The following is a 60,147-nucleotide window of genomic DNA, read 5'->3' on the forward strand; positions in this document are numbered from 1 at the left end:
ATGTATGTTACTCATGTTTAAAGATCATTTAGATGGTAAATGGATTCCATGTTAAGTCTACAGACTGTTGAGTGATTGATTACTTTGTCCCTAAGTCAGTTTAGGATTTAGTTTAATGCCTCTGGAATCAAAGACAGTTTTCTGTCTGACTTGTTTAAAATGGCAAAAGGAAAGTTGGCTTTATATACATTTACAGCCAGAATACATAAAGGCTTTTTCAAAATATACTGTAAAGCTTATTTTGGTAACTAAATTACAGAGAAAATGATTCCGATGTGCTTGTAGTATACCATGCACAATGTTAGTGCAGAACACCTTGTCCCAATATGTCATTATACAAACATTTATTTTTAAATTAACAATTTCAATACAGTAATAGACACAAATAATACCCATCAACTATTGTCAGAGAGAGAGAGATATAGAGAAAGGGAGAGATGGAAGTCCCCCAAAATATCTATATTTTATGCAAAACAGTTGTCCAATCTTGCTTACTGTCTGTCCTTGAAGAAGCAGCGTCCTCTACAGACCTTTCAGGGCGGTCATAAACATACCCCGAGCAGATATCCGAACCACAGACGATGGAGAGGACACAGAACATCTTTGAAAATGAACGAAACAACAGATAAATGGTACAATTCTACAAAATATTGTCACATAAAATGAAACGTGAAACATATGAGGCGATAACGACAAGTCTCCCACAGTAAATATAGCGGGGAGCATGCCAGAACAATCCATCATAACCCGGGTATTCTCTCTTGAACATCCTACATTGTAATATCACAGAGTTTTCTAAACCATCATTGGTCATTTCCATCATACCTGTTTAAATGATATCTTATATTTCCCCATTATGTCAGGTCCGTCCTACAGAATTCATGTGTTTATCGCAGTGGTCCCTGTTCGGTTCTTTACAGTGCGTCCTGACTGCACCCCGACTATCACTAAGACTGAGCGCAAGAACGGTGTGGTGGCCAAGTTTTGTGATTTCAGATGAACACCTGTTCACGGTGCCAAAGTGAGCTTCCTTCCAGCTCTCAATCCACTAAATCAAGTAAAAGTGCTTATGCTGCCGTTTCATTTGACTGCGCGCAGTGCGCGGTAGGATACTAAACAATGAATGCAAGGAGAGACCACCCCGGTGAACGCATAACAATACGCTTTGATACTTTTCAAATCGGTCGCCACTTTGAAATGATCATCATCATCCCCTTGTACTGCAAATGATTTAGAAAACAAAAGGAGAGTAAAACCTCCTTGCTGAAAGCACTGAAAACATCCGAGAACCAGTAATAAACGCATAATAGTCATGGGCGCCTATTCGCAAAACATAAGTTCTCATTGTAAACGGAAAGGGACACATGCGGACGCACACGTGCATTTGTATGGATCATAAAGCCTTACAGAACCAATTTCCAAAGAACCATGATTCTCTGCCGAGTGATGCCTGCTCCTAGTCTGCTCTAGACGAGTGATTTATACCCAAACTAACCCTGGTGGGATTTAAACCCTAACTAACCCTGGTGGGATTTAAACCCTAACTAACCCTGGAACAAGTTATACCCAAACTAACCCTGGTGGGATGTATACCCTAACTAACCCTGGTGGGATTTAAACCCTAACTAACCCGGGAACAAGTTATACCCAAACTAACCCTGGTGGGATTTAAACCCTAACTAACCCGGGAACAAGTTATACCCAAACTAACCCTGGTGGGATTTAAACCCTAACTAACCCTGGTGGGATTTATACCCTAACTAACCCTGGTGGGATTTAAACCCTAACTAACCCTGGTGGGATTTAAACCCTAACTAACCCTGGTGGGATTTAAACCCTAACTAACCCTGGTGGGATTTAAACCCTAACTAACCCTGGTGGGATTTATACCCTAACTAACCCTGGTGGGATTTAAACCCTAACTAACCCGGGAACAAGTTATACCCAAACTAACCCTGGTGGGATTTAAACCCTAACTAACCCTGGTGGGATTTATACCCTAACTAACCCTGGTGGGATTTAAACCCTAACTAACCCTGGAACAAGTTATACCCTAACTAACCCTGGTGGGATTTAAACCCTAACTAACCCTGGTGGGATTTAAACCCTAACTAACCCTGGAACAAGTTATACCCTAACTAACCCTGGTGGGATTTAAACCCTAACTAACCCTGGTGGGATTTAAACCCTAACTAACCCTGGTGGGATTTAAACCCTAACTAATCCTGGTGGGATTTATACCCTAACTAACCCTGGTGGGATTTAAACCCTAACTAACCCTGGTGGGATTTAAACCCTAACTAACCCTGGTGGGATTTAAACCCTAACTAACCCTGGTGGGATTTATACCCTAACTAACCCTGGTGGGATTTAAACCCTAACTAACCCTGGTGGGATTTATACCCTAACTAACCCTGGTGGGATTTATACCCTAACTAACCCTGGTGGGATTTATACCCTAACTAACCCTGGTGGGATTTATACCCTAACTAACCCTGGTGGGATTTATACCCTAACTAACCCTGGTGGGATTTAAACCCTAACTAACCCTGGTGGGATTTAAACCCTAACTAACCCGGGAACAAGTTATACCCGAACTAAGCCTGGTGGGATTTAAACCCTAACTAACCCGGGAACAAGTTATACCCAAACTAACCCTGGTGGGATTTATACCCTAACTAACCCTGGTGGGATGTATACCCTAACTAACCCTGGTGGGATTTATACCCTAACTAACCCTGGAACAAGTTATACCCAAACTAACCCTGGAACAAGTTATACCCAAACTAACCCTGGTGGGATTTAAACCCTAGCTAACCCTGGAACAAGTTATACCCTAACTAACCCTGGAGTGAGTTATAGCCTAACTAACCCTGGTGTGAGTTATACCCACACTAACCCTGGTGTGAGTTATACCCACACTAACCCTGGTGTGAGTTATACCCACACTAACCCTGGTGTGAGTTATACCCACACTAACCCTGGTGTGAGTTATACCCACACTAACCCTGGTGTGAGTTATACCCACACTAACCCTGGTGTGAGTTATACCCACACTAACCCTGGTGTGAGTTATACCCACACTAACCCTGGTTCTAACACTGGACTGAGTTGTACCATAACTAACCCTGGTTCTAACACTGGACTGAGTTGTACCATAACTAACCCTGGTTCTAACCCTGGTTCTAACACTGGACTGAGTTGTACCATAACTAACCCTGGTTCTAACACTGGACTGAGTTGTACCATAACTAACCCTGGTTCTAACACTGGACTGAGTTGTACCATAACTAACCCTGGTTCTAACACTGGACTGAGTTGTACCATAACTAACCCTGGTTCTAACCCTGGTTCTAACACTGGACTGAGTTGTACCATAACTAACCCTGGTTCTAACCCTGGTTCTAACACTGGACTGAGTTGGACCATAACTAACCCTGGTTCTAACACTGGACTGAGTTGGACCATAACTAACCCTGGTTCTAACACTGGACTGAGTTGGACCATAACTAACCCTGGTTCTAACACTGGACTGAGTTGTACCATAACTTACCCTGGTTCTAACACTGGACTGAGTTGTACCATAATTAACCCTGGACTGAGTTGTACCATAACTAACCCTGGTTCTAACCCTGGTTCTAACACTGGACTGAGTTGTACCATAACTAACCCTGGTTCTAACCCTGGACTGAGTTGTACCATAACTAACCCTGGTTCTAACCCTGGTTCTAACACTGGACTGAGTTGTACCATAACTAACCCTGGTTCTAACCCTGGTTCTAACACTGGACTGAGTTGTACCATAACTAACCCTGGTGCTTTCTGCCTCCAGGACAGACCACACAGGATTTGGCAGAGTCGGTGGAGGACTGGAGCACCATTGGTTTGTTGCCAATGCATATGTTTGTTTTGTCATTCAGGGTTTGTTGATTGAAACAACAAATCAAATATAAAATGTATATTGTTGCAGATATGGGAAGATTCCAGAGTAGATTATTATGCTCAATCTGACAAGAATATGATGACTGAGTTCAAATGGAAACGGAACAAACATGACAAGAAACTCACCAATAGGGACATGTGAGTAGATTAGAACCAGAGCACTGAAAGATGTTACTGGGCCGAGCAGTGAGGTAGTCGTTACTGGGCCGGGCAGTGAGGTAGTCGTTACTGGGCCGGGCAGTGAGGTAGTCGTTACTGGGCCGGGCAGTGAGGTAGTCGTTACTGGGCCGGGCAGTGAGGTAGTCGTTACTGGGCCGGGCAGTGAGGTAGTCGTTACTGGGCCGAGCAGTGAGGTAGTCGTTAGTCGTTACTGGGCCGGGCAGTGAGGTAGTCGTTGGGCCGGCAGTGGGCCGGGCAGTGGGCCGGGCAGTGAGGTAGTCGTTACTGGGCCGGGCAGTGAGGTAGTCGTTACTGGGCCGGGCAGTGAGGTAGTCGTTACTGGGCCGGGCAGTGAGGTAGTCGTTACTGGGCCGGGCAGTGAGGTAGTCGTTACTGGGCCGGGCAGTGAGGTAGTCGTTACTGGGCCGGGCAGTGAGGTAGTCGTCACTGGGCCAGGCAGTGAGGTAGTCGTTACTGGGCCGGGCAGTGAGGTAGTCGTTACTGGGCCGGCAGTGAGGTAGTCGTTACTGGGCCGGGCAGTGAGGTAGTCGTTACTGGGCCGGGCAGTGAGGTAGTCCTGGGCCGGGCAGTGAGGTAGTCGTTACTGGGCCGGGCAGTGAGGTAGTCGTTACTGGGCCGGGCAGTGAGGTAGTCGTTACTGGGCCGGGCAGTGAGGTAGTCGTTACTGGGCCGGGCAGTGAGGTAGTCGTTACTGGGCCGGGCAGTGAGGTAGTCGTTACTGGGCCAGGCAGTGAGGTAGTCGTTACTGGGCCGGGCAGTGAGGTAGTCGTTACTGGGCCAGGCAGTGAGGTAGTCATTACTGGGCCAGGCAGTGAGGTAGTCGTTACTGGGCCGGGCAGTGAGGTAGTCGTTACTGGGCCGGGCAGTGAGGTAGTCGTTACTGGGCCGAGCAGTGAGGTAGTCGTTACTGGGCCGGGCAGTGAGGTAGTCGTTACTGGGCCGGGCAGTGGGGTAGTTGTTAGTCGTTACTGGGCCGGGCAGTGAGGTAGTCGTTACTGGGCCGGGCAGTGAGGTAGTCGTTACTGGGCCGGGCAGTGAGGTAGTCGTTACTGGGCCGGGCAGTGAGGTAGTCGTTACTGGGCCGGGCAGTGAGGTAGTCGTTACTGGGCCGGGCAGTGAGGTAGTCGTTACTGGGCCGGGCAGTGAGGTAGTCGTTACTGGGCCGGGCAGTGAGGTAGTCGTTAGTCGTTACTGGGCCGGGCAGTGAGGTAGTCGTTACTGGGCCGGGCAGTGAGGTAGTCGTTACTGGGCCGGGCAGTGAGGTAGTCGTTACTGGGCCGGGCAGTGAGGTAGTCGTTACTGGGCCAGGCAGTGAGGTAGTCGTTACTGGGCCGAGCAGTGAGGTAGTCGTTACTGGGCCGGGCAGTGAGGTACGTTACTGGGCCGGGCAGTGAGGTAGTCGTTACTGGGCCGGGCAGTGAGGTAGTCGTTACTGGGCCGGGCAGTGAGGTAGTCGTTACTGGGCCGGGCAGTGAGGTAGTCGTTACTGGGCCGGGCAGTGAGGTAGTCGTTACTGGGCCGGGCAGTGGGGTAGTTGTTAGTCGTTACTGGGCCGGGCAGTGAGGTAGTCGTTACTGGGCCGGGCAGTGAGGTAGTCGTTACTGGGCCGGGCAGTGAGGTAGTCGTTACTGGGCCGGGCAGTGAGGTAGTCGTTACTGGGCCGGGCAGTGAGGTAGTCGTTACTGGGCCGGGCAGTGAGGTAGTCGTTACTGGGCCGTGAGGTAGTCGTTACTGGGCCGGGCAGTGAGGTAGTCGTTACTGGGCCGGCAGTGAGGTAGTCGTTACTGGGCCGGGCAGTGAGGTAGTCGTTACTGGGCCGGGCAGGGCCGGCAGTGAGGTAGTCGTTACTGGGCCGGGCAGTGAGGTAGTCGTTACTGGGCCGGGCAGTGAGGTAGTCATCACGTTACTGGGCCGGGCAGTGAGGTAGTCGTTACTGGGCCGGGCAGTGAGGTAGTCGTTACTGGGCCGGGCAGTGAGGTAGTCGTTAGTCGTTACTGGGCCGGGCAGTGAGGTAGTCGTTAGTCGTTACTGGGCCGGGCAGTGAGGTAGTCGTTACTGGGCCGGGCAGTGAGGTAGTCGTTACTGGGCCGGGCAGTGAGGTAGTCGTTACTGGGCCGGGCAGTGAGGTAGTCGTTAGTCGTTACTGGGCCGGGCAGTGAGGTAGTCGTTACTGGGCCGGGCAGTGAGGTAGTCGTTACTGGGCCGGCAGTGAGGTAGTCATTACTGGGCCGGGCAGTGAGGTAGTCGTTACTGGGCCGGGCAGTGAGGTAGTCGTTAGTCGTTTCTGGGCCGGGCAGTGAGGTAGCCGTTAGTCGTTACTGGGCCGGGCAGTGAGGTAGTCGTTACTGGGCCGGGCAGTGAGGTAGTCGTTAGACGTTACTGGGCCAGGCAGTGAGGTAGTCGTTAGTCATTACTGGGCCGGGCAGTGAGGTAGTCGTTACTGGGCCAGGCAGTGAGGTAGTCGTTAGACGTTACTGGGCCGAGCAGTGAGGTAATCGTTAGTCGTTACTGGGCCGGGCAGTGAGGTAGTCGTTAGTCGTTACTGGGCCAGGCAGTGAGGTAGTCGTTAGTCATTACTGGGCCGGGCAGTGAGGTAGTCGTAAGGGTAGAACAAGGATACTAAAGACCACAGCTACACCGCCAGATCCATCTACATTCTCCTCTGAAAAATGTCCATCTGCCTTTTGTGGTGGGTGCAATATTCAAAGTTTATGCTCTTGGTTATTACATTCTTGGTATACAAAATTTCAAAGCGTAATTGTTATTATATATTGAGCGTTATTGAAAAAAAAATCCACAAATAAAAACACACATTCTTGACCTTTGAAGCTTTATTTTCCAACATCTTTATGATAATGTAAATAATGTTGTCATGTCCAACCTAGAAGAAAAGGTTCCAACACAACTGGAGTACATAATGAATAAAGAACAGTTACTGATTGGGTGAGGGACAAGGAGACCACCCACAATCTAGTTACTGATTGGGTGAGGGACAAGGAGACCATACACAATCTAGTTACTGATTGGGTGAGGGACAAGAAGGACACAATCTAATGACTTTAACAGTAAAAACAACAGTTAAAACATGCATGGTTAGAAACAGTGCCATATGAATGCAATAGAAACCGGTTTAGAACAACCCAATGACTCTTCAGTATGGTGATGTCATACAGGGCAGCAATTAGGCTATTAGTCATGGCTACATCCAAAATGGCACCCTATTCCCAATAAAATGCACTACTTTTAACCAGAGCCGTATGGGCCCTGGTCAAACGTAGTGTACTATATAACGAATAGGGTGCGGTTTAGAACGCAAAACAGTCATGGTCTACTGCAGGTCCGCCTAATGAGAGACAATTTATATTTGACTATAAATTCTACATCCTTCACGTTTCGAAACATCTCATTCTTGATTCTGCCACCTTTGAATTGACTGGGTCTCTGAATGAGGGGTGGAATTGCTCCTCTTAGTTGAATTGCAGGGTTAAAGTAAACCTGTAAGTCCATGTCCAGGGCAACGTGGGGGAAAGTCCAGTGGCAGTCAGTGAGACCGGGTTCAACAGGCTGAAGAGGTTCCCTTGTGAGGACGCACAGCCACTAACTGAACATGTTGTTGGTGATGGGAGGAGACAGACAGGCTCGGGCACAGACAGAAGTGTGTGTGTGGTGGGTGTGTGTGTGTGTGTGTGTGTGTGTGTGTGGTTACGGTGATGGGAGACTGGGATGCTTTTAAAACCAAAAGGGCTCCCTTCATGAGAGACCCACAGGTCTGCCGCTCTGTGTGGTTAATGAAGACGTTACAGAGTGTTGGTTAAGCTGGGAGACAGAGAGGCCCACAGGTCTGCCGCTCTGTGTGGTTAATGAAGACGTTACAGAGTGTTGGTTAAGCTGGGAGACTGAGAGACCCACAGGTCTGCCTCTCTGTGTGGTTAATGAAGACGTTACAGAGTGTTGGTTAAGCTGGGAGACTGAGAGGCCCACAGGTCTGCCTCTCTGTGTGGTTAATGAAGACGTTACAGAGTGTTGGTTAAGCTGGGAGACTGAGAGGCCCACAGGTCTGCCTCTCTGTGTGGTTAATGAAGACGTTACAGAGTGTTGGTTAAGCTGGGAGACTGAGAGGCCCACAGGTCTGCCTCTCTGTGTGGTTAATGAAGACGTTACAGAGTGTTGGTTAAGCTGGGAGACTGAGAGACCCACAGGTCTGCCTCTCTGTGTGGTTAATGAAGACGTTACAGAGTGTTGGTTAAGCTGGGAGACTGAGAGGCCCACAGGTCTGCCTCTCTGTGTGGTTAATGAAGACGTTACAGAGTGTTGGTTAAGCTGGGAGACTGAGAGGCCCACAGGTCTGCCTCTCTGTGTGGTTAATGAAGACGTTACAGAGTGTTGGTTAAGCTGGGAGACTGAGAGACCCACAGGTCTGCCTCTCTGTGTGGTTAATGAAGACGTTACAGAGTGTTGGTTAAGCTGGGAGACTGAGAGACCCACAGGTCTGCCTCTCTGTGTGGTTAATGAAGACGTTACAGAGTGTTGGTTAAGCTGGGAGACTGAGAGACCCACAGGTCTGCCTCTCTGTGTGGTTAATGAAGACGCTACAGAGTGTTGGTTAAGCTGGGAGACTCCTACACTGACCCACAGGTCTGCTCCATTTTCCAAATTCAAACTAAACTTAGTGGTTAATGAAGGCGTTACAGAGTGTTGGTTAAGCTGGGAGACTGAAGACCAATCAGGAGGCAGAGTCTGCCTTCTGTCAGACATGGATGGAATGAAGACGTCCACAGAGTGCTGGTTAAGGACCAACAGGAGACAGAGCTTGTTCTACACATGATGGAGACTCCAGGGCCAGCCCTGTTACTGAAGATCCAACCAGGAATATTGTTCTCCATTTTGGAGACCAAATTCAAACTAAACTTAGCTCTGAAACAAGCAATATTTAGTGTGGATTTCAGGCTAGTTGACACGCAGAAAACCAGTAAGGTCTATTCAGAGGAGTTGAACCACTGACAGTTGGAGTCTAGTCTTGAGGATGATGTTTCACAGCTCAGTCAGACATGGATGGAGACCTCACGGAGCGTCCACTAGCAGGGCTGTTACTGAAGGACCAATCAGGAGGCAGAGCTGTGTTCTAGTCAGACATGGATGGAGACCTCACGGAGCCTCCACTAGCAGGGCTGTTACTGAAGGACCAACCAGGAGGCAGAGCTGTGTTCTAGTCAGACATGGATGGAGACCTCACGGAGCCTCCACTACATTTACATTTACATTTAAGTCATTTAGCGGAGGCAGAGCTGTTTCTATCAGACATGGATGGAGACCTACAAGTTAGCAGGGCTTTACTTTAGGACCAACCAGGAGGCAGAGCTGTGTTCTAGTCAGACATGGATGGAGACCTTACGGAGCGTCCACTAGCAGGGCTGTTACTGAAGGACCAACCAGGAGGCAGAGCTGTGTTCTAGTCAGACATGGATGGAGATTTGTAGCCTCCACTAGCAGGGCTGTTGAACTCACAGGACCTTCCAGGAGGCAGAGCAACGTTCTAGTCAGACATGGATGGAGACCTCACGGAGCCTCCACTAGCAGGGCTGTTACTGAAGGACCAACCAGGAGGCAGAGCTGTGTTCTAGTCAGACATGGATGGAGACCTCACGGAGCGTCCACTAGCAGGGCTGTTACTGAAGGACCAACCAGGAGGCAGAGCTGTGTTCTAGTCAGACATGGATGGAGACCTCACGGAGCCTCCACTAGCAGGGCTGTTACTGAAGGACCAACCAGGAGGCAGAGCTGTGTTCTAGTCAGACATGGATGGAGACCTCACGGAGCCTCCACTAGCAGGGCTGTTACTGAAGGACCAACCAGGAGGCAGAGCTGTGTTCTAGTCAGACATGGATGGAGACCTCACGGAGCCTCCACTAGCAGGGCTGTTACTGAAGGACCAACCAGGAGGCAGAGCTGTGTTCTAGTCAGACATGGATGGAGACCTCACGGAGCGTCCACTAGCAGGGCTGTTACTGAAGGACCAACCAGGAGGCAGAGCTGTGTTCTAGTCAGACATGGATGGAGACCTCACGGAGCCTCCACTAGCAGGGCTGTTACTGAAGGACCAACCAGGAGGCAGAGCTGTGTTCTAGTCAGACATGGATGGAGACCTCACAGAGCGTCCACTAGCAGGGCTGTTACTGAAGGACCAACCAGGAGGCAGAGCTGTGTTCTAGTCAGACATGGATGGAGACCTCACGGAGCCTCCACTAGCAGGGCTGTTACTGAAGGACCAACCAGGAGGCAGAGCTGTGTTCTAGTCAGACATGGATGGAGACCTCACGGAGCCTCCACTAGCAGGGCTGTTACTGAAGGACCAACCAGGAGGCAGAGCTGTGTTCTAGTCAGACATGGATGGAGACCTCACGGAGCCTCCACTAGCAGGGCTGTTACTGAAGGACCAACCAGGAGGCAGAGCTGTGTTCTAGTCAGACATGGATGGAGACCTCACGGAGCCTCCACTAGCAGGGCTGTTACTGAAGGACCAACCAGGAGGCAGAGCTGTGTTCTAGTCAGACATGGATGGAGACCTCACGGAGCCTCCACTAGCAGGGCTGTTACTGAAGGACCAATCAGGAGGCAGAGCTGTGTTCTAGTCAGACATGGATGGAGACCTCACGGAGCGTCCACTAGCAGGGCTGTTACTGAAGGCATGGGAGTCTCTCTCCTTGTCTTTACTCTCATGTTTGTGTTTGTGTTTATGTTTGTGCTTCTTCTTCTTCTTCTTCTTGTGCTCGTGGTGGTGGTGGTGATGGTGGTGGTCACCGCTATGTTTGGAGGAAGAGGTGGACTCTTTGCTGAAGGAAGAAGGTAAGGGGGTGACAGGCAGGGAGAGGACGGCCTGGTCCACGGCTGGAGGTTCCTTACCTGAGGAGGGGAGAGAGGAGACAGGAAGAGACGGATTTAACGTACTGAATTGCCAATCAGCTAGAAGTGCATCGTGTTCTTGAAAAAAAATGGACTAGATTGTCTGAAAGCAGAATGATATAAGTGCAGGATGTTCGACGGGGTGCTGACCTGGTGTGGATGGCCTCTCCAGGATGTTGAGATGGTGGTGGATGAATGCCTGGCTGTCATGGGGACTCTCCATGTCAATCTCATCTTCCTCCACGGTGTTGAACTGAAACAACATCATCATCATCAGTCATAACCATCTCATCTTCCTCCACGGTGTTGAACTGAAACATCATCATCATCAGTCATAACCATCTGATCTGATCTTCCTCCACGGTGTTGAACTGAATCATCATCATCATCATCATCATCAGTCATAACCATCTGATCTCATCTTCCTCCACGGTGTTGAACTGAATCATCATCATCATCATCATCATCAGTCATAACCATCTGATCTCATCTTCCTCCACGGTGTTGAACTGAATCATCATCATCATCATCATCAGTCATAACCATCTGATCTCATCTTCCTCCACGGTGTTGAACTGAATCATCATCATCATCATCATCAGTCATAACCATCTGATCTGATCTTCCTCCACGGTGTTGAAATGAAACATCATCGTCATAACCATCTGATCTGATCTTCCTCCACGGTGTTGAACTGAAACATCATCATCATCAGTCATAACCATCTGATCTTCCTCCACGGTGTTGAACTGAATCATCATCATCATTCAACACCCTCACAAGATAGTGCAACCCACAGTGATTCGCGTCAAGTCAAATACGATCAGCAATGGGTTTGCACCAGTTGTATTGTATCAGTTTAAAGACGAGATGAATCCAGACACACTGAGTCCACAGTGGCACTGCTTCAGTCCTCAGGGAAGCCGGAAATGCTTCACACACACACTAACACATGGACACACACACTAACACATGGACACACACACTAACACATGGACACACACACTAACACATGGACACACACACTAACACATGGACACACACACTAACACATGGACACACACACTAACACATGGACACACAACACACTAACACATGGACACACACTAACACATGGACACACACACTAACACATGGACACACACACTAACACATGGACACACACACTAACACATGGACACACACACTAACACACGGACACACACACGGACACACACACATGGACACACACTAACACACGGACACACACACGGACACACACACACGGACACACACACACGGACACACGAACATTAACACACGGACACACACACACACACACACACATTATTGGGTAAAGCCTGTAGTGAAAGCCCAGACCAGTAAAAGGGCCTCCCCACGGCGCTCGAGATCCTTACTCTGATCTTGAATTTTTTACTGGTGTCTTCTTCCTGCAGGACCTGGCCTGGCTCCGGTGAGGACGAGCCCAGCGGGCCAACGACACTGTCCAGCTTCCTCTTCAGACCCTGAGGGGGCGGGCCCACACCACTGGACATAGACACGCTGGACACTGTCTCCATGGTGATTAGGCCCTCATCCAGCTGGAGAGGGGAAGGGGAGAGAGAGGGAGAGGGGAAGGGGAGAGAGAGAGAGAGAGAGGGAGGGGAAGGGAGGGAGGTAGGTAGGTAGGGAGGGGAAGGGAGGGGAGGGAGGGAGGTAGGTAGGTAGGGAGTGAGGGAGTGAGGGAGTGAGGGGAGGGAGGGAGGGAGGGAGAAGGGAGGGGAGGGAGAGAAGAGAGGGGGGGGAGAGAGGGAAATGAGTGTTATAACAAAACTCAGATGAGGTTGACAGAAAAGATTTTAGGTGAAGATTTAATATGACACAATAAGGCCCAAGTCCCCACTAAAATATCTGAATTATATGAAAAAGGTTAAATCATTAGTATTTTTTGTTCTTGTTACACTGCTAGTGAAGCCCATGACAGGGATATGAACGCCCATGGTGTTGCCAGTCATCTCTGTGGTGTCTGGTCCCTGTTCAGGCTTGATAGTGGGGTTGAGCACGGCCTTCTTCTCCTTGAGGTTGAGTACCAGGCCCAGCTCGGGCAGCGGCAGGCAGGAGGGACGCGTCAGACCAAACAGAGTGTAGTACAGATTCACCGCGTCACACCGCAACCGCCAGTCATGAGACGTACCTGGGGGAACAGTGACATGACAGGGTCTGACCACATTCAACTTTACAGCTTCAACTTTACATCTTCAACAGCTTCATTCAACTTTACATCTTCAACTTTACATCTTCAACCAGCTTTACAGCTTCATTCAACTTTACATCTTCAACCAGCTTCAACTTTACAGCTTCAACCAACTTTACAGCTTCAACCAACTTTACAGCTTCAACCAGCTTCAACCAACTTTACAGCTTCAACTTTACAGCTGGACAAAAGTAATGTTCAGATTATTGTAAGGTTTCACAATTGTTTTCTAAGCCAAGCCAGTGATAGTGATACCATTGGTATGAATGGAATCAGCTTCAACTAACTTTACAGCTTCAACTAACCATTTACATGAATGGAATCACAACTTTACAGCCATTCAAATCCAATACCGTGTCTTTAAATCCATTTGGAATCACAATACTTCAACCAACTTGGTATGAATGGAATCAATACCAACTTAAATCAGCTTGGAATCACTTTACAGCTTCAACCATTGGCTGAATGGAATCAGCTTCAACCATTTAAATGGAATCACTTACAGCTTCAATCCATTGGTATGAATGGAATCAAAAGATAATGTTCAGATTCCATTGTAAATGGAATCACAATTGTTTCAAGTTAAATCCATTGGTATGAATGGAATCAGTGATAAATCCATTGGTATGAATGGAATCACTGATACCGTGTCAAGTTAAATCCATTGGTATGAATGGAATCACTTGATAATCACGATAACGTCAAGTTAAATCCATTGGTATGAATGGAATCACTGATACCGTGTCAAGTTAAATCCATTGGTATGAATGGAATCACTGATAACTGTGTCAAGTTAAATCCATTGGTATGAATGGAATCACTGATACCGTGTCAAGTTAAATCCATTGGTATGAATGGAATCACTGATACAGTGTCAAGTTAAATCCATTGGTATGAATGGAATCACTGATACCGTGTCAAGTTAAATCCATTGGTATGAATGGAATCACTGATACCGTGTCAAGTTAAATCCATTGGTATGAATGGAATCACTGATACCGTGTCAAGTTAAATCCATTGGTATGAATGGAATCACAGATACCGTGTCAAGTTAAATCCATTGGTATGAATGGAATCACAGATACCGTGTCAAGTTAAATCCATTGGTATGAATGGAATCACAGATACCGTGTCAAGTTAAATCCATTGGTATGAATGGAATCACAGATAACGTGTCAAGTTAAATCCATTGGTATGAATGGAATCACAGATAACGTGTCAAGTTAAATCCATTGGTATGAATGGAATCACAGATAACCGTGTCAAGTTAAATCCATTGGTATGAATGGAATCACAGATACCGTGTCAAGTTAAATCCATTGGTATGAATGGAATCACAGATAACCGTGTCAAGTTAAATCCATAAAAACACAGGAAGCGGTTTAGGAATAGGGTCTTTGTTTTAGAAAAGCTTTGAGAAAACTAGAAATGCACATTGTGCATAAAACTACAGTAGCTTATTCAGTTTCCAGTCATAGTTAGTGTTATCATGTGCTTAACATCTGATAAAATAGAGATTAACTGGTTTAAATGTAACATAACAGATCCTTGCAAGACCTCGTCAGTTGTTTTCCAAGCCAGATGATAATAAAGTGGTGTGAATGTAATCACTGACGTTATGGTGCTGGGAATAATAGCACAACCGGCAGATTATCAACCGTTTATTACTGCGAGTCATAAACTGGGTTGGCAACGAGAACGACGGTCCACTGCCAACAGTCACAACCAACCACAGAAGTACATTCAAAACATATGAAATATTACGCTACAATAAACATAACAGGAACAAGTGTCGCGCCGCCTCAGATCACATCTACAAACCCCCCCCAGCAGTCCAGTAAAAATATCGACCTTGTTTGGGAAAAAAGGTGCTAATTCTTCCAAATGTTACGCAAGTCTTTCAAATGACAGATTTCTGTAAGAGGACCGTTTACAGCTCAAACTGGTTTGATGCAACAACACATAATAAGTCCATTGTCCACACTGTCTGTCTGTCTCCCTCTTTCTGTCTGTCTGTCTCCCTCTTTCTGTCTGTCTGTCTCCCTCTTTCTGTCTGTCTGTCTCCCTCTGTCTCTCTGTCTCCCTCTGTCTCTCTGTCTCCCTCTGTCTCTCTGTCTCCCTCTGTCTCTCTGTCTCCCTCTTTCTCCCTCTTTCTCTCTGTCTCCCTCTTTCTGTCTGTCTGTCAGTCTCCCTCTTTCTGTCTGTCTGTCAGTCTCCCTCTTTCTGTCTGTCTGTCAGTCTCCCTCTTTCTGTCTGTCTGTCAGTCTCCCTCTTTCTGTCTGTCTGTCTGTCTCCCTCTTTCTGTCTGTCTGTCTGTCTCCCTCTTTCTGTCTGTCTCCCTCTTTCTGTCTGTCTGTCAGTCTCCCTCTTTCTGTCTGTCTGTCAGTCTCCCTCTTTCTGTCTGTCTGTCAGTCTCCCTCTTTCTGTCTGTCTGTCAGTCTCCCTCTTTCTGTCAGTCTCCCTCTTTCTGTCAGTCTCCCTCTTTCTGTCAGTCTCCCTCTTTCTGTCAGTCTCCCTCTTTCTGTCAGTCTCCCTCTTTCTGTCAGTCTCCCTCTTTCTGTCTGTCTCCCTCTTTCTGTCTGTCACTCTCTCCCTCTTTCTGTCTGTCTCCCTCTTTCTGTCTGTCTCCCTCTTTCTGTCTGTCTGTCTGTCTCCCTCTTTCTGTCTGTCTCCCTCTTTCTGTCTGTCTCTCTCTTTCTGTCTGTCTCTCTCTTTCTGTCTTTGTCTGTCTCCCTCTTTCTAGCTTTCTGTCTGTCTGTCTCCCTCTTTCTAGCTTTCTGTCTGTCTCCCTCTTTCTGTCTGTCTCCCTCTTTCTGTCTGTCTCCCTCTTTCTGTCTGTCTCCCTCTTTCTATCTTTCTTTCTGTCTGTCTCCCTCTTACTGTCTGTCTCCCTCTTACTTTTTGTCTCCCTCTTACTGTCTGTCTCCCTCTTACTGTCTGTCTCCCTCTTACTGTCTGTCTCCCTCTTACTGTCTGTCTGTCTGTCTCCCTCTTACTGTCTGTCTGTCTGTCTGTCTCCCTCTTTCTGTCTCCCTCTTTCTGTCTCCCTCTTTCTGTCTCCCTCTTTCTGTCTGTCTCCCTCTTTCTGTCTGTCTCCCTCTTTCTGTCTGTCTCCCTCTTACTGTCTGTCTCCCTCTTACTGTCTGTCTCCCTCTTACTGTCTGTCTCCCTCTTACTGTCTGTCTCCCTCTTACTGTCTGTCTGTCTGTCTGTCTCCCTCTTACTGTCTGTCTGTCTGTCTCCCTCTTACTGTCTGTCTCCCTCTTACTGTCTCCCTCTTTCTGTCTGTCTCCCTCTTTCTGTCTGTCTCCCTCTTTCTGTCTGTCTCCCTCTTACTGTCTGTCTCCCTCTTACTGTCTGTCTGTCTCTGTCTGTCTGTCTCCCTCTTTCTGTCTGTCTGTCTGTCTGTCTCCCTCTGTCTGTCTGTCTCCCTCTTACTGTCTGTCTGTCTGTCTCCCTCTTACTGTCTATCTGTTTTCCTCTTACTGTCTATCTGTTTTCCTCTTACTGTCTCCCTCTTTCTGTCTGTCTCCCTCTTACTGTCTGTCTCCCTCTTACTGTCTGTCTCCCTCTTACTGTCTGTCTCCCTCTTTCTGTCTGTCTGTCTCCCTCTTTCTGTCTCCCTCTTTCTGTCTGTCTGTCTCCCTCTTTCTGTCTCCCTCTGTCTGTCTCCCTCTGTCTGTCTGTCTGTCTCCCTCTTACTGTCTGTCTGTCTGTCTCCCTCTTACTGTCTGTCTGTCTCCCTCTTACTGTCTGTCTGTCTGTCTGTCTGTCTGTCTGTCTCCCTCTTACTGTCTGTCTGTCTGTCTCCCTCTTACTGTCTCCCTCTTTCTGTCTGTCTCCCTCTTACTGTCTGTCTCCCTCTTTCTGTCTGTCTGTCTCCCTCTTTCTGTCTGTCTGTCTCCCTCTTTCTGTCTCCCTCTGTCTGTCTCCCTCTGTCTGTCTCCCTCTGTCTGTCTCCCTCTGTCTGTCTCCCTCTGTCTGTCTCCCTCTGTCTGTCTCCCTCTGTCTGTCTCCCTCTGTCTGTCTGTCTGTCTCCCTCTGTCTGTCTGTCTGTCTCCCTCTTACTGTCTGTCTGTCTGTCTGTCTCCCTCTTACTGTCTGTCTGTCTGTCTGTCTGTCTCCCTCTTACTGTCTGTCTGTCTGTCTCCCTCTTACTGTCTGTCTGTCTGTCTCCCTCTTACTGTCTGTCTGTCTGTCTCCCTCTTACTGTCTGTCTCCCTCTTACTGTCTGTCTCCCTCTTACTGTCTGTCTCCCTCTTACTGTCTGTCTCCCTCTTACTGTCTGTCTCCCTCTTACTGTCTGTCTCCCTCTTACTGTCTGTCTCCCTCTTACTGTCTGTCTCCCTCTTACTGTCTGTCTCCCTCTTACTGTCTGTCTGTCTCCCTCTGTCTGTCTGTCTGTCTCCCTCTGTCTGTCTGTCTGTCTCCCTCTGTCTGTCTGTCTGTCTCCCTCTGTCTGTCTGTCTGTCTCCCTCTTACTGTCTGTTTGTCTCCCTCTTACTGTCTGTTTGTCTCCCTCTTACTGTCTGTCTGTCTGTCTCCCTCTTACTGTCTGTCTCCCTCTTACTGTCTGTCTGTCTGTCTGTCTGTCTCCCTCTGTCTGTCTGTCTGTCTGTCTCCCTCTGTCTGTCTGTCTGTCTGTCTGTCTGTCTCCCTCTGTCTGTCTGTCTGTCTGTCTCCCTCTGTCTGTCTGTCTGTCTGTCTCCCTCTGTCTGTCTGTCTGTCTCCCTCTGTCTGTCTGTCTGTCTCCCTCTGTCTGTCTCAGACAGCACCCGTCAGCTCTGCGTTTCCAGGCCCCTCCTGACAGACCGTGTTTGAGCAGGTTAGTGTTCTCCGAGGCTCTCTCAGCTGTGTTTGACCTCATTGTAACTGGAGCCCGTGCCAGGAGCCCCACCCCCCAAACTCCCCAAAACACGGTCCACATCCCAAAACACACCCCATTCCCTATATAGTGCACTACACAGAGGCCTGGTCATAAGTAGCACACTGTATATTTGGAGATTGGATGCCATTTGGGACACACCCCTGTTGAGGCCCGTCCCAGCAGGTCCCTGTATCCCTCAAGACATGGACAAACCTACAAACACGATAAAACGTGATCCTTCTCTTCCCTGGGAGAGAAACAGATGTTTTACGACTGTTAAAGAGAAAACGTCTCTCTCTTTGAAAAGACATTTCACAACGTTTTGGCACCTTTTGAAACGAGGTTTAGATGAGCCTGCTGGGGAATGTCCGTGTCATGTGACGCTGAACATTTGCTTATAGTTTGTTATTGTCGTGTAATAATGGGTCAGACAGACAGTTGACGTTAGGACCTAGAACATTTATTTTTTTATTTTACCTTTATTTAACTAGGCAAGTCAGTTAAGAACAAATTCTTATTTTCAATGACTGCCTCGGAACAGTTAACCAACTGCCTGTTCAGGGGCAGAACGACAGATTTGTACCTTGTCAGCTCGGGGGTTTGAATTTGCAACCTTCCGGTTACTAGTCCAACGCTCTAACCACTAGGCTACCCTGCTGCCCCTAATGTAATGCAGGGACGTCCAGAAGTATTGGGACAGCGGCACCTATTCTGGTTTTAGCTCTGTATTCCAGCACTTTGGATTTGAAACGATACAATGACTACGAGACTATGAGGTTAAAGTTCAAACATCGAATTCAGACAGTTGTGCAACTCTTACCATTGGGGCGGCAGGGTGGCCTAGTGGTTAGAGTGGACTAGCCAGTGGTTAGAGTGGAGGGGCCTAGCCTAGTGGTTAGAGTCAGGGTAGCCTAGTGGTTAGAGTGGAGGGGCCAGGGTGGCCTAGTGGTTAGAGTGGAGGGGCGGCAGGGTGGCCTAGTGGTTAGAGTGGAGGGGCCAGGGTAGCCTAGTGGTTAGAGTGGAGGGGCGGCAGGGTAGCCTAGTGGTTAGAGTGGAGGGGCGGCAGGGTAGCCTAGTGGTTAGAGTGGAGGGGCGGCAGGGTGGCCTAGTGGTTAGAGTGGAGGGGGCGGCAGGGTGGCCTAGTGGTTAGAGTGGAGGGGCGGCAGGGTGGCCTAGTGGTTAGAGTGGAGGGGCCGCAGGGTAGCCTAGTGGTTAGAGGGAGGGGCGGCAGGGTAGCCTAGTGGTTAGAGTGGAGGGGCGGCAGGGTAGCCTAGTGGTTAGAGTGGAGGGGCGGCAGGGTAGCCTAGTGGTTAGAGTGGAGGGGCGGCAGGGTAGCCTAGTGGTTAGAGTGGAGGGGCGGCAGGGTAGCCTAGTGGTTAGAGTGGAGGGGCGGCAGGGTAGCCTAGTGGTTAGAGTGGAGGGGCGGCAGGGTAGCCTAGTCCTTAGAGTGGAGGGGCGGCAGGGTAGCCTAGTCGTTAGAGCGTTGGACTAGTAACCGAAAGGTTGCAAGTTCAAATCCCTGAGCTGACAAGGTACAAATCTGTCGTTCTGCCCCTGAACAGGCAGTTAACACACTGTTCCTAGGCCGTCATTGAAAATAAGAATTTATTCTTAATTGACTTGCCAAGTTAAATAAAGGTAAAATAAAATAAATAAATAAACCATCACAAACATTGATAAATGACTGTTGGGGTTAGCTAATTAAACACATGGATTTGATTTAATTTGTGAGCAGTAACTCCGTCTCTGGCTGGATATCACACCAGGTGGGGGTTTGACTAGCCAGGCCTGAGTGGATATCACACCAGCCCAGGTTGGGGGTTTGACTAGCCAGGCCTGAGTGGATATCACACCAGCCCAGGTTGGGGGTTTGACTAGCCAGGCCTGAGTGGATATCACACCAGCCCAGGTTGGGGGTTTGACTAGCCAGGCCTGAGTGGATATCACACCAGCCCAGGTTGGGGGTTTGACTAGCCAGGCCTGAGTGGATATCACACCAGCCCCAGGTGGGGGTTTGACTAGCCAGGCCTGAGTGGATATCACACCAGCGCAGGTTGGGGGTTTGACTAGCCAGGCCTGAGTGGATATCACACCAGCCCCAGGTGGTGGTTTGACTAGCCAGGCCTGAGTGGATATCACACCAGCCCAGGTGGGGGTTTGACTAGCCAGGCCTGAGTGGATATCACACCAGCCCAGGTTGGGGGTTTGACTAGCCAGGCCTGAGTGGATATCACACCAGCCCAGGTTGGGGGTTTGACTAGCCAGGCCTGAGTGGATATCACACCAGCCCAGGTTGGGGGTTTGACTAGCCAGGCCTGAGTGGATATCACACCAGCCCAGGATGGGGGTTTGACTAGCCAGGCCTGACTGGATATCACACCAGCCCATGTTGGGGGTTTGACTAGCCAGGCCTGAGTGGATATCACACCAGCCCAGGTGGGGGTTTGACTAGCCAGGCCTGGTGGTCTCTGTCTGTACTGCGTCTCATCAGGTTTGATTAGTTATGTCTGATCTTAAATGGCACCCTATTTGCTACATAGTACACTACTTTTAGTCCAGCGCACTACGTAGAAGATGTATGTGGGCTCCGGTCAAACATAGTGCACTACATAGGGAATAGGGTGCCATTTAAGATGCACTAAGGTCTCACCTGAGTTCATGAGTTTCCACAGCTGGTCGACCAGAGCCTCGTTGCAGAGTGGAGACTCGGCTGCTTTGGTGAAGGGAGGGTTTTTACCCAGCATGCTTAGGATCTTGTGTCTGAATGAACATAGAGAAAGTAGAGGTTAACATCCTGTTACTTCACAGCCGGAGACCATCACATAACACCTTTCCCTGACAAACCATCACATAACACCTTTCCTGGGACAAACCATCACATAACACCTTTCCTGGGACAAACCATCACATAACACCTTTCCCTGACAGACCATCACATAACACCTTTCCTGGGACAGACCATCACATAACACCTTTCCTGGGACAGACCATCACATAACACCTTTCCTGGGACAGACCATCACATAACACCTTTCCTAGGACAAACCATCACATAACACCTTTCCTGGGACAAACCATCACATAACACCTTTCCAGGGACAAACCATCACATAACACCTTTCCAGGGACAAACCATCACATAACACCTTTCCAGGGACAGACCATCACATAACACCTTTCCTGGGACAGACCATCACATAACACCTTTCCTGGGACAGACCATCACATAACACCTTTCCTGGGACAAACCATCACATAACACCTTTCCTGGGACAGACCATCACATAACACCTTTCCTGGGACAGACCATCACATAACACCATTCCTGGGACAAACCATCACATAACACCTTTCCTGGGACAGACCATCACATAACACCTTTCCTGGGACAGACCATCACATAACACCTTTCCAGGGACAGACCATCACATAACACCTTTCCTGGGACAGACCATCACATAACACCTTTCCTGGGACAAACCATCACATAACACCTTTCCTGGGACAGACCATCACATAACACCTTTCCTGGGACAGACCATCACATAACACCTTTCCTGGGACAACCATCACATAACACCTTTCCTGGGACAAACCATCACATAACACCTTTCCTGGGACAAACCATCACATAACACCTTTCCTGGGACAGACCATCACATAACACCTTTCCTGGGACAGACCATCACATAACACCTTTCCTGGGACAGACCATCACATAACACCTTTCCTGGGACAGACCATCACATAACACCTTTCCTGGGACAAACCATCACATAACACCTTTCCTGGGACAAACCATCACATAACACCTTTCCTGGGACAAACCATCACATAACACCTTTCCTGGGACAAACCATCACATAACACCTTTCCTGGGACAAACCATCACATAACACCTTTCCTGGGACAGACCATCACATAACACCTTTCCTGGGACAAACCATCACATAACACCTTTCCTGGGACAGACCATCACATAACACCTTTCCTGGGACAGACCATCACATAACACCTTTCCTGGGACAGACCATCACATAACACCTTTCCTGGGACAGACCATCACATAACACCTTTCCCTGACAAACCATCACATAACACCTTTCCTGGGACAAACCATCACATAACACCTTTCCTGGGACAGACCATCACATAACACCTTTCCTGGGACAGACCATCACATAACACCTTTCCTGGGACAAACCATCACATAACACCTTTCCTGGGACAGACCATCACATAACACCTTTCCTGGGACAGACCATCACATAACACCTTTCCTGGGACAGACCATCACATAACACCTTTCCTGGGACAGACCATCACATAACACCTTTCCTGGGACAAACCATCACATAACACCTTTCCTGGGACAGACCATCACATAACACCTTTCCTGGGACAGACCATCACATAACACCTTTCCTGGGACAAACCATCACATAACACCTTTCCTGGGACAAACCATCACATAACACCTTTCCTGGGACAGACCATCACATAACACCTTTCCTGGGACAGACCATCACATAACACCTTTCCTGGGACAGACCATCACATAACACCTTTCCTGGGACAGACCATCACATAACACCTTTCCTGGGACAGACCATCACATAACACCTTTCCTGGGACAAACCATCACATAACACCTTTCCTGGGACAGACCATCACATAACACCTTTCCTGGGACAAACCATCACATAACACCTTTCCTGGGACAAACCATCACATAACACCTTTCCTGGGACAAACCATCACATAACACCTTTCCTGGGACAAACCATCACATAACACCTTTCCTGGGACAAACCATCACATAACACCTTTCCTGGGACAGACCATCACATAACACCTTTCCTGGGACAGACCATCACATAACACCTTTCCTGGGACAAACCATCACATAACACCTTTCCTGGGACAGACCATCACATAACACCTTTCCCTGACAAACCATCACATAACACCTTTCCAGGGACAAACCATCACATAACACCTTTCCAGGGACAAACCATCACATAACACCTTTCCCTGACAAACCATCACATAACACCTTTCCCTGACAAACCATCACATAACACCTTTCCAGGGACAAACCATCACATAACACCTTTCCTGGGACAGACCATCACATAACACCTTTCCTGGGACAAACCATCACATAACACCTTTCCTGGGACAGACCATCACATAACACCTTTCCTGGGACAGACCATCACATAACACCTTTCCTGGGACAAACCATCACATAACACCTTTCCTGGGACAAACCATCACATAACACCTTTCCTGGGACAAACCATCACATAACACCTTTCCTGGGACAAACCATCACATAACACCTTTCCCTGACAAACCATCACATAACACCTTTCCAGGGACAAACCATCACATAACACCTTTCCTGGGACAGACCATCACATAACACCTTTCCTGGGACAGACCATCACATAACACCTTTCCTGGGACAGACCATCACATAACACCTTTCCTGGGACAGACCATCACATAACACCTTTCCTGGGACAGACCATCACATAACACCTTTCCTGGGACAGACCATCACATAACACCTTTCCTGGGACAGACCATCACATAACACCTTTCCTGGGACAGACCATCACATAACACCTTTCCTGGGACAGACCATCACATAACACCTTTCCAGGGACAAACCATCACATAACACCTTTCCTGGGACAGACCATCACATAACACCTTTCCTGGGACAGACCATCACATAACACCTTTCCTGGGACAGACCATCACATAACACCTTTCCTGGGACAGACCATCACATAACACCTTTCCTGGGACAGACAGACATCACATAACACCTTTCCTGGGACAGACCATCACATAACACCTTTCCTGGGACAGACCATCACATAACACCTTTCCAGGGACAAACCATCACATAACACCTTTCCTGGGACAGACCATCACATAACACCTTTCCTGGGACAGACCATCACATAACACCTTTCCTGGGACAGACCATCACATAACACCTTTCCTGGGACAAACCATCACATAACACCTTTCCTGGGACAGACCATCACATAACACCTTTCCTGGGACAGACCATCACATAACACCTTTCCTGGGACAGACCATCACATAACACCTTTCCTGGGACAGACCATCACATAACACCTTTCCTGGGACAAACCATCACATAACACCTTTCCTGGGACAAACCATCACATAACACCTTTCCAGGGACAAACCATCACATAACACCTTTCCTGGGACAGACCATCACATAACACCTTTCCTGGGACAAACCATCACATAACACCTTTCCTGGGACAAACCATCACATAACACCTTTCCTGGGACAAACCATCACATAACACCTTTCCCGGGACAGACCATCACATAACACCTTTCCTGGGACAGACCATCACATAACACCTTTCCCTGACAAACCATCACATAACACCTTTCCTGGGACAGACCATCACATAACACCTTTCCTGGGACAGACCATCACATAACACCTTTCCTGGGACAAACCATCACATAACACCTTTCCCTGACAGACCATCACATAACACCTTTCCTGGGACAGACCATCACATAACACCTTTCCCTGACAAACCATCACATAACACCTTTCCCTGACAGACCATCACATAACACCTTTCCTGGGACAGACCATCACATAACACCTTTCCCTGACAGACCATCACATAACACCTTTCCCTGACAAACCATCACATAACACCTTTCCCTGACAGACCATCACATAACACCTTTCCTGGGACAGACCATCACATAACACCTTTCCCTGACAAACCATCACATAACACCTTTCCTGACAGACCATCACATAACACCTTTCCTGGGACAGACCATCACATAACACCTTTCCCTGACAAACCATCACATAACACCTTTCCCTGACAAACCATCACATAACACCTTTCCCTGACAGACCATCACATAACACCTTTCCTGGGACAAACCATCACATAACACCTTTCCCTGACAAACCATCACATAACACCTTTCCTGGGACAGACCATCACATAACACCTTTCCCGGGACAGACCATCACATAACACCTTTCCTGGGACAGACCATCACATAACACCTTTCCTGGGACAGACCATCACATAACACCTTTCCTGGGACAGACCATCACATAACACCTTTCCTGGGACAGACCATCACATAACACCTTTCCAGGGACAAACCATCACATAACACCTTTCCTGGGACAAACCATCACATAACACCTTTCCAGGGACAGACCATCACATAACACCTTTCCTGGGACAAACCATCACATAACACCTTTCCAGGGACAAACCATCACATAACACCTTTCCAGGGACAGACCATCATATAACACCTTTCCTGGGACAAACCATCACATAACACCTTTCCAGGGACAGACCATCACATAACACCTTTCCAGGGACAGACCATCATATAACACCTTTCCTGGGACAAACCATCACATAACACCTTTCCAGGGACAGACCATCACATAACACCTTTCCTGGGACAAACCATCACATAACACCTTTCCTGGGACAGACCATCATATAACACCTTTCCTGGGACAAACCATCACATAACACCTTTCCTGGGACAAACCATCACATAACACCTTTCCTGGGACAGACCATCACATAACACCTTTCCTGGGACAAACCATCACATAACACCTTTCCTGGGACAGACCATCACATAACACCTTTCCTGGGACAGACCACATAACACCTTTCCTGGGACAGACCATCACATAACACCTTTCCAGGGACAGACCATCACATAACACCTTTCCTGGGACAGACCATCACATAACACCTTTCCTGGGACAGACCATCACATAACACCTTTCCTGGGACAGACCACATAACACCTTTCCTGGGACAGACCACATAACACCTTTCCTGGGACAGACCATCACATAACACCTTTCCTGGGACAGACCATCACATAACACCTTTCCTGGGACAGACCATCACATAACACCTTTCCTGGGACAGACCATCACATAACACCTTTCCAGGGACAAACCATCACATAACACCTTTCCTGGGACAGACCATCACATAACACCTTTCCTGGGACAGACCATCACATAACACCTTTCCTGGGACAAACCATCACATAACACCTTTCCTGGGACAAACCATCACATAACACCTTTCCTGGGACAAACCATCACATAACACCTTTCCAAGGGACAAACCATCACATAACACCTTTCCCTGACAAACCATCACATAACACCTTTCCCTGACAAACCATCACATAACACCTTTCCCTGACAAACCATCACATAACACCTTTCCAAGGGACAAACCATCACATAACACCTTTCCTGGGACAGACCATCACATAACACTTTTCCTGGGACAGACCATCACATAACACCTTTCCTGGGACAGACCATCACATAACACCTTTCCTGGGACAGACCATCACATAACACCTTTCCTGGGACAGACCATCACATAACACCTTTCCCTGACAAACCATCACATAACACCTTTCCCTGACAGACCATCACATAACACCTTTCCTGGGACAGACCATCACATAACACCTTTCCTGGGACAGACCATCACATAACACCTTTCCTGGGACAGACCACATAACACCTTTCCTGGGACAAACCATCACATAACACCTTTCCTGGGACAGACCATCACATAACACCTTTCCTGGGACAAACCATCACATAACACCTTTCCCTGACAGACCATCACATAACACCTTTCCTCCACTAATAAGGGAAACAGGATGATTCAGAATGAATATATTTAGATTCAACCTGCTGAGCAGGAAGTATCATCAATACATTTCCTCAGACTACGGGTCTAAATGAGTTAATCAGTTGATAAATTCACTGTAACAGTCCTTGTTTTTACGCAGCACTAAATAAACCACCCCGTTGTCTTGCTGCCTCAAGACAAAATGTCCCCATATCCCGAAGCCAGATAAATACATCATGATGCATCTTTATCTATGAGGCAGCCAACTCAACAGACAAACCTGACACACACACACAGTACCTGATGTAGTGAGCCGGGTCATTCTGGACCATGTTGAGCAGCCACTGCAGTTCCACGGAGCTCCTGTCAACTAGCAATAGACAGCATGTTAAAAAACACACACAAAAACCCCCACATAGAGTCAGTGTGATGTTACTACTATAACAAGAAGGGATACTCTCTAGGTAGGATTCAGTGTGATGTTACTACTATAACAAGAAGGGATACTCTCTAGGGTAGGAGTCAGTGTGATGTTACTACTATAACAAGAAGGGATACTCTCTGGGTTGGAGTCAGTGTGATGTTACTACTATAACAAGAAGGGATACTCTCTAGGTAGGAGTCAGTGTGATGTTACTACTATAACAAAAAGGGATACTCTCTAGGGTAGGAGTCAGTGTGATGTTACTACTATAACAAGAAGGGATACTCTCTAGGGAGGAGTCAGTGTGATGTTACTACTATAACAAGAAGGGATACTCTCTAGGTAGGAGTCAGTGTGTTGTTACTACTATAACAAGAAGGGATACTCTCTGGGTAGGAGTCAGTGTGATGTTACTACTATAACAAGAAGGGATACTCTCTAGGTAGGAGTCAGTGTGATGTTACTACTATAACAAGAAGGGATACTCTCTAGGTAGGAGTCAGTGTGATGTTACTACTATAACAAGAAGGGATACTCTCTAGGTAGGAGTCAGTGTGATGTTACTACTATAACAAGAAGAGATACTCTCTAGGTAGGAGTCAGTGTGATGTTACTACTATAACAAGAAGGGATACTCTCTAGGTAGGAGTCAGTGTGATGTTACTACTATAACAAGAAGGAATACTCTCTGGGTAGGAGTCAGTGTGATGTTACTACTATAACAAGAAGAGATACTCTCTAGGTAGGAGTCAGTGTGATGTTACTACTATAACAAGAAGAGATACTCTCTGGGTAGGAGTCAGTGTGATGTTACTACTATAACAAGAAGAGATACTCTCTGGGTATATGTTACTCTGCGGTAGGAGTCAGTGTGATGTTACTGGAACTATAACAAGAAGTGTGTGTGTGTGTGTGTGTGTGTGTGCGCATGAATACTCTCTGGGTAGGAGTCAGTGTGATGTTACTACTAGAGATCTAAAACAGACTGACTGGTGTCATGGAATCAGCATTCAGGGCTGGAACCAGACTGACTGGTGAGTTTTAGGGTCAAGATGTTCAGGTTTATTAAGACTGACTGGTGACATTCAGTCTGGATGGATATTTAGGGTCAAGATGTTCAACCCCATGTTAAAACAGACTGACTGGTGATGGAGCTGTATTTAGGGTCAAGATGTTACAGCCCACAGAGTGAAACAGACTGATGACTGAGAAAGGTGCCATTCAGTCTGGATGGATATTTAGGGTCAAGATGTTCAACCCCAGAGATTAAAAAAGACTGACTGGTGACATTCAGTCTGGATGGATATTTAGGGTCAAGATGTTCAACCCCAGAGATTAAAACAGACTGATTGGTGAGTCTGGAGGGATATTTAGGGTCAAGATGTTCAACCCCAGAGATTAAAACAGACTGATTGGTGATGGAGGGATATTTAGGGTCAAGATGTTCAACCCCAGAGAACTAGGCTGTGTGTGAAATGGCACCTCGTCTTCTTGCTTTCAGCAAGTATTCAGACCCCCATCCCCCTTTCCACATGTTGTTACGTTACAGCCTTATACCCTGCAGAAGGCACCTAAAGACTCTCAGATCATGAGAAACAAGATTCTCTGGTGTGATGAAACCAAGAATGAACTCTCTGGTCTGAATGCCAAGCGTCACGTCTGGAGGAAACCTGGCACCATCCCTACGGTGAAGCATGGTGGTGGCAGCATCAGGCTGTGGGGATGTTTTTCAGCGGCAGGGACTGGGAGACTAGTCAGTATCGAGGGAAAGATGAACGGAGCAAATTACAGAGAGATCTTTGATGACAACCTGCTCCAGAGCACTCAGGACCTCAGATTGGGGCGAATGTTCACCTTCCAAAGGACAAGGACCCTAAGCACACAGCCAAGACAACGCAGGAGTGGCTTCTGGACAAGTCTCTGAATGTCCTTGAGTGGCCCAGCCAGAGCCTGGACTTTAACCTGATCGAACATCTCTGGAGAGACCTGGAAATAGCTGTGCAGCGACACTCCCCATCCAACCTGACAAAGCTTGAGAGGATCTGCAGAGAAAAATGGGAGAAACTCCACAAATGCAGGTGTGCCAAGCTTGTAGCATCATACCCAAGAAGACTCGAGGCTGTAATCGCTGCCAAAGGTGCTTCAACAAAGTACTGAGTAAAATATTTGAATACTTATGCAAATGTGATAGTTATTTATTTTTATTTACATTTTCAAAAATGTCTAAAAAAAACATTTTTTTGGGTTTGTCATCATGAGTTATTGTGTGTAGATTGATGAGAAAACAAAACAATTTAATACATTTCAGAAAAAGGCTGTAATGTAAAAAAAAAATGTGGAAAAAGTCCAGGGGTCTGAAAACTTTCTGAATGCTCTGTAGTCAAGTGCACTACTTCTGGTTACAGCCCTATGGGACTAATTCAAACCCTACGTTGATCTGGCTAAATGTAGTGCACTACATAGGGAATAGGGTGTGTCCTACTCACTTCACTACTACTAGTTCGGTGCATACCTCTGGTGTAGTCCACCACAGCTTCCAGCGCTGCGACACGAACATCCACAAAGTGTCCGTATTCTGCATAGGATTTAAACAGAGAGGGATCACTGGGAATATGACCATTCTTCTGGAGCATCCGGATAGCTCTGAGACAACTGGAGAGAGAGAGGATAGAGAGAGGGGGAGGGGGATGGAGAGAGAAAGGAGAGAGAGAGTGAGGAGGATGGAGATAGAGGGGGGGATGGAGAGAGAGGGGGGGTGAGAGAGAGGGGGGGAGGAGAGAGAGAGGGGGATGGAGAGGGAGGGGTGGAGAGAGAGGGAGGGGAGAGAGAGGAGGAGGAGAGAGAAAGGGGGTGGAGAGAGAGGGGGGTGGAGGAGAGAAGGGGGGGAGGAGAGAGAGAGGGGATGGAGGAGAAAGGGGGGGTGGAGGAGAGAGAAAGGGGGGATGGAGGAGAGAGAGAAGATGGGGATGGAGAGAGAGAGAAAGGGGGATGGAGAGAGAGAGAGGGGGATGGCGGAGAGAGAAGGGGGATGGTGAAGAGAGAGGGAGAAGAGAGAAGAAAGAAAGAGAGTGAGAGGGGGGGAGGAGAGAGAACGAGAGCGAGGGAGGAGAGAGAGTGAGAGAGAGATGGAGGAGAGAGAGAGAGAGAGAGATGGAGGAGAGAGAGAGAGGGAGCGAGAGATGGAGGAGAGAGAGAGAGAGAGAGCGGGGTCACTCATCTATAAGCCTAAATCAAAGTTCATGATTTCTAACGCACCAATACCCTTTAGGGTTAAAAGATTTGGAATTCTACAACTGTAAATCAAAGCAGCAGATTGTGCCTTTGAGGCATTTTGATTGATAAGATCATGCAGGTGGGAAGGTTTCCCCCGGCACTCAACTAGCTTCCTGTACGGGACGTGTTTGGCAATATTTGGGGAGAGGGTACAAGGGCCAAAAAGCTTCCACACCAGCTCAACAATGACGCTTTGGGTCAACCACTATTTGGTCAATCTTTTATCGATCAACACAATGTAAAGCGGCCAATCAAAACAGACACCAAGCACCCACATTTACTACCACCACCACCACTAAACACCACCATTTACCACCACCACCACTAAACACACTACCATTTACCACCACCACCACTAGACACCACCATTTACCACCACCACCACTAAACACCACCATTTACCACCACCACCACCATTTACCACCACTAAACACCACCATTTACCACCACTAAACACCACCATTTACCACCACCACCACTAAACACCACCATTTACCACCACTAAACACCACCATTTATCACCACTAAACACCACCATTTATCACCACTAAACACCACCATTTACCACCACCATTTACCACCACTAAACACCACCATTTACCACCACTAAACCACACCATTTACCACCACCCAGCACCACCATTTACCACCACCACCACACACCACCATTTACCACCACCACCACCACCACCACCACTAAACACCACCATTTAACACCACTAAACACCACCATTAACCACCACCACCATTTACGACCCTCATTAACCACCACCACCATTTACGACCCTCATTTACCACCACCACCAACCACCACCCACATTTACCACCACTACCACCCACATTTACCACCCACATTTACCACCACCACCCAGCACCCACATTTACCACCACCACCCAGCACCCACATTTACCACCACCACCCAGCACCCACATTTACCACAACCACCACCCACATTTACCACAACCACCACCTACATTTACCACAACCACCACCTACATTTACCACCACCACCCACATTTACCACCACTACCACCTACATTTACCACCACTACCACCTACATTTACCACCACCACCCAGCACCTACATTTACCACAACCACCATCCACATTTACCACCACCACCACTAAACACCACCATTTACCACCACCACCATTTACAACCCTCATTTACCACCACCACCAACCACCACCCACATTTACCACCACCATTTACAACCCTCATTTACCACCACCACCATTTACCATGCACTATTACTCCACTTCATCCTAACTTCTGTTCTACCGGACAGTGATGGTGTTGCGGTAGCTGGGCAGTAGTGATGATCTCCTTCAGGATGTTTAGTTTACATAGTATATTGGTATCTAGAGTAGTGATTATCTCTACCCGACAGTGATGGTGTTGGGTAACTGTGCAGTAGTGATGATCTCCTCCAGGATGTTTAGTTTATATAGTATAATGTATAGTGGGTATCTATAGTAGTATCTCTACCTGATGATCTCCTCCAAGATGTTTAGTTTATATAGTATAATGTAGAGTGGGTATCTAGAGTAGTGATTATCTCTACCTGACAGTGATGGTGTTGCGGTAACTGGGCAGTAGTGATGATCTCCTCCAGGATGTTTAGTTTATATAGTATAATGTATAGTGGGTATCTATAGTAGTGATGATCTCCTCCAGGATGTTTAGTTTATATAGTATAATGTATAGTGGGTATCTAGAGTAGTGATTATCTCTACCTGACAGTGATGGTGTTGCGGTAGCTGGGCAGTAGTTTCTCCATGTTAAGAGACCGTGTGATCTCCTCCAGGATGTTTAGTTTATATAGTATAATGTATAGTGGGTATCTATAGTAGTGATGATCTCCTCCAGGATGTTTAGTTTATATAGTATAATGTATAGTGGGTATCTATAGTAGTGATGATCTCCTCCAGGATGTTTAGTTTATATAGTATAATGTATAGTGGGTATCTAGAGTAGTGATGATCTCCTCCAAGATGTTTAGTTTATATAGTATAATGTATAGTGGGTATCTAGAGTAGTGATGATCTCCTCCAGGATGTTTAGTTTATATAGTATAATGTAGAGTGGGTATCTAGAGTAGTGATTATCTCTACCTGACAGTGATGGTGTTGCGGTAGCTGGGCAGTAGTGATGATCTCCTCCAGGATGTTTAGTTTATATAGTATAATGTATAGTGGGTATCTATAGTAGTGATGATCTCCTCCAGGATGTTTAGTTTATATAGTATAATGTAGAGTGGGTATCTATAGTAGTGATGATCTCCTCCAAGATGTTTAGTTTATATAGTATAATGTATAGTGGGTATCTAGAGTAGTGATTATCTCTACCTGACAGTGATGGTGTTGCGGTAGCTGGGCAGTAGTGATGATCTCCTCCAGGATGTTTAGTTTATATAGTATAATGTATAGTGGGTATCTATAGTAGTGATGATCTCCTCCAGGATGTTTAGTTTATATAGTATAATGTAGAGTGGGGATCTAGAGTAGTGATTATCTCTACCTGACAGTGATGGTGTTGCGGTAGCTGGGCAGTAGTTTCTCCATGTTAAGAGACCGTGTGATCTCCTCCAGGATGAGGCGTACGTCTCCGTTGAGGTTGTCCACGGTGCGCACCTCGTTGCTGATGCTGATGGCCGGGGTCAGGGAGTTGGTGAGGGCGTCAATCAGCTCGGCGCGGTAGTAGTTGTCGGAGAACTAGGAAAAAGAGAAGGGCAACAACATTAAAAGGCATTAGTGCCTGGTCAGTGTGGCCCAGTGGTGAGCACAACCAACTCCAGAACACCATACAGAATTACCAACGATGGCGACCCCTGGTCCAACACTCTCTGAACGGTTCATCTCCTTCACCCTGTCCCCTTCTATTCATTGGTCACAACAATACAAACCCCATCTCACCTTGTTCTTCCTGTTGTCGTTGTACTTGATGAGGTCCAGGATGAAGTTAAGGACGTCTTTGGGACAGAGGTTCTGGATGTCTCTGAGCTGAGCCATGGCTACAGGCATGGTCTAGGTATAGATCAAACACAGCTCATTACAGATGTCAAAATACTGGACGACAGTATTACAGATTTCTTGCAATTTCCAAGGAAACTAATTCAGATTTTTTCCCGCCATTGTTTCCTAAAGGTTTAGGTTCTGTGACAAAGTAAAAATCTCTACAGTGTGTAACTGGTATCCCATAACTGATCAGATATTTAACAGACAGACTTAGTCTCGTGATCTACGTTAATTAAGGTGACGTGTGACAGTTAAATACCTTCTGTAGGAAGTAGCTCTGGAAGCTGATGAAGGTGTTGGTCTTGACGATGTTTGGACAGCTCTTACAGCAGAACATTCTGGTGAACAGAGACTTCATGGCTGGAGGACCGGTCCAGGTGCTCATCATGGAGTTGGCTATCTATGAATGTTAAAAACAGGAAATACATGATACAACTTCCTCCTTCTGTTCTATCTGAGCTGATGTGTGACAGCTAGCTATCCTGGTGAACAGGGACATCACAGAGCAGTGGCGTTCGCTATCTAGACACAGAAGATACTAAATAATAGACGTATTAGCTAGTAATCTAACTGGGATGACACATGACACTCTGAAGAAGGTTTCCTGGACAAAACGTTGTAATATTAATTTGAAAGTTAACTGCAAGGGGACAAGAGAGTGTAACTGAGATGACATTTTCTAGAGTTCAGAACAATTGGCTTCTAGCAGACTGGCTTCTAGCCTGTTCCATGAGGAAGTAACAGAGCCGAGGGTCTCCCTGCTCTCTCTCAGCAGGATGTTAGAGAGGAGGACAGAGCTGAGGGTCTCCCTGGTCTCTCTCAGCAGGATGTTAGAGAGAAGGACAGAGCTGAGGGTCTCCCTGGTCTCTCTCAGCAGGATATTAGAGAGAAGGACAGAGCTGAGGGTCTCTCAGCAGGTTGTTAGAGAGAAGGACAGAGCCGAGGGTCTCCCTGCTCTCTCTCAGCAGGATGTTAGAGAGGAGGACAGAGCAGAGGGTCTCTCAGCAGGATGTTAGAGAGAAGGAACAGAGCTGAGGGTCTCTCAGCAGGATGTTAGAGAGAAGGACAGAGCTGAGGGTCTCCCTGCTCTCTCTCAGCAGGATGTTAGAGAGAAGGACAGAGCAGAGGGTCTCTCAGCAGGATGTTAGAGAGAAGGACAGAGCAGAGGGTCTCTCAGCAGGATGTTAGAGAGAAGGACAGAGCCGAGGGTCTCCCTGCTCTCTCTCAGCAGGATATTAGAGAGAAGGACAGAGCTGAGGGTCTCTCAGCAGGATGTTAGAGAGAAGGACAGAGCCGAGGGTCTCTCAGCAGGATATTAGAGAAAGGACAAAGCTGAGGGTCTCTCAGCAGGATGTTAGAGAGAAGGACAGAGCAGAGGGTCTCTCAGCAGGATGTTAGAGAGAAGGACAGAGCTGAGGGTCTCTCAGCAGGATGTTAGAGAGAAGGACAGAGCAGAGGGTCTCTCAGCAGGATGTTAGAGAGAAGGACAGAGCTCCCTGGGTCTCTCAGCAGGATGTTAGAGAGAAGGACAGAGCAGAGGGTCTCTCAGCAGGATGTTAGAGAGAAGGACAGAGCCGAGGGTCTCTCAGCAGGATGTTAGAGAGAAGGACAGAGCTGAGGGTCTCTCAGCAGGATGTTAGAGAGAAGGACAGAGCCGAGGGTCTCTCAGCAGGATGTTAGAGAGAAGGACAGAGCTGAGGGTCTCTCAGCAGGATGTTAGAGAGAAGGACAGAGCCGAGGGTCTCTCAGCAGGATATTAGAGAGAAGGACAGAGCAGAGGGTCTCTCAGCAGGTTGTTAGAGAGAAGGACAGAGCCGAGGGTCTCTCAGCAGGATGTTAGAGAGAAGGACAGAGCTGAGGGTCTCTCAGCAGGATATTAGAGAGAAGGACAGAGCTGAGGGTCTCTCAGCAGGATGTTAGAGAGAAGGACAGAGCTGAGGGTCTCTCAGCAGGACATTAGAGAGAAGGACAGAGCTGAGGGTCTCTCAGCAGGATATTAGAGAGAAGGACAGAGCTGAGGGTCTCTCAGCAGGACATTAGAGAGAAGGACAGAGCTGAGGGTCTCTCAGCAGGATATTAGAGAGAAGGACAGAGCTGAGGGTCTCTCAGCAGGACATTAGAGAGAAGGACAGGGCCGAGGGTCTCCCTGCTCTCTCTCAGCAGGATATTAGAGAGAAGGACAGAGCCGAGGGTCTCTCAGCAGGATATTAGAGAGAAGGACAGAGCTGAGGGTCTCTCAGCAGGATATTAGAGAGAAGGACAGAGCCGAGGGTCTCCCTACAGGCCTGGGTGGCGAGCGGTCAGGATGTTGTCATTTTTCAGCAAGGTAAACACAAGGCCCTGGGGTGGACGGGTGTGTGTATATGTGAGTGTGTGTATCTAAGTGTGGGTGTGTGGACTCTGCTTGGACTTGCCCTTAAGCCTTTCCTGCCGGCTCCCACTCATTCAACAAAGACAGCCTATCACCGGCCTGCCAGGGCTATCAGGGGTACCTGTTAACATCCTGTTAACATCAACTAGCTAAATTCAATTCTGGAAGCCAATGAAACCATGAAATGAAATAACCACGGAACTCCATATCCATTTTTGATTTAAAGAAAATATGGATTCAGGTGAAAATATTATAAAAGGAGGAAATGAATCGGATATGGGGGGGGGGGTTGATGGATAAAGCAAAAACAATCCACAGGATAACGTTCTAAATCAAATCAAATTTATTTATCAGCTGATATCTCAAAGTGCTGTACAGAAACCCAGCCTAAAACCCCAAACAGCAAGCAGTGCAGGTGTACAAGTTCTACAGGGGTTGTCGAATCGGGTTTTAAAAGAAGAACGAAGACGAGGAAGGTGGGTGGCCTACTGCCACAGCAGTCCCCTTGGCTTAGAATAAAGGAATGATGTGCTCAACTCTGGATTTATCACATCAAAACCCCACCGTGGTTAATGGAGGAATACAGATGGATGTATGGGTGAAGCGGACCTCTTACCTTGGCGAGGCAGAAGCAGGCGCCCTGGCGGACCTTGTAGAAACACTGGTCCTGTTCTAGGATGTCAGTGAGGGCCAGTCGGGAGGCCGGCGTGGGGAACTTCTCCAGGGCTAAAATAGACTCCTCCTGGGCCACGACGTCACGCTCGTACCTGAGGAAGATACTTCTGAACCATGAAGAAAACTACCAGGACAAACAAACACACCTTTTCGCATTGAACTCCATGTTGAAATGTCAGATCTATATGTGCTATCATGGCTCTGTGGCGTGATCTGTAGGCGCGGCGCCTCTGTGGCGTGATCTGTAGGCGCGGCGCCTCTGTGGCGTGATCTGTAGGCGCGGCGCCTCTGTGGCGTGATCTGTAGGCGCGGCGCCTCTGTGGCGTGATCTGTAGGCGCGGCGCCTCTGTGGCGTGATCTGTAGTCGCGGCGCCTCTGTGGCGTGATCTGTAGTCGCGGCGCCTCTGTGGCGTGATCTGTAGGCGCGGCGCCTCTGTGGCGTGATCTGTAGTCGCGGCGCCTCTGTGGCGTGATCTGTAGTCGCGGCGCCTCTGTTGAGTGATCTGTAGTCGCGGCTCTGTGGCGTGATCTGTAGTCGCGACTTTGTGGCGTGATCTGTAGTCATCTTTGTCATGTTTGTAAATAAGGCTAGTCTTTTTTAACTTGTGCTAAAGAATACATGAAGAAACAAATCCATGCAACGGCCAGTTCCTAAAAGTAAAAGGTGAAGGTGTTCTGTACCTGAGCTGGTACTGCCACATGAAGTCTGCCTGCTCAAACTCCACCTTACGCAGGATGGACATGTCTGGATCGATCCGGATCCACAGCAAGGGAGAATCCGCGTGACCGTGTCGAGTTTTAGGTTCGTTCTGTGGAACGGCGCCTCTGTGGCGTGACACTTGTCTGTTAAGGAGGGTGGTTTGTCTAAAATGGCGTGATCTGTATGCTCTGATTTGAATAAAACTTTTAACTGAAGTATGTTGATTACTTTAATGGCGAGGTCCTTTATTCCGTCTGGGGGTAGGTCTAAACTACTGAAGGTAGGACTAAACTACTGAGGCTAGGACTAAACTACTGAGGCTAGGACTAAACTACTGAAGGTTGGACTAATCTACTGAGGCTAGGACTAAACTACTGAGGCTAGGACTGAGGCTAGGACTAAACTACTGAGGCTAGGACTAAACTACTGAGGCTAGGACTAAACTACTGAGGCTAGGACTAAACTACTGAGGCTAGGTCTAAACTACAGAGGCTAGGTTCTAAACTACTGAGGCTAGGTCTAAACTACTGTTAAGGCTAGGTGGTTTGTCTACTGATGGCTATCTGAGGCTGGGACTAAACTACTTTTAACTGGCTATGGATTAAACTACTGAGGCTAGGTCTTTATTCTACTGAGGCTAGGACTAAACTACTGAGGCTGGACTAATCTACTGAGGCTAGGACTAATCTACTGAGGCTAGGTCTAAACTACTGAGGCTAGGTCTAAACTACTGAGGCTAGGACTAATCTACTGAGGCTAGGACTAATCTACTGAGGCTAGGACTAAACTACTGAGGCTAGGTCTAAACTACTGAGGCTAGGTCTAAACTACTGAGGCTCGGACTAACCTACTGAGGCTCGGACTAACCTACTGAGGCTAGGACTAAACTACTGAGGCTAGGACTAAACTACTGAGCCTAGGACTAAACTACTGAGGCTAGGACATAAACTACTGAAGCTAGGACTAAACGACTGAGGCTAGGACTAAACGACTGAGGCTAGGACTAAACTACTGAGGCTAGGACTAAACTACTGAGGCTCGGACTAAACTACTGAGGCTCGGACTAAACTACTGAGGCTCGGACTAAACTACTGAGGCTCGGACTAAACTACTGAGGCTAGGACTAAACTACTGAGGCTAGGACTAAACTACTGAGGCTAGGACTAAACTACTGAGGCTAGGACTAAACTACTGAGGCTAGGACTAACCTACTGAGGCTAGGTCTAAACTACTGAGGCTAGGACTAAACTACTGAGGCTAGGACTAAACTACTGAGGCTAGGATGTAATCTACTGAGGCTAGGACTAAACTACTGAGGCTAGGACTAAACTACTGAGGCTAGGACTAAACTACTGAGGCTAGGACTAAACTACTGAGGCTAGGACTAACCTACTGAGGCTCGGACTAAACTACTGAGGCTAGGACTAAACTACTGAGGCTAGGACTAAACTACTGAGGCTAGGATGTAATCTACTGAGGCTAGGACTAAACTACTGAGGCTAGGACTAAACTACTGAGGCTAGGACTAAACTACTGAGGCTAGGACTAACCTACTGAGGCTCGGACTAACCTACTGAGACTCGGACTAACCTACTGAGGCTAGGACTAAACTACTGAAGGTAGGACTAATCTACTGAGGCTCGGACTAAACTACTGAGGCTAGGATGTAGATCTGAAATGAAGTTACAGCCTGATGTTGCCTCTGAGGGTAGGATGGACCAAATCTAAACCAAACAGAAGAGATTGTGCTGCTCTCCCTAGTCCTGTAGTATCAGTGCTGCTCTCCCTAGTCCTGTAGTATCAGTGCTGCTCTCCCCAGCTCTGTAGTATCAGTGCTGCTCTCCCTAGTCCTGTAGTATCAGTGCTGCTCTCCCTAGTCCTGTAGTATCAGTGCTGCTCTCCCCAGTCCTGTAGTATCAGTGCTGCTCTCCCTAGTCCTGTAGTATCAGTGCTGCTCTCCCTAGTCCTGTAGTATCAGTGCTGCTCTCCCTAGTCCTGTAGTATCAGTGCTGCTCTCCCTAGCTCTGTAGTATCAGTGCAAGAATGGGAGCAGTATAAAACAGTATACAGTCTTAATCCATAGCAGACAGGTGAGTGAGTGAGTGAGCGAGTGAGCGAGCGAGTGAGCAGTATGCAGTCTTACTCCATAGCAGACAGGTCCATGTCAACCTCCTCCCCGTTCATCAAAGGGATCTTCTTCTTCTTGTTTCTAGAGCAGGAAGAAAATAGAAACTCTAAGGAGGTGGAGATAAACTGAGGGACACTTGATCCTCCAAACTACAGCTAAGATGGCATTACATTAGGCTTGATCCTCCAAACTACAGCTAAGATGGCATTGCATTAGGCTTGATCCTCCAAACTACAGCTAAGATGGCATTGCATTAGGCTTGATCCTCCAAACTAGAGAGAGACTAGATGCATTGCATTAGGCTTGATCCTCCAAACTACAGCTAAGATGGCATTGCATTAGGCTTGGTCCTCCAAACTACAGCTAAGATGGTCCATGTCATTAGGCTCCTCCTCCAAACTATCAAAGATGGCATTGCATTTGTTTCTTGATCCTCCAAACTAGAAACTCTAAGATGGCATTGCAAACTAGGGACACTTGATCCTCCAAAATACAGCTAAGATGACATTGCATTAGGCCTCATCCTCCAAACTACAGCTAAGATGGCATTGCATTAGGCTTGATCCTCCAAACTACAGCTAAGATGACATTGCATTAGGCTTGATCCTCCAAACTACAGCTAAGATGGCATTGCATTAGGCTTGATCCTCCAAACTACAGCTAAGATGGCATTGCATTAGGCTTGATCCTCCAAACTACAGCTAAGATGGCATTGCATTAGGCTTGATCCTCCAAACTACAGCTAAGATGACATTGCATTAGGCTTGATCCTCCAAACTACAGCTAAGATGGCATTGCATTAGGCTTGATCCTCCAAACTACAGCTAAGATGGCATTGCATTAGGCTTGATCCTCCAAACTACAGCTAAGATGACATTGCATTAGGCTTGATCCTCCAAACTACAGCTAAGATGACATTGCATTAGGCTTGGTCCTCCAAACTACAGCTAAGATGGCATTGCATTAGGCTCATTGAAATGTGTTAGTAATAACAGAAACAAGATGCTTGAGTTTACCGTCTGCTCTTGGAGTGGCAGGGGATGTCGTGCTTCAGGCTGTTCTCTTCCATCTGTAGCGTGTGGTTGAAGGACCCGTCCAGCTCCTGGACTGTCACCTTGATGGGTCCCTACAGAACAAAGACAGTGATTCACCTTACAGATTTGGGTCAAACACAAAATGTCAAATACTTGCGGTAGTTTTGATTTAGCTTTGCTGGTACAATGGAACCAATTGAATAGTCCCAAAAGTGCTAACTAAGGCCCATCCCGCACACCAGTAAAGTTAAACCAACTCAGTTCAAAGAGGACCGACCACATATTTCTGTGTTCCAGAGGAGGTGTAGTCCTGTCGAATCTCCAGTTCTAGAACGTTCCGTTTCCTGTTGAAGGCAAAACTGCCAAAGAACTTCACCACCGCACTCTGGTCTCTGTGGGCTTGAATTAAGGCTAATATCTAAACTGAAACAATTACAGCACTGATCCCAATCAGGGGTGCAATGGTAGTTCAACGTAATAACTAGAGCGATCGGGCGTGAATCATTAAATTACTGCAGTGTAATAACCACAGGAATGGTTTTGGAAAACGTTGGTGCTATGGTATATTTCCAGTTGTATAGTGGATATTAAATCATTCAAAGTCTTGACAGTACATACAGACTATAAACAGAGAAGACCTTTCTGATGACTGGTGATATGTACAATACATTTCCTTGTCAGTTGACAACTCTGGACATTACGGGGAACTTATAAGATACAAAATCAGTCATCTGAAAATGCAAAACGCATATATATGGTTCTTCTGTTGAAGGGTTTGATTATTACACTGCTTAATGGGGCTTTATAAACAGGCCAGTCAGTTCTTAGTGTTCTAACCAGGCCAGTCAGTTCTTAGTGTTCTAACCAGGCCAGTCAGTTCTTAGTGTTCTAACCAGGTCAGTCAGTTCTTAGTGTTCTAACCAGGCCCGTCGGTCCTTAGTGTTTTAACCAGGCCAGTCAGTTCTTAGTGTTCTAACCAGGCCAGTCGGTTCTTAGTGTTCTAACCAGGCCAGTCAGTTCTTAGTGTTCTAACCAGGCCCGTCGGTCCAGGTCAACCAGGCCAGTCAGTTCTTAGTGTTCTAACCAGGCCCGTCGGTCCTTAGTGTTCTAACCAGGCCAGTCAGTTCTTAGTGTTCTAACCAGGTCAGTCTCTCCAGTGTTCTAACCAGGTCAGTCAGTTCTTAGTGTTCTAACCAGGCCAGTCGGTTCTTAGTGTTCTAACCAGGCCAGTCAGTTCTTAGTGTTCTAACCAGGCCCGTCGGTCCTTAGTGTTCTAACCAGGCCAGTCAGTTCTTAGTGTTCTAACCAGGTCAGTCAGTTCTTAGTGTTCTAACCAGGTCAGTCAGTTCTTAGCGTTCTAACCAGGCCCGTCGGTCCTTAGTGTTCTAACCAGGCCAGTCAGTTCTTAGTGTTCTAACCAGGTCAGTCAGTTCTTAGTGTTCTAACCAGGCCAGTCAGTTCTTAGTGTTCTAACCAGGTCAGTCAGTTCTTAGTGTTCTAACCAGGTCAGTCAGTTCTTAGCGTTCTAACCAGGCCCGTCGGTCCTTAGTGTTCTAACCAGGCCAGTCAGTTCTTAGCGTTCTAACCAGGTCAGTCAGTTCTTAGCGTTCTAACCAGGTCAGTCAGTTCTTAGCGTTCTAACCAGGTCAGTCAGTTCTTAGCGTTCTAACCAGGCCCGTCGGTCCTTAGTGTTCTAACCAGGCCAGTCAGTTCTTAGTGTTCTAACCAGGTCAGTCTCTCCAGTGTTCTAACCAGGTCAGTCAGTTCTTAGCGTTCTAACCAGGCCCGTCGGTCCTTAGTGTTCTAACCAGGCCAGTCAGTTCTTAGCGTTCTAACCAGGTCAGTCTCTCCAGTGTTCTGCTAAGCAGGCTGAGGGAGCTGAAAGGATACACCCACTGCTTGAAGAGGGGTCCTATGTCCTAACCATTAATCTGCTATTACAGTGTTATAGTCACGTTACCTCTCCCTCCAGTGTTCTGATTGACAGGTTAAAGGATACACCCACTGCTTGAAGAGGGGTCCTATGTCCTAACCATTAATCTGCTATTAGTGTTATAGTCACGTTACCTCTCCCTCCAGTGTTCTGATTGACAGGTTAAAGGATACACCCACTGCTTGATGAGGGGTCCTATGTCCTTCCATTAATCTGCTATTACAGTGTTATAGTCACGTTGGAGATTGACTTAAAGGATACACCCATCTGCTCCACATGATGTGACTGGTCCTATGTCCTAGCCATTAATCTGCTGAAAACCTACAGTGTTAACAGAATAATCTAGTTCATGTATCTGACTCCACATGTGTGACTGGTACCCTCCAGTGTTCTGATTGACAGGTTAGTAACTTGTTGAACACCCACAGATGCAGATGATCTAGTCCATGTCCTGACTCCACATGTTGGAGATGGACTTGACTGGTCAGACTCAGGGCTGGATACCAGCATCTGACTCCACATGTGTGACTGGTACTTCTGCGAGGACGCTGTACTAGCCAGGCTTAGTAACTTGTTGAAAACCTAGCAGATCGGAAACAGAATAATCTAGTTCATGTATCTGACTCCACATGTGTGACTGGTACTTCTGCGAGGACGTTGTACTGGTCAGACTCAGGAGCTGAACAGGGGAAGAGTCAATGTAGTGCTGGGGTCTGATGGAGTGCTGGGGTCTGATGGAGTGCTGGGGTCTGATGGAGTGCTGGGGTCTGATGGAGTGCTGGGATCTGATGGAGTGCTGGGGTCTGATGGAGTGCTGGGGTCTGATGGAGTGCTGGGATATGATGGAGTGCTGGGATCTGATGGAGTCTGATGGAGTGCTGGGATATGATGGAGTGCTGGGATATGATGGAGTGCTGGGATATGATGGAGTGCTGGGATATGATGGAGTGCTGGGATATGATGGAGTGCTGGGATATGATGGAGTGCTGGGATCTGATGGAGTCTGATGGAGTGCTGGGATATGATGGAGTGCTGGGATATGATGGAGTGCTGGAATATGATGGAGTGCTGGAATATGATGGAGTGCTGGAATATGATGGAGTGCTGGAATATGATGGAGTGATTTAGTGCTGGGATATGATGGAGTGCTGGGATATGATGGAGTGCTGGAATATGATGGAGTCTGATGGAGTGCTGGGATCTGATGGAGTGCTGGGATATGATGGAGTGCTGGGATCTGATGGAGTGCTGGGATATGATGGAGTGCTGGGATATGATGGAGTGCTGGAATATGATGGAGTGCTGGGATATGATGGAGTGCTGGGATATGATGGAGTGCTGGGATATGATGGAGTGCTGGGATATGATGGAGTGCTGGGATATGATGGAGTGCTGGGATATGATGGAGTGCTGGGATATGATGGAGTGCTGGGATATGATGGAGTGCTGGAATATGATGGAGTGATTTAGTGCTGGAATATGATGGAGTGCTGGGATCTGATGGAGTCTGATGGAGTGCTGGGATATGATGGAGTGCTGGGATATGATGGAGTGCTGGAATATGATGGAGTGATTTAGTGCTGGAATATGATGGAGTGATTTAGTGCTGGAATATGATGGAGTGCTGGGATATGATGGAGTGCTGGGATATGATGGAGTGCTGGGATATGATGGAGTGCTGGGAATATGATGGAGTGCTGGAATATGATGGAGTCCTGGAATATGATGGAGTGACTTAGTGCTGGAATATGATGGAGTGCTGGAATATGATGGAGTGACTGGGAATATGATGGAGTGCTGGGATCTGATGGAGTCTGATGGAGTGCTGGGATATGATGGAGTGCTTTAGGGATATGATGGAGAGCTGGAATATGATGGAGTCCTGGAATATGATGGAGTGACTTAGTGCTGGAATATGATGGAGTGCTGGGATATGATGGAGTGATTTAGTGCTGGAATATGATGGAGAGCTGGGATATGATGGAGTGCTGGAATATGATGGAGTGATTTAGGGATATGATGGAGTGATTTAGTGCTGGAATATGATGGAGTGCTGGAATATGATGGAGTGCTGGAATATGATGGAGTGATTTAGTGCTGGAATATGATGGAGAGCTGGGATCCGAGGATTGAAAATGCTTTCCTCCATGAAAGTCGTAGTTGAACTGGAATGACCCAGACTCTGCATTGTAGTGTAGTATTAATAAACTCCCGTGTTGAATCCCTGTAGGTATTAGTGTTTAAACAACTAGACTTCTTCACGTGTGGCCAGATGTTTACCAGAACCAGCCTGCATACTAGATGATGGATGGATTATTAAATGGGAGTTATAACATGGATCCTGGAATATGATGAGTGACTTTTGCTGGAATATGATGGAGTGCTGGGATCTGATGGAGTCTGATGGGTGCCATCTGATGGAGTGCTGGGATCATGATGGAGTGCTGGGATATGATGGAGTGCTGGGATATGATGGAGTGCTGGGATATGATGGAGTGCTGGAATCTGATCGAGTGCTGATGGCCATATGATGGATTTATGCTGGAATACCTGCAGCATGATGGACTCCATGCTGATCCTTTCTCAATGAGCCTCATGACCAGGTGGGCTTTACACTGGAACATCTTATTGAATCCCCAGGACAGGGTTTAAACAACTGCTTGATGGAGAAGTGGAGGTGAGATGGTTTAGGGCTAAGATACTAGGGAGATGATGGATTATTAAATGGATTATAACATCGCTCACCTGCAGCATGAACTCCATGCTGATCCTGTTCTCAATGAGCCTCATGACCAGGTGGGCTTTACACTGGAACATCTTATAGTACTTCCAGGACAGGGTGTGAGGGTGCTTGATGGAGAAGTGGAGGTGAGGGGTAGGGCTAAGACAGGGAGAGAGAGAGATGAGAGGGAGGGAGGGGGAGAGAGTGAGGGATGAGGAGAAAGATGAGAGGGGAGAGGGGGAGGGAGGGAGAAAGAAAGAGGGAGAGAGGAGGGAGAGTGAGGGATGAGGAGAAAAAGATGAGAGGAGAAGGGGGAGGGAGGGAGAAAGAGAGAGATGAGAGGGGGAGAGAGGGACGAGGAGTGAGTATAGAGGGGGGAGAAAGAGAGAGGAAGATTAAAAATCAGAAAAGAAAATCTACTTCTCAACAACAACTCATTCCATCTTCCCTCCTTCTCCTCAGCTTGTAAACTGTAGCAACTTTAAGATAAACTACAACGTGAAGTTACTAGCCAAGTCATTGACAGGCAGTACACAGACAGGCGTAAGTGTTGGCATAACGTGTCGATAGCTCTCCAAGCCCACTCGAGGAGCGAGAGAAAGAGGTCTGATTTATGACAAACACTTGAGACGGTGCCAGCGGTTTATTGGGCTGGAATGAATAAACTCCACTCTCTTCACTTGTTGTTTTACTCTCCGGCAGCGCTGGGAGTTGGAAATCTTTACATCGGCATATGCATTTTTAATTAAAACTAGAACACCACTTCTCTGTGAGAGATACAAGTTTGTAGACCAACACCCTCTCAACAGCAGTAGGAACAGGAATGTCTAACCTGTCATTTACTTGCTACTAGGTGGTTTTCCACTGGTAGAACAGACAACACATTCATCATCCGCATTGGAGCCACAAATCAATGTGTGTTGACACTGAAAGTAAGAGGTTATTTAAGCAATAAGGCACGGGGGGCGTGGTATATGGCCAATATACCACGGCTAAGGGCTGCTCTTGACCACAACGCATCGCGGAGAGCCTGGACACAGCCGTGGTATATTGGCCATCTACCACAAACCACCGAGGTGCCTTATTGCTGTTATAAACTGGATAGCAACGTAATTAGAGCAGTAAAAATACACGTTCTGTCAAACCCGTGGGATACGGGTCAACCAATCAGCATTCAGGGGTCGAACCACCCAGTTTAAAACAGATTAGTCATCCTCATTGGAGCCACATATCAAGGTGTGTTGACACTGAACGTCGGTGGTTCTCATGCAATACCATCAGCCATGTTAAATGACCATTCGAACCAACAGGGAGCTGCTCTCACTTGTCCTTGTCTTTGCCTCCACCGAAGGTCGGGTGTAAGAGAACTCCTCCCATCTTCAGCTCGTACTCCACCATCTTGTCCAGTTCCTGAGGGAAAACCACACTTCATATCGTCATGTGTTCATTTGGCAGAGTGGGACCAGCATAACCAATATAGTTATGTGTTTATTTAGCAGTGGGACCAGCATAACCAATATAGTTGTGTGTTTATTTGACAGAGTGGGACCAGCATAACCAATATAGTTGTGTGTTTATTTGACAGAGTGGGACCAGCATAACCAATATAGTCATGTGTTTATTTAGCAGTGGGACCAGCATAACCAATATAGTTGTGTTTATTTGACAGAGTGGGACCAGCATAACCAATATAGTCATGTGTTTATTTAGCAGAGTGGGACCAGCATAACCAATATAGTCATGTGTTTATTTAGCAGAGTGGGACCAGCATAACCAATATAGTTGTGTGTTTATTTAGCAGTGGGACCAGCATAACCAATATAGTTGTGTGTTTATTTAGCAGTGGGACCAGCATAACCAATATAGTCATGTGTTTATTTAGCAGAGTGGGACCAGCATAACCAGTATAGTTGTGTGTTTATTTAGCAGTGGGACCAGCATAACCAGTATAGTCATGTGTTTATTTAGCAGAGTGGGACCAGCATAACCAGTATAGTCATGTGTTTATTTATCAGAGTGGGACCAGCATAACCAGTATAGTCATGTGTTTATTTAACAGAGTGGGACCAGCATAACCAATATAGTTGTGTGTTTATTTAGCAAAGTGGGACCAGCATAACCAATATAGTTGTGTGTTTATTTAGCAGTGGGACCAGCATAACCAGTATAGTCATGTGTTTATTTAGCAGTGGGACCAGCATAACCAGTATAGTTGTGTGTTTATTTAGCAGTGGGTCTAGCATAACCAGTATAGTCGTGTGTTTATTTAGCAGTGGGACCAGCATAACCAGTATAGTTGTGTGTTTATTTAGCAGTGGGACCAGCATAACCAATATAGTCATGTGTTTATTTGGCAGAGTGGGACCAGCATAACCAATATAGTCATGTGTTTATTTAGCAGTGGGACCAGCATAACCAATATAGTCATGTGTTTATTTAGCAGTGGGACCAGCATAACCAATATAGTTGTGTGTTCATTTATCAGTGGGACCAGCATAACCAATATAGTTGTGTGTTTATTTGGCAGAGTGGGACCAGCATAACCAATATAGTCATGTGTTTATTTAGCAGTGGGACCAGCATAACCAATATAGTCATGTGTTTATTTAGCAGTGGGACCAGCATAACCAATATATTTTATATTTAACGAGGCAAGTCAGTTAAGAACAAATTCTAATTTACAATGACGGCCGACCCTGGCCAAAACCTTGACGGCGCTGGGCCAATTGTGCGCCGCCCTGTGGGACTCCCAATCACGGCCGAATGTGATACAGCCTGGATTCGAACCAGGGACTGCAGTGACGCCTCTTGCACTGAGAAACACGGCCTCTTTGACCCAGTGGATGTACTGGTTCCACCCCCTACCTCTCTGACCCAGTGGACGTACTGGTTCCACCCCCTGCCTCTCTGACCCAGTGGAGGTACTGGTTCCACCCCCTACCTCTCTGACCCAGTGGACGTACTGGTTCCACCCCCTACCTCTCTGACCCAGTGGACTTACTGGTTCCACCCCACTACCTGAACAGACCAGACAACCAGTGGACGACTGGTTCCACCCCCTACCTCTTTGACCCAGTGGACAGACTGGTTCCACTAACTACCTCTTTGATCCAGTGGCGGTACTGGTTCCACTCCCTACCTCTTTGATCCAGTGGCGGTACTGGTTCCACCCCCTACCTCTCTGACCCAGTGGAGGTACTGGTTCCACCCCCTACCTCTCTGACCCAGTGGATGTACTGGTTCCACTCCCTACCTCTTTGACCCAGTGGAGGTACTGGTTCCACCCCCTACCTCTCTGACCCAGTGGAGGTACTGGTTCCACCCCCTACCTCTCTGACCCAGTGGATGTACTGGTTCCACCCCCTACCTCTTTGATCCAGTGGCGGTACTGGTTCCACTCCCTACCTCTTTGATCCAGTGGCGGTACTGGTTCCACCCCCTACCTCTCTGACCCAGTGGAGGTACTGGTTCCACCCCCTACCTCTCTGACCCAGTGGAGGTACTGGTTCCACCCCCTACCTCTTTGACCTAGTGGAGGTACTGGTTCCACCCCCTACCTCTTTGACCTAGTGGAGGTACTGGTTCCACCCCCTACCTCTCTGACCCAGTGGAGGTACTGGTTCCACCCCCTACCTCTCTGACCCAGTGGATGTACTGGTTCCACCCCCTACCTCTTTGATCCAGTGGCAGTACTGGTTCCACTCCCTACCACTTTGATCCAGTGGCAGTACTGGTTCCATCCCTTACCTCTTTGATCCAGTGGCGGTACTGGTTCCACTCCCTACCTCTCTGACTCAGTGGAGGTACTGGTTCCACCCCCTACCTCTCTGACCCAGTGGACGTACTGGTTCCACCCCCTACCTCTTTGATCCAGTGGCGGTACTGGTTCACTCCAAAGGTCTTCTTCAGGTACAGACCATAGATGTAGCCAGAGATCCCCTTCAGAACCCACTCATCAGCCCTACAGAACAGACCAGACAACAGGTAAGGCGATCGGCCAGACGACACACAATGACTTCATTTTAACCCGTCTGGCAGACATTTACTAACTTACCTTTTATTGGCGCGCGCGCACACACACACACACACACACACACACACACACACACACACAGAGAGAGAGAGAGAGAGAGAAACAATATACTTTATTCAACCATGGTGGTTTTTAACTCAAGACTAATTTAATGAATACTGGCCGTAGCTTCATGTAATGAGATGAAATCACGTGAAAATCTGTAACACACAGAAAGTGCTAAACTTCTCTTTACAAGCTGGGTACGAGCGCAGTTTCAGAAAACAAGCTGACTTCAATCACAGGCTTGAAAAGAAATGAAACCACAAGATGAATTGCAAGCAGGTGACGGGTCTTCATACCAAAAAGAGAAAAGGCCCGTTCGACTTCTCCGAGGTCTTACACAACTGGGGCTTTTTCTACAAGAAAAATAAATCAGACTAAGTGGAGCTTCCACATCTGACTTAGTTTTAACCACTTAATAAGACAGGGGTCCATTGTTTGCAGTGATCCTTTGAAGACGTCGTGAAACCTCAGCTCCCAACTGACAGCAAGAGCACCTTTGCCAAGAGACCCCCCTCCAGATGTAGACACGTTGCCAAACACATACACAGATTCATCATACTGAGACACTCTCAGCTATGCCAAAGCTTTGCTCAATTTATGCCTGGTACTGAATACGATGATGAAATATAATTTCAATAATCTCTCTGTACTCGACTTTGAGAAATCTGGATAAGAACCCAGTTACCACGCTGTTCTTCGGAAACAAATCCAAGTAACACCGACGAGCTCCTAGGCTACCGACGAGCTCCTAGGTTACCGACGAGCTCCTAGGTTACCGACGAGCTCCTAGGTTACCGACGAGCTCCTAGGCCACCGACGAGGTCCAAGGTTACCGACGAGCTCCTAGGCCACCGACGAGCTCCTAGGTTACCGACGAGCTCCAAGGTTACCGACGAGCTCCTAGGCCACCGACGAGCTCCTAGGCCACCGACGAGCTCCAAGGTTACCGACGAGCTCCAAGGTTACCGACGAGCTCCTTGGTTACCGACGAGCTCCTAGGCCACCGACAAGCTCCTAGGCCACCGACGAGCTCCAAGGTTACCGACGAGCTCCAAGGTTGAACCAGGAGTGCTTCTTACGTTTGACGTGTGTGTGTGTGAGAGTGTGTGTGAGAGTGTGTGTTTGGTTTCTGTAGGCCGCTCCACCACTCCACTATATTCCGTCAGGTATTACTCAGTACGTTACTCACCAGGACATCCTGGAGATGAAGCAGCCAAAGAACTGCTGGGCCAGGGCCTGAGCTAAACACTGTCTGGTCAGGGGGGTCTGGTCTATGATCATGGCACTGTGGAGCAGATTAGTACTGAGAGAGAGAGAGAGACAGACAGAGAGACAGAGAGAGAGACAGACAGACACAGACAGAGAGACAGACAGAGAGACAGACAGAGAGACAGAGAAGGGCAAGAGAGAGGGATGAGGGAGAGGGGGTAAGGGAGAAGAAAAACCATGTTCAGTTTGACTTCTGCCAAAACGAGTCAGCATTATGAAAAGTGAAAGGGAGAAATGAATGGTTGAGGAGAGCTGTTCTCTGTCACCGAGGGAAACTGCAAAAGCACCTGAGGTGCAGGTCTGAACCGAGTCAATATTGACGTGATAAATCTGAATTTAATTGGACCTCCTAATCGAAATATTTTCAGTGACAAACTCGTGGGAAAATGTAAAACGTTAAAAACAAACAAACGAGAAGTTTCCACAATACAATGTAAATATCCAAACGTTGTAAAACATCGTTCCTGAAGTAAAAATGTGTTGTTGATGGGAGAGTAAAGCCACATAAAGATCGTCATCAGGACAAGAGCCTGTAGCCACCTGAAGATGCTCATCGACGCGTAGGAAGACACCTGGACGTAGGCCTCGTCCACAAACACAGTCTTGAAGCAGGAGTAAGGATATCGACAGGTCAGGATCTCCTCGTAGAACTCAAAGATCTCATGCAGGTAGGACATGGAGTGTTTCAACAGGGGCAGGAGCTGGGGTAAACAGAAGTGGGTGACCTGGGAGAAGGGAAAACATCTTTAACAGGTGTCAACGCAGCAACACTATAAAGGTTCCCTCTGAGACACTCTCAGCTATGCCAAAGCTTTGCTCAATTGTGTAGCCTAGTGGTTAGAGCGTTGGACTAGTAACCGAAAGGTTGCAAGTTCAAATCCCCGAGCTGACAAGGTACAAATCTGTCGTTCTGCCCCTGAACAGGCAGTTAAACCCACTGTTCCCAGGCCGTCATTGAAAATAAGAATTTGTTCTTAACTGACTTGCCTGGTAAAATAAAGGTAAAAAAAAAGATGCCTGGTACTGAATACGATGATGAAATATAATTTTAATAATCTCTCTGTACCAGACTTCTAGAAATCTGGATAAGAACCCACAGTTACCACGCTGTTCTTCGGAAACAAATCCAAGTAACACCGACGAGCTCCTAGGTTACCGACGAGCTCCCAGGTTACCGACGGGAGGGGGAGGGGGAGAAATACACTTATTCTGTTTCTGTTGTTTTCTATTCTATCCAAACGTATATTTGAAGAGAAACCATCTTGGACAATATGTCAGCATCGCACGCCAAGTTTCCTAGATTGATTCACACATCCTTGACGCTGCTTCAACTTACACAGTATAATGAGTCATTCTCCACCTAGTGGTCGTAGGTGGAAAGGAACTCTGTTTAAATACACACAGAGTGGACAAAACATTAGGAACACCTGCTAGTTCCATGACACAGACTGACCAGGTGAATCCAGGTGAAAGATATGATCCCTTACTGATGTCACTTTGTTAAATCCACTTCAATCAGTGTAGATGAAGGGGAGGAGACGGGTTAAAGAAGGATGTTTAAGCCTTGAGGCAATTAGAGAAATGGATAGTGTTTGTGTCATGCAGAGGGGGAATTGGCAAGACAAAAGATTTAAGTGCCTTTGAACGGAGTATGGTAGTAGGTGCCAGGCGCACCGGTTTGTGTCAAGAACTACAATGCTGATGGGTTTTTCACACACACAACAAGTTTCCCGTGTGGATCAGAAAGAATGGTCCACCACCTAAAGGACATCCAGCCAACTTGACAATTGTGGGAAGCATTGGAGTCAACATGGGCCAGCATCCCTGTGGAACGCTTTCAACACCTTGTAGAGTCCATGTCCCGACGAAGGTGTTCCTAATGTTTTGTACACTCAGTGTAAATATGTCAACATATTTTACCCTACATGGTTGCCTGCCTCTACTGGCTTCTACTAAACCCATTCAGAACACCCTACTGGCTTCTACTAAATCCATTCAGAACACCCTACTGGCTTCTACTAAATCCATTCAGAACACCCTACTGGCTTCTACTAAACCCATTCAGAACACCCTACTGGCTTCTACTAAACCCATTCAGAACACCCTACTTCAGAACACCCTACTGGCTTCTACTAAATCCATTCAGAACACCCTGCTGGCTTCTACTAAATCCATTCAGAACACCCTACTGGCTTCTACTAAATCCATTCAGAACACCCTGAACACCCTACTGGCTTCTACTAAATCCATTCAGAACACCCTACTGGCTTCTACTAAACCCATTCAGAACACCCTACTGGCTTCTACTAAATCCATTCAGAACACCCTACTGGCTTCTACTAAATCCATTCAGAACACCCTACTGGCTTCTACTAAATCCATTCTCATTTAACATTTTCCATTTAAGTCATTTAGCAGACGCTCTTATCCAGAGCGACTTACAATTCTCCTTTCAGAACACCCTACTGGCTTCTACTAAATCCATTCTCCATTCAGAACACCCTACTGGCTTCTACTAAATCCATTCTCCTTTCAGAACACCCTACTGGCTTCTACTAAATCCATTCAGAACACCCTACTGGCTTCTACTAAATCCATTCAGAACACCCTACTGGCTTCTACTAAATCCATTCAGAACACCCTACTGGCTTCTACTAAACCCATTCAGAACACCCTACTGGCTTCTACTAAATCCATTCAGAACACCCTGCTGGCTTCTACTAAATCCATTCAGAACACCCTGCTGGCTTCTACTAAATCCATTCAGAACACCCTGCTGGCTTCTACTAAATCCATTCAGAACACCCTGCTGGCTTCTACTAAATCCATTCAGAACACCCTGCTGGCTTCTACTAAATCCATTCAGAACACCCTGCTGGCTTCTACTAAATCCATTCAGAACACCCTGCTGGCTTCTACTAAATCCATTCAGAACACCCTGCTGGCTTCTACTAAATCCATTCAGAACACCCTGCTGGCTTCTACTAAATCCATTCAGAACACCCTGCTGGCTTCTACTAAATCCATTCAGAACACCCTGCTGGCTTCTACTAAATCCATTCAGAACACCCTGCTGGCTTCTACTAAATCCATTCAGAACACCCTGCTGGCTTCTACTAAATCCATTCAGAACACCCTGCTGGCTTCTACTAAATCCATTCAGAACACCCTACTGGCTTCTACTAAATCCATTCAGAACACCCTACTGGCTTCTACTAAACCCATTCAGAACACCCTACTGGCTTCTACTAAACCCATTCAGAACACCCTACTGGCTTCTACTAAATCCATTCAGAACACCCTACTGGCTTCTACTAAATCCATTCAGAACACCCTACTGGCTTCTACTAAATCCATTCTCCTTTCAGAACACCCTACTGGCTTCTACTAAATCCATTCTCCTTTCAGAACACCCTACTGGCTTCTACTAAATCCATTCTCCATTCAGAACACCCTACTGGCTTCTACTAAATCCATTCTCCTTTCAGAACACCCTACTGGCTTCTACTAAATCCATTCAGAACACCCTACTGGCTTCTACTAAATCCATTCAGAACACCCTGCTGGCTTCTACTAAATCCATTCAGAACACCCTACTGGCTTCTACTAAATCCATTCAGAACACCCTACTGGCTTCTACTAAATCCATTCAGAACACCCTACTGGCTTCTACTAAATCCATTCAGAACACCCTACTGGCTTCTACTAAATCCATTCAGAACACCCTACTGGCTTCTACTAAATCCATTCAGAACACCCTACTGGCTTCTACTAAATACATTGTGATGGGTAATGCTGTGTTTCTATGCAATGCTTTTCCACAAAGACAGTACCTCATGCATGTAGGGGTCGACCAGGATCTCAAAGGGCCCGACAGCCAGTGAGATGTTGGAGGCGGCGGTGGGGATGGGGAGGACGTAGTGGAAGGTCTTCTTCCTCATGTCATGGGTATAGACAGTCTCTACCAAGTCCCCACAGGACACAGCTACCATAGAGGCATCCACTGTGAACTCCAGCTTCCAGGTGCACAGCTCAGAGTACGAGTCCACACAGGGGAACCAGAACCTGGGAGAGGAAGACCGGTGGACAACAGTGTAAGTAGTCAAGGAGCAAGGAAGGATGAGGCTTGTGACAACATATCTGGTAGTATTACATAGAGGAGAATGAGAGGGAATGAAAGAGAGAGAGAGTACAGAGAATGACAGAGAGAAAGAGAGAGAGAATGACAGAGAGAGAGAGAGAATGACAGAGAGAAAGGAGAGAATGACAGAGAGACAGAGACAGAGAGAAAGAGAATGACAGAGAGAAAGGAGAGAGAATGACAGAGAGAAAGAGAAGAGAGAAGGACAGAGAAAGAGAAGAGAGAAGGACAGAGAGAAAGAGAAGAGAGGAGAAAGAGAGAATGACAGAGAGACAGAACAGGGAGAGAGAGAGAATGACAGAGAAAGAGGAGAGAGAATGACAGAGAGAAAGAGGAGAGGGAATGACAGAGAGAAAGAGGAGAGAGAAGGACAGAGAGAGACAGAACAGGGAGAGAGAGAGAATGACAGAGAGAAAGAGGAGAGAGAATGACAGAGAGAAAGAGGAGAGGGAATGACAGAGAGAAAGAGGAGAGGGAATGACAGAGAGAAAGAGGAGAGAGAATGACAGAGAGAAAGAGGAGAGGGAATGACAGAGAGAAAGAGGAGAGAGAATGAGAGAGAAAGAGAAGAGAGAATGACAGAGAGGGTCAGAACAGGGAGAGAGAGAGAGAAAGAGAGAGGGAGAATGAGACAGAGAATGACAGAGAGAGACACTAGGCCAGCCATCTCAATATGACATCAATCAATGTCTCCCTCCCCACCTTGTGGAGTTCTGGTATCCGAAGGAGAAGACGTGTGCTCCTCTCTCAGCCATGCTCCCCTCTACGTCAGGCACCACAAAGTGAAGGCCTCCTTTAGGCTGGTCCAGAGAGAACTCTATGTACACCTTCAGCACATTCATCTCTGAAGACATAGAAACAGTCATTTATTTACAGGGCACTAAGTTCAATTGTACATAAACAATACTTTAAAGCTTCCTGATGCTATATGCATTAAGCTAAGAGCATTGCAGGACATTAGCCTGGTTCCAGGTGTGTTGGTACTACATAAACAGATCGAGGACCAACCGGGCTATCAGAATACGCCTTGAACCTTTATATTCAAACCACAGACCCGAGACTCAAGTCAGATGCAACGGAGTTCAGTCATTCACCAAAGGAGGTCATAATGTAGATGAACCCGATTCAGAGACAACATTTCACTGGAACAAGACGAGGTCCTGTATTCACCGTCTCCTTGCTTCCACAGCTCCGAGGGGACTTTGATGACCAGCTCGCCGTGTCCTGCATCTGGGTCCACAGCACTGACTGCTGCCGTGTAGGCACTGGAGAAATAGTTCAGGTTCCTCCTGCAAGGGACAGAGCAGAGAGAGGAGGAGGAGGTGAGGACTTACAGCAGGTCAGTGCTCTGAAAGTAGTTGTGTAATACAAGGGGTGAATCTCAAGTCTTCTCCTTGATTCATCCTGTCCTCCTCACTCGACCCTTCACACATTTGTGTCATTCAGCAGGAACTCTTATCCAGAGCAACTTAGTGTGCCTTCCACTAAGGTAGATAAAACAAACCACACATCCCAGTCATTGTTTCGGGTGAAAACATCAGAAAGAACCAAGGAGAATATTGGAGGATGGAGATGTACTGTTGTTTTCTGTTTCCTTCATGGGGAGTTAAGAATACTAGACCGTGTGTGTATGAGGACGTACTGCTTGGACTCGTGGTGGCAGACCTCTAGAGTAGGGTCATTGTAAATGAATGGTGCTTCGAGGTCGTTGACTCGGACCCTGTAGATCCTGCACTGCTTGCTGTTGAGTTTGATCCGGTTCAGGTTGACCACAGTTGGGAAGATGGTCAGCTCCACAAAGCCCTGTCAAATAAGAGGGGTGTGTCCGTTGACATGGAGGAGAAACTAGACTGGTTCTACACGGCCAAATGACAACAACAGGGATATAGTCTACAGCAGGTTCTACAGATACAACAACAGGGATATAGTCTACTGTTGTTTTCAAGACTACAGATACATATTTATACTGTTGTTTTCAATGTCTCGCAGTAGAAATATGTTTGGTTCTCAGTCATGTGGCTAGGTTCTACAGATACAACAACAGGGATATAGTCTACAGCTAGGTTCTACAGATACAACAACAGGGATATAGTCTACAGCTAGGTTCTACAGATACAACAACAGGGATATGGCCTACAGCTAGGTTCTTCAGATACAACAACAGGGATATAACTAGCATTTTATTGCGGGTACTTGGGGGAAATATAGTTAAGGAATATATTTACTACGATATACTTACAATCACAGACTTTCTTTGGAAGTTGATGTTGTTGATGCAGACAACCTGGTGAGTTGTGTGGGAATAAACATGACATAACAGGTTAACACATTGAGGAATAACGGCGCTACAGTATTATATACTGTGCCAAGTAATTACTTAAGGACAAACGTGTGGGCAACGCTAACTAAGCCAAAGGTAATAGAAAATACTTATAATTTAAAAGGCCGCGGGCTCTCAAATCCCTTGTCCTTCTTCCTGTTCATCTTGACTTCATGCATTGATACGGTATATGAATTTGATCATGTTCGTTAACTACGGGTTTGACGCGCTGGTCGTGTGGACTGGAAAGTTCTTCCTGTATCCACAAAAATATATATATATTTCCAGTCCTAATAAATCCCAAAGCAATGAGTTCATGCGCAGTGAATGTGGCGATTTAGCTAGCTAGTCAGTCAGTTGGCTAGTGCTAACGTTAGCAGTTAGCCAGTTAACACAACACTTCCAGCCATTCTTCCCCGCCGGCTGTCTGTGCAATGCTATCAATGTCTCAAACACCTTTTCCACATATGCACGCTACCAAAGACTATCATTCAACTTTGCAAGAATAATTTCTGTTTCAAATGAGCATTTTTGTCAATGTTGAGCTCCAAAAACATGAAACTATATCCTCTCCGTCTGAGCGACAACTCAAAGTTCTTCTTCTTCATGTTTTGTGATTTTAAAATGGCGGTTGACAACCAAAAGGCGCATTACCGCCACCAGCTGGACTGGAGTGTAATCCATTACACTTTACTGATCGAAGTGTTGTGATTGTTGAGCGGTCGTCACGACGTACCAAATACACAAAGTCGTAAACCCCGCCCATTTCGACAATTTAACTTTTAAATTTATTTTAATTGTATCTTTATTTAGCCAGGCAAGTCAGTTAAGAACAAATACGTATTTTCAATGACAGCTTCGGAACAGTTATGCCTTGTTCAGGGGCAGAATGACAGATTTTTTACCTTGTCAGCTCGGGAATAGATCTTGCAACCTTTCGGTTACGAGTCCAACGCTCTAATCACTAGGTTACTTGTTTGTAACTTTGTAAAATTAGATTTTAAAGCCAACCCTAAACCACACTGCTAACCTTATACCTAACCTTAAATTAAGACCAAACATAAATGTTTTGTTTTCATGAATATTAACGATATAGCCATTTTACAAATACAAAAAAAAATCTCTTGCGGAAACCGGTTGTGATTCGGTCAGTGCTATCTTGGTTCCTCGGGACGTCCCTAACCCATTGAATTTGACATTTAAAATGGTTAAGGTAAGGGTTAAGGTTAGGACACACTCAACGTCAACAAAACTAAGGAGATGATTGTGGACTTCAGGAAACAGCAGAGGGAACACCCCCCTATCCACATCGATGGAACAGTAGTGGAGAGGGTAGTAAGTTAAGTTCCTCGGCATACACATCACAGACAAACTGAATTGGTCCACTCACACAGACAGCATCGTGAAGAAGGCGCAGCAGCGCCTCTTCAACCTCAGGAGGCTGAAGAAATTCGGCTCGTCACCAAAAGCACTCAAACTTCTACAGATGCACAATCGAGAGCATCCTGGGGGCTGTATCACCGCCTGGTACGGTAACTGCTCCGCCCACAACCGTAAGGCTCTAGTGAGGTCTGCACAACGCATCACCGGGGGCAAACTACCTGCCCTCCAAGACACCTACACCACCCGATGTTACAGGAAGGCCATAAAGATCATCAAGGACAACAACCACCCGAGCCACTGCCTGTTCACCCCGCTATCATCCAGAAGGCGAGGTCAGTACAGGTGCATCAAAGCTGGGACCGAGAGACTGAAAAACAGCTTCTATCTCAAGGCCATCAGACTGTTAAACAGCAACCACTAACATTGAGTGGCTGCTGCCAACACACTGACTCAACTCCAGCCACTTTAATAATGGGAATTGATGGGAAATGTAAAATATATCACTAGCCACTTTAAACAATGCTACCTAATATAATGTTTACATACCCTACATTATTCATCTCATATGTATACGTATATACTGTACTCTATATCATCTACTGCATCTTTATGTAATACATGTATCACTAGCCACTTTAACTATGCCACTTTACATACTCATCTCATATGTATATACTGTACTCGATACCATCTACTGTATCTTGCCTATGCTGCTCTGTACCATCACTCATTCATATATCCTTATGTACATATTCTTTATCCCCTTACACTTGTGTATAAGACAGTAGTTTTGGAATTGTTAGTTAGATTACTTGTTGGTTATTACTGCATTGTCGGAACTAGAAGCACAAGCATTTCGCTACACTCGCATTAACATCTGCTAACCATGTGTATGTGACAAATAACATTTGATTTTTGATTTTGTAGAGCCATTTTCGACTTTAACTTTAAATAGATATGGGAATGGATGGAGAAATGGCCTTTTGGATGACACATCCAGGCCTGTGCTTAACCTCAAGGATCATATCACCTCTACCTTACCTGACACCCTAGACCCATTTCAATTTGCTTACCACCCTAATAGATCCACAGACGATGCAATCACCACCACACTGCACACTGCCCTATCCCATCTGGACAAGAGGAATACCTATGTAAGAATGCTGTTCATTGACTGTAGCTCAGCATTCAACACCATAGTATCCTCCAAGCTCATCATTAAACTCGGGGCCCTGGGTCTGAACCTCACCCTGTGCAACTGGATCCGAGACTTCCTGACGGGCCGCCCCCTGGTGGTGAAGGTAGGAAACAACACCTCCACTTCGCTGATCCTCAACACAGGGGCCCCACAGGGGTGCGTGGTCAACCGCCTCCTGTCCCCCCTGTTCACCCACAACTGGGTGGCCACGCACGCCTCCAACTCAATCATCAAGTTTGCAGACAACACAACAGTAGTAGGCCTGATTACCAACAATGATGAGACAGCCTACAGCGAGGAGGTGAGGGCCCTCAGAGTGTGGTGTCAGGAAAAAAACCTGTCACTAAATGTCAAGAAAACAAGGGAGATTATCGTGGACTTCAGAAAACAGCAGAGGGAGCAAATCACTGGCCACTTTAATAACAGAATACCAGTCACTTTCATAATGTTTACATATTTTCCATGACTCATCTCATATATATATATATTTATATATATACTGTATTCTATTCAACTGTATTTTAGTCTATGCCTCTGAAACAGTATAACTTTAGACCGTCCCTTCGCCCATACCCGGGCGCGAACCAGGGACCCTTTGCACACGTCAACAACAGTCACC

At 47.0% G+C, this 60,147-nt stretch overlaps 2 protein-coding genes across 2 annotated transcripts in view; both read right to left on the reverse strand.

Annotated features, from left to right (window-relative positions):
- enpp2 (ectonucleotide pyrophosphatase/phosphodiesterase 2) overlaps nt 1-1,092 on the reverse strand; it is a 61,914-nt gene extending 60,822 nt beyond the window's left edge. The window contains 2 exon segments of the mRNA XM_064946935.1: nt 496-601; nt 826-1,092. Of these exon segments, the coding sequence (XP_064803007.1) occupies nt 496-601; nt 826-855 (136 nt within the window). The 5' untranslated portion in view covers nt 856-1,092.
- A 7,927-nt stretch (nt 1,093-9,019) lies between these two features.
- Nucleotides 9,020-57,549, reverse strand: taf2 (TAF2 RNA polymerase II, TATA box binding protein (TBP)-associated factor). Its single transcript, XM_064946934.1, is given in 28 exon segments — nt 9,020-9,350; nt 9,678-11,275; nt 12,963-13,195; nt 20,773-20,882; nt 27,161-27,230; nt 29,797-29,936; nt 33,080-33,273; nt 33,475-33,585; nt 33,836-33,976; nt 36,564-36,714; nt 37,304-37,406; nt 39,467-39,531; nt 40,467-40,576; nt 40,762-40,876; nt 42,484-42,524; nt 42,655-42,684; nt 42,922-42,999; nt 45,163-45,298; nt 46,464-46,549; nt 49,001-49,100; nt 50,407-50,520; nt 51,027-51,211; nt 54,320-54,551; nt 55,330-55,471; nt 55,798-55,916; nt 56,270-56,430; nt 56,867-56,920; nt 57,061-57,549. Coding segments are annotated over 27 exon segments (3,615 nt in total). The 5' UTR covers nt 57,127-57,549; the 3' UTR covers nt 9,020-9,350; nt 9,678-10,747.
- Nucleotides 57,550-60,147: the final 2,598 nt, after the last annotated feature.

This window comes from Oncorhynchus masou, chromosome 29 (genome assembly GCF_036934945.1).
Source record: "Oncorhynchus masou masou isolate Uvic2021 chromosome 29, UVic_Omas_1.1, whole genome shotgun sequence".
NCBI classification, from domain to species: domain Eukaryota; kingdom Metazoa; phylum Chordata; class Actinopteri; order Salmoniformes; family Salmonidae; genus Oncorhynchus; species Oncorhynchus masou.